This window comes from Brachyhypopomus gauderio, chromosome 15 (genome assembly GCF_052324685.1).
Source record: "Brachyhypopomus gauderio isolate BG-103 chromosome 15, BGAUD_0.2, whole genome shotgun sequence".
Classification (NCBI taxonomy): Eukaryota; Metazoa; Chordata; class Actinopteri; order Gymnotiformes; family Hypopomidae; genus Brachyhypopomus; species Brachyhypopomus gauderio.
The window spans coordinates 7131821-7203909 of NC_135225.1; the positions used below are offsets into that span (position 1 = coordinate 7131821).

General features: G+C 42.2%; 2 protein-coding genes across 3 annotated transcripts in view; one reads left to right on the forward strand and one right to left on the reverse strand.

The window, feature by feature from the left end:
- The window catches only part of slc24a3 (solute carrier family 24 member 3), a 60293-nt gene extending 60172 nt beyond the window's left edge, over positions 1-121 (reverse strand). The window contains exon 1 of one of the 2 annotated variants that reach the window (XR_013121310.1): positions 1-121. This exon is cut by the window's left edge and continues 483 nt beyond it. The gene's annotated coding sequence lies outside the window, so the exon portion shown is untranslated. The other variant, XM_076974723.1, reaches the window with a different exon arrangement.
- Positions 122-20071: 19950 nt separating this feature from the next.
- Positions 20072-48171, forward strand: ccdc85a (coiled-coil domain containing 85A). The gene is made up of 5 exons (XM_076975276.1): positions 20072-20837; positions 22029-23022; positions 43758-43815; positions 45534-47692; positions 47887-48171. The coding sequence occupies exons 1-4, from the start codon at positions 20598-20600 to the stop codon at positions 45547-45549; spliced, it is 1308 nt and encodes a 435-aa protein (XP_076831391.1). The 5' UTR covers positions 20072-20597; the 3' UTR covers positions 45550-47692; positions 47887-48171.
- Positions 48172-72089: the final 23918 nt, after the last annotated feature.

The following is a 72089-nucleotide window of genomic DNA, read 5'->3' on the forward strand; positions in this document are numbered from 1 at the left end:
GAATGAAGGAGGGAGGAGTAAAAGGAAGTGAGTGTGTGAAGAAAGGAGCGGGAGAAAGAGAGTAGTATTCATACATCTGGAAGAATCGCCGCTGGTGAAATACCTAGTCCCAGAACTCCACACGGAGAGGCGGAGGCGGCGAGGAGGGGCTACTGTGCTGATCCTTTATTGCAAACTACATCCTTCGCTCACCGCAGCCCCCTATTGGTTGTCGTCTCTCTGGTTTATTGACGGACACGGAGTTTGTTAGGCTTGTGATAGGGTTGTTTATTACTGCTAATTTACAGCACACGATTTACGTGTTCATTTTCTCACACAAGACCTATTTTATTAGGATATCACTATTAAACACAACAATCAGAGAGAGAGAGAGAGAGAGAGAGAGAGAGAGAGAGAGAGAGATAGGGAGAGCATAAGTGTTTTGTTCATTATGGTCCAGAGCTGATAAAGTCCTGACACTGGGCCTTGGTAGCATGATGAAACTGCACTCTTGCTAAGGCACGACCTTTAACAAGCGTGTGATAGGGAAACACATCGCTCTTAATTCTTTGTATGGCAGCACTATAGACTGAAGCAGCCAGGCTTGTTCTGTTCATTTTCTTCCTCACTCCTCTTGTTTCTTCCTGACATCTCCTGACTCCTCCTGACTTCTTCTGACTCCTGCTGAGTCCTCCTGACTTGTCCTGAAGTCTGACACATCTTGACTCCTTCTGACTCTTCTTGAGTCCTCCAGACTCCTCCTGACTCTTCCAGATTCCGCCTGACTCCTCCTAATTCTTCCTGACTGTTCCTGACTCCTCCTGACTCTTCCTGACTCCCCCTGACTCCTCCTGACTCTTTCTGACTCTTCCTGACTCCCCCTGACTCTTCCTGACTCTTTCTGACTGTTCCTGACTCTTTCTGACTCCTCCTGACTCCTCCTGACTGTTCCTGACTGTTTCTGACTCTTCCTGACTTCTCCTGACTCTTCCTGACTGTTCCTGACTCTTTCTGACTCCTCCTGACTCCTCCTGACTCCTCCTGACTCCTCCTCTTCTTCCCTACAGAACATGCACTTTGCAGTTCTAGTTCTCTCCTCTCCAGCAGCATGGGCCACACAGTACTGCACTTTTGCTGCAGGGAAAGGAAGGAGTAAGTGAATGAACTCATCAGGATTAAACTGAGCTACAGTGATGTGCATAGATTGAGTATAATCCCAGTTTAGAGCCTTTCAGACAATGCTAGATTACTATGAAAAACTACAATCAGCTGGATTATGAGAACACACTTTAAGGGCTTTGGTGGTACTTTTGCTGAATGTTCTTCATGTACAGTGCATCAGCATATTCGTGGAGGGCAGCGTCAGAAACAGTGCTGCTTTGTAGTTAGGAGGAGGAGGAGGAAAGTGCAGAGATGAAGATCACGCAGGAGACAGGAGGAGTGAGGAGGAAAGTGCAGTGTGATCACGCACAGCTTTGGAGAACGTCGTAACTCTTACTAGTCCTTGCTATGTAATCATAGTATCCAGTCACTGAGACTGTTGTTCTATGCTACATCTATCATTCTCACTCTCACCTCTTTCATCTGAAGCTTGTGATCTGTGCACCACCTCTCTCTCTCTCTCTCTCTCTCTCTCTCTCTCTCTCTCTCTCTCTCTCTCTCTCTCTCTCTCTCTCTCTCTCTCTCTCACTTTGAGTGTGTGTGTGTGTGTGTGTATGTGTGTGTAATTTAGTCTGTCTTTTGATGTGCTATTAGAGCTGCATTGTCCAAATCTTACAAGTCCATCTATGTTACAATTGTGTGTCAGTGAGCTAGTTTTTTTTCTGCAAGCCTTTTATCACGCCGGACACAGCATTGGATTGAGAGGGTTTTTATTCTCGCTGGCTATGTAAATATTATGTGTGGGTAATGTGTTTTATTGTTGAATAGTGTGCCTGAGGTGTATTTCCATATGATGACTGTCATTTGCATTTGAGGTGTCATTGTGTATGTTATGGATTCATACTTCATCTGTGCTGTAGAAGTGGATTGAAGAATCAGCTTATTTAAAAATGATGAACATAGCATACCATAGCTTAATATAGAACACACAAAAATGCGTGATAGAAAGTGAGTGTAGGTTCCCTTTGAATAAATGAGGTTTAGCAGATGGCTGCAATATTAACTTGACTTTATATTTATATATATTTTTTCTTAGGTCAGTTCAAAACTGTTTGCATTGTACAATTTTTTAATTGTTTGTATTGTACAACTTAAAAATACTGGGGGAAATATGAACTAATATGAACAGAATGTAGACTCTCTGCAACTAATGTTCTCTTAAACCTCATTAGGCTTAGACTCCTCACAACAACGGAACCAGAAGAGAGACTGGAGAGAGAAATGCATGTGAATTTGACATTAACATTATAACATTATAGAACTAGTTGCTTGGTTGAAGAATTAAAACTGTGAACTGTAGATCATAATTATAAGTATCATCATAATTATAGAGCTATTCATAGTCATAGATGTCATAGATGAGTTATTCTGAATATGTGTACAGATGTTGAGTCACTGGTGTCATAGTGCCTTTGGGTGGACATTTACTGTATGTCTGTAGTGTATGGGTCATGCTTTCTTTAGCTGGCTATGAGCAGATCAAGGCCCTTATATAACCCTTCATTAAGGCTAGTGTCACTACTATTCTTCTTACAAAACACACACACACACACTAACACACACACGCACACACACACACACTCACACGCATACACACGCACACACACTCGCACACACACACACACACACACACACACACACACACACACACACACACACACACACACACACACACACAAACCATTCCTCTCCACCTTAATCATTCACTCAGTGTGCTATATATAGTTCATTGGAAGATTGGAAGAATCATGAAAACAGAACAAGCAAGTATTCCTGTATGATTGGCCTTGTTTACTGCCTCCAAAGAATGTTTTAGTGTGCAGTCACAATAAATATGACAATGCTATTCACAGGCACATGTTCTAAACTATATGCCTCACCTGAAAATGTCACCTTCCAGTTCAGGTACACTATATTTATTTAGCATGTATTCACAGCAAATGTGGAATAGCTTTCTGGATGCAAAATAGCCAGCCATTAATGTAACAATAGCAGGTCCGGAGAATAAAGTGCTGCAGGATGGAAGGGGTCTGACTGACTGAAGTCGTCCTCCACTGTCCCAGAGATCTGCTGTTGTCTACTGAAGGGCATTAGATTGGATTAAAGACCAGAAACACTGAATGATACATACGCAAAATCACAAACTAGGGTTGTGACTCCTTCTGATACACCCTACAGTGGGGGGAGGGGGGGTGCTCCTATAAAATCTCTTTAAAACTCACTTATAATAAAATTTTTAAAATCATGAATGCAGAATGAGAAATCATGAATCATGAAAATCATGAATTGTCCCTTTCTAGCACCAGTGATTTTGTGCTTTAGATCTCATGAGCAAAGCTTTCAGACTGTATCAGAAAAACGACAAATGGAGCAATTTCCCGGTTTATTAACTCTTACACTCCAGCTTTTAATCTTAAGCTATATTACTACTGTAAATTATTGAGTAAATACTCTGATGAGTAATTACATAAGAGTGAGAAAAGCATATCTGCACCCACTGGTATGTCGTTGGAGTGTAAGTGTTACCATCTGTCTTCTAATACAATAAGCTAAGTTCTTGTTTAACCTTACAGGCTAAACTAATCTACCAACCCCTGGCTTTGGCTGGCGAGCTCATGCTGCTCAGCGTGGTCTTTTTGTCCTTTTGGGTAAAGCGTATTAATGGGAAGAGAGGAATGTCATCATTGCCACCATCAGATGAGAACATGGCCAGTTATACTCATAGAGTCATAGTAGCTTTGACAGCTCTGACACACTCAAGAAACTGCCACTTAACTGGCTGAGCTGCTCACACCTCTGTGAACATTTTGAGCAATCTTTGAAGCGCTCTTAAAAGTCTCTTAAAAGTACCAAACCCTGGTGAGAAACGTTCATTAACCTTTGTTTTTCCACTGAGGGTCAATAGCCCAAGGCGGTGAGCTACCTCCCCCCCATCCTGGTGTGGAGCTCGGTTGGCTGTTGGGATGGGTGTAAGGAGAAAGGTAGATGGTAGAACAGACTGGAGAATATCTAGGACACATGGAAGGCTCGACCTGAACGGCCTACTTACACACACCTGCACTACTCTTGTCTCTACATCTCTCTCTCTCTTCTGTCATTGGCCTCTGTGCCCCACACTCCCAGCACACTGGACATATTCACTCCTGAGGTTTACAATATGGTCACTACTGTCCCAACCATGAGACTGGCCCAGTTTCATGAATTAGATTATGTAAGTTCACAAACATTGATTGATTTTATGGAATTTATTTATTTGGGTTCATAGAATGGTGCTATATATTCATTCATTCATTCATTCATACACTAATCCATTCGTTAATTAATTAAGAGAGAGAGAGAGAGAGAGAGGGAGAGAAAGAGAGAGACAGAAAGAGAGAAAGAGATTGTGTGTGTGTGTGTATGTATGTGTCTGTGCTCTATTTTAACTATATTTATGGAGAACCAAATGTTCACAGAATTTTTGTTTTACATAATGCATCTTTTTATGTATCCCATATTTTATTACTTTAACACTTTAGTTTAAATTATGGTGTCCTGGCGTCAATGAAAAAAAATTAACAAACGCAAGCGCGCGCGCACACACACACACACAAACACACACACACACACACACACACACACACACACACACACACACACACACACACACACACACACACACACAAATATACAGAGAGTCAAGGGATTTCATTTTTGATTAATTTTAAGGTTATCATTAAGCCTAAGATTAAGAATAAGGTTAAGGTTAGCTTGTTAAGTTATAGGTGTGTCTGTAATAAGACAAATACGTAGGGGGAGGATTTACCTGTCAGACTGACATGTGACAGCTAAGACTACACTAGCCATTGCCTGTGGATACATTTATAGGGAAAATTATCCTCAAAATAATTGAGACATTATTCACAAAACAAAAAATAGTAGTAGAAGTAAGACTATAGTGAACAGAAGGGGTTGTATTTTCTGGAATATTCTTCATCCCTCTCTGCTCATCAAAGCTCAACTACTCTCTCAGGGTTGAGGACACAAAGTGGAGTGGTAGAAGCCACTATGGTGTAATCATCAGCTGAATATTGGCACCACAGCCCACAGGCAGAGCCTTGTGAGGATCTACTCTGATATGTTCATATATGAGCAGAGGCTGAAGGAACCAAAGCTAACTGGATCAAAGACGTCTGCAGTAGCTGCTTGAATGTTAGGGTTTACTTATAGATGAACCAGGGCCGGCCTGTTTTACAGTACTTCACATATTCAGGTTATGTGGCTTGGGTGTTCTCTCTGCCCTTTAAAACACATTCTCTCTCTCTAGTAAGTCACATTAACAATCATATGTACAATATAATCACTTCACAATTTTGGTCACTCACACAGTGTCAGTGAAAGATGCCGAGTTGGAGCTGGTGGTTGAAATTTCTTCCTGCACTATGGAATGATGCTGTCTGGGTGTTTAATCCTACTCTCCTTTGAGGGATTAGAGATTTTCCTCCATCACACCATTGCCTACAACATTCTGTTTCTTCCTCTTGCCTCAGGAGTGTTGCACTGTGCAAAGAGCACAAGTCTCACTTTCTTGTTATTTCATGGTTTCTTGATACCATGGCAACTTCCTGATACCACAGTACCTTCCATATACCACGACACCTTCCTGATACCACAACTCCTTACTCATACCATGGCAACTTCCTGATACCACAACACCTTCATCTTCATAAGGGAAAATCTCCATGAAGTAAACTTCAATGTCTGTGTCTATATTGGTTTTACTAGATTAAACTTGTAAACAGAAGGTTCCAGCATAATCAGACAGTACAATCAGAGAGTGTAATTTGTTCAAATACTTTGCAAAAATTGGCTTTGTATCTTTTTCATATATTTGTGCTAATTCATTGGTACTTTCAAACATCTTGTGGACCAATGTTTCAATTGTTCTGCATCAGACTTTATTAAATCTGACCCACTAAGGCACCCATATGTATGTTCTCTTGTCTCCTTAGAGAGCCGATAAATGATGAACACTAATGTGAAATTCCGTTTTGGTGTTTCACAGCATCGTTGTCTAAAACAGATATTCTGGGCTCACAAAAGAATTCTCCTACTTTCATACTACTTCCTTCATCTCATGAGAAACGCTCTCTATGCTTCATTATTTTAAAAGTGCTGTGGTTATTAACTCTGCCTGCCTCCCACACAGGGGATGAGAAACACCTACACCTCTCCACCAACTCTGAACATGCAGCACTCCTACTGACAATATTGATGGTGAGCACCGCCTTGTTATTATCAAGCCTCTATGGAGAGGAGTACAAGAAAGATGAGAGAGTGGCAGAGAGACAGATAAAGATAGATAGATATATAGACAGAGAAAGAGAGAGGATGAGCAGAATTTCCCCTTAGTTTGTCTGCCAGACGATCTCACCCTGAGGAGCAAATTGACAATCAGCACAGTAAGACAAGGCAGTGCATTGCAAGATTCCAAGGCAACCTATGAAGGCAACATGACTAGAGCAGAAAGCATGAACCAACATGAACTGTTGCTTGCTCATAATCTGTTCTTTCTGTTCCTGATATAATCATTTCCAGTGAGTTTTTTCAGAGACACAATTCATAACCATCAACAACAACAACAAAAAAACTCTTTAGTTATACACTAATGCAGTGCTTTAGCAAAGCCAAACTGAATCGCATTTTGTTTTTCTCAGAATAGTGCACACTTCAGTTCTAGTGAAGAAGGCAGAAGCAGAGAAGATATTGATTTAGTGGAAGGCAATACTTACGATGTCATCGAAGCACTTCACTGCTGCTTCTCCAGACCAGGAGTGCCTGGCCTTTTCCTTCGAGACTCCAGAAGACAGACGCTATAATAAGAGTCCCTTATTGTCTTTGGTTTCTCTATATTAGGCAAGGATACATTAGCCAATGACCAAAGTCAGGCCAAGGGCAGACGGGAGGGACAGGACTAGCTGGGACACGACTCATGGGTAACTGGGGAAGAGGTGGGGGGGACACAGAGTCCACAGCCCCATGATAGAGCTCATTTAGGAACGTTACCTGGAGGAAGGGCATACAGGAGGGGCGGATGCAAATAGAGGAATGACGAGGGATTTGTCATCAGTGATGTCATCTCCCAGAGATGAAAGAGATGACCCACTTTTAGTGGTTTGCCCGAGCCGTGACCTAGTATGTGTGACAATGGCACGAGGCTAACCAGTACGGTCCACGGAATAAGCTAGAAGTGAGAACCTAATTGGCTACATCAGTTACCATTGTTATAAAGAGTTGATTCATACTGAGTGAGATGAATCACAGTGCCAGTGTATGGGAGTAAATGCGTAAGCTCTCGGGGACGAGCGTAGTGAATCTGAAGTAGATAAACAGACTGTGGGAGCTAAGAAAGGGCTTGAATTAAATGGGTCTACATCACTTAATGCGACTGGGTTAGCCAGGAAGACCCCAGATAGATCCTCCTCCCATGTTGTTTGCAGTATGTCACGGTTATTGTGATCCTGAGAGTTTGTTTAGGGGGAGTCCTCTACAGCTTTCTGACATCTTCCTAAATCAAACTAATCCTCAATCTGGCCATACTGTCCAGGATGTGTTAAATATTTTATAATATTCTACCACTGCCATGCTCACCTAGGGCCGAATATGCACAGAGGTGTGAATGAGGGTTTAGTGTATGTAAGCCATTGTACGTAAACATTTCCGACCAAATTGCTAATGATGTGTGCCAGAGCAGGTTCTGCTGCAGTGCCCTACATAGGGAACGAGAAGACGTGTAGCCACCTTCATCTGGTTGTGTTTTACAAGCTTTGTCAGAGGTCTGGTGTCCTGTTAGCTTAGCTTAGAGCTTCTGAAGTGAATGCTTACTTTAAAACGAACTGGTGTCAGTAAATGTATGTATTATTAATTTAGCATTAGTTTAGCGTTAATTTAGCATTAGTTTACCACTTTACCTTATATAATTTCTAGAAGGTTCTAGAAAACTACCGGTACTTCAAATTGGTTAAGATAATGCAACATTTATTGGCAGGGTACAAGCCAATTTCTTATACATTTCGTTTGGATAGATATTGCAATGAAGAGTTAAAAAATATAATATAAATAATAGAATGGCAGTATGGAAATGCACTACATGAATGTTGCCTGTGAAAGATGCAAAGATTTTGGTGTTGGACAAACCAAATTCGGTCCACCCTAACTATGTGGCTTGTGCTTCTCTTTAAAACCCTTAGAGCAGTTTTAAACATATATGTTACAGACCTAATATGTCCCAGACCAAGAGGTGTTAGTTTAGCTCCAACTGTGACTACGGTGAATATATAAGAGATTATATATCTAAGAATGACCATGGGAAAAACCCCACAATGATCAACACAGGGTCGGGGATACTTCTACAAAATCTGAAGTAAGAAATAAGACAAGTTCATTCACCCCATAATGACTATACTCTCCTCACCAGGCCGTCAGTGCTGAAACACTGCTATGGTAACGGAGCTGCTGCTAGGATTAACATCGAGATAGTGTGAAAGTCAGCAAACATGAATGTAGCATCCAGTAGGGTGTTTTGGATGACACAGACTAACAGTTGCTTCTTACATTCTCTCTCATTTCTCATTTCTCTCATTTACTGTACACCTGTTGCATTTTAGCTCTAAATGCATTCATTGTTTTAGTGAAAGCTGATTACATTTTGGCACATGTGCTTACCTGCTGGATCTCAAAAATTAAACACATGCACACGTTGGCCAATGTTAAAAAGAAAGTGAAATACAAAGGTGGCCAAAGCACATGACAAAATAATACACTTTCCCCATTTAAATCATTCCAGAGGCCAAGGCAATTTCAAAGCAGTCCACAGAACCCCTGTGCTTAGAGATTCACCTGTATATCAGCCTAACACCTCAGCGGACTAGATGGAGAGCTGCTCCATAGGCTGACAATGACTTTTTATGGGTTTGGACAGCGATCTGTCCTCTGAGAAATCTCTGGAGACTGCCATCACAGTGAGGAGAGGCAGAAACAGAGGTGAGTGGTGCAATCTTGCTGTCCCAGGTAATGTACAATATGTACAGTGCTATCAACAGAGGAAACGTCATTAGGAGAATGAATAAGAGTGTCCCGTCAGAAGTTTTGGACAATGTATTAAAAAGTTCAGTGTATTGCATGTCATTTAACAGAATTTCCATTTCACCCCTGAATTCCACAAGATTATTAATGTCCTCATTTAGGGTCCCAAGTTATGAGGTCATTTCTAGTAACTCACGCCCTACGAAACGTCCATGACATCTTGTCTCCTAAGCTGTGAAGAACAGTACTGAGGTTGAGTAATGAATATTGGATTTTGTGCCAGAGTATATTCAGAAATATCTGTGGAAAGAACCCTAAGTCGAACAAGCCATTCTGAGCCAAACAAAGATTCTTGGCCAAGCAGTTTTAGACAGGAGTTCATCACTCCACATGACGACACAGACACCACAGGCAGTGATTCTTAAACAGGGAGACAGCAGGAAGGGAGGTCCTTGAAAGGTAAGGAAGTCAATGAATACATACATAAAAACTAACATAATTATGGCAAATATGGCATTAATGCTTGCTTTAGCAGAAGTAACGCAGCACGCACATTGTTCTTGACAGACTTAAGGAAACACCATTTAATTAACATGAAAAATCGTCTCACTGTGGATAAGAATCCTAACATTATTCTTCTTCCATAGAAAGCCATTCTAAATATTTAGATTCCCCGGAGTGCAAAAACAAATCTGGAGAAAGTGGGATTAACTGTAAATTGTGAATTATTACAAAGAGGCCATTGTTAATGAAGCCGCTAACCAATCAGTCATCCAGTGAGTCTTCAGAGGCTCTACAGCTGCGATGTACACAGGAGCGAGACGCAAGCATGGACAAATGGCACAGGCTTTTGTTTAGAAAATTAGGAAATGCACGTAGTAGCACAGAAGAGAAAAGTCTGAGATGAAGCAGCAGCTTTTTTCAAGGCAAGACCCAGACGTAGCATTTTTAAAATGTAGCTAAAAGTGCTGGGAGCGTAAATAAGAGGCAGACATAATAATGACTGAAGGGGATGAGGGACAGGTGAAATGAATGAAGAAGTGAGTGATGGGTAACGGGGGTGTGGTCTAGCAGGGGGCGTGGTGCATGTGGGTGTGGGTGTGTCTTGATGAATGGGTGGCACTCGGAATCTGATGTAGGTCAGGGTGAGAACCTGGAGATCTTAAGTGTACTGCACTGAGGCATATAATACAACATGCTCCAAATTACACTTCTTAATGGACATATCACTTATGTTTTATCCCAAGCTTGATAAGATGCAGCTTTGTATAAGCTTCAACAAAACATCAGAGTAATGTAATAAGTAATCACTTACTTTTTTCATTTTACCTTTTTTCAGTCTTAAAACTTTGAAACTATTCAAAGTTGCTACATAAATATCTACTGTTTCACATAATGTTTATGTGAACTCTATTGGCCTACTCATTAGGTAATAAAAACTAATGTTTGTTTACCTGTAGTAAATTCTTTGCTGTGAGAAGAAAGAGGTTCTCTCTGATTCTGGAGGACTGGAAAACTAAAAAATGCTTTAAATTTCATGAACCCAAATTATGTCTAAGCTAGACACAAAAAAACCTTTTCAGTGAAGATTGGCTTTAGCATTGCAGTGTACGTTAGACTACGCTTAATTCATGTCTGGGGAACCAAATTTTAATGGTTGAGAATAAAATAAAAGTTCCTTGTAATCCATGTAATTTGACGTAACTGACTCTTGGATTCACCTGACTGTGCTGCTTGTGAATTGTCGAAAGCCTTAAAGCCTCATTAGGCTTTGAATGAGTGCTGAGAAATTATTGACATATAATGTCATGAACAAAATCTATATTGTCCTTTATGAAACAAACAAGGAAAAATCTCTTCTATTCATAATTCACCACCCTAAATTCAGAAGAAAACACTCTCCGACCTTTGTTATAAGCCGTAAGATCAAAGTAAGTGGAAGAGACAGGCAGCACACAGATATGTGAACACTTAGGCTGAAAGGAACCGTGAAGCTCTCCTGAACTGCAAGCCGTCTTCCATTAAACATTCAGAGTAGTGGTTTCAGACTAACCAAAACAGTCCAGGTCTCTAAAGTAGTAAAGTAGTGAATCTAGGGCTCACGCCCCAAAAACGATTTGTTTGACTGAGATGCTATACATCATGTTACTGTGAATGTTAAATGGATACCCTCACACTGCAGTTATTTCTTGTTAGGCCTATATGTTGAAATTCTCATGGAGGTCTGAGCTGTGAGATCTATTGTTAGGGTTAGGGTTAGTTAGGGTAAGGGTTTTCACTGTACTACGCCTGAAACTGTGATACTCAGCTTTTCACTGTGCTCCCCCTGAAACCATGTGTTCAAATCTCATCAAATCAACTTTGTCAGATACACAGGCATAGCTTTTCTTTCTTTTTTCTTTTTTTTTTTGGGGGGGGGGGGGGACAGGGAGGGGAAGTACAGGGAGGAAATTATATTATATTATGTGTCAGGTCAGGTGATGTGAGTGTCAGTCACAGTGTCCACCCAGAGTTGAAATGAAACTGCTCAGATATAAATAAATAGCAACCTGATCAATAATAACAGAGGAAAGCATTCATTGGAGACTTTATTTTTACCAGTTATATGCTCAAATGTTTGAAACTTTGTACTTGGCAAAGAGTTGACCCACTTTTAGAATGTGGTTTCTGTAAGGCATCCTCACAGAAGTACAGCAATGCCATCAACTTCTGAACACAACAAATCGCAAAGAGCAGGACTTTGCTTTCAGACCTGGGTGGGGAGTTGATACGAAGTCTAAATCTCTAGGGAACATCTAGAGATCTAGAGAGAGAGAAAGAGAGAGAGAGAGAGAGAGAGAGAGAGAGAGAGAGAGAGAGAGAGAGAGAGAGAGAGAGAGAGAGAGAGAGAGAGAGAGAGAGAAACATACAGACATCTGTATGACAGGCACTAACATGGATTTAGAGGTTTGAGTGCCAAGAGACTAAATGTGCAGTTGATTACATAGAACAGCATGGTTAAGACAAATTATTACATAGGACAGCGTGGTTAAGACAAACTTATTACATAGGACAGCATGGTTAAGTTGTAGTTATTACGTAGGACAGCATGGTTAAGAAGCACTTATTACATAGGACAGCATGATTAAGATACACTTGCCATCCACATCCTTGCTGTTGAGATGTCACTTGACCTTATCGGTCAGAATGGAATTCCAGTACATTTCCAAGGAAACCTGCCTGTGTGTGATAAGAAGAACATTCTCATGAGCTTGACCAAACAACTCTTGGCTAAGGTTTCACAACAAGCACCATAAAAAAACCACATAAAAAATGTCAAGATTGCAAACATAGACAAGCCACATGCTACACAGAGCAGACTTTGTGACATTTCAACAAAAAAGCCTCAAAAGGTATTTATGAATATATATATATATATATATATATATATATATACACAGCTATATCATGAATGCACTACACCTTGTCAATCTTCCGTGTCTTAGCTAAAAAAAAGTTCAAACAGTAAAAAAGAAAAATGGATTTAAGATTACTGTATTCAGGAGGTCGGAAGCCAAGTCACAGAAAGCCCTTTTCTTTTAAAACAATCCAGGAATATAGCTCCTAACCGTGAACTCAGATGAAACTCTGAATGACACACTGCAAGTTCTGTATGAGTCATAAAAACACATCTTGGGGTTATTACAGATACGTGTTCATAAAAGTATAATTATGTTTCTGACGAACATGGCTGGCTTCTTGCTATAGAAATGTAACCATGGAAACTGAATCCGTATGTGAGGAAGCCACTGAGTGGCCAGCTTCCCATTGTGAGTGGAGGACCGAGGCTCGTTGGGTAGAGGTTCTGTTCTGGTATCAGAACTTAAGTAGGCAACTGCCCACACACTTGTGTCAGCCTACATTGTTAAGCCTTGTCAGATTTTAAATGACAGCTTTGAAACAATTGACCAATAATGTAAAGTTTTTTTTAATGTTGAATTAATGCTGATTTGAAACTAGAACATAAAACAAGCTGCTATAAACCTTTGGTAGCTGTATGAAAATAAACTGTGCATTTCTAAACAACATTTTTATGCAGCACAGCGGTCTTAGAACACTGCGAGTGCCTATATTGCCACCTAGTGTCAGAAATGTTTACTGCATCTTGCAGCAGACTCGAGAGCGTGTTGATACTGTGCGTTTTTCAGAGGTTTTTCAGAGATTTTAGAATTCGTACAGTTCTGTTGCTTCAAAACCTCAGAGAATTTTCCAAAGCATCCTGATATTGCTTAAAGGAGAGTAACACACTCACTGTACATCTTAGAAACATGTTCTGCAAAAAACATAATATGAAAGCTAAAACATCTTCCCTGTCCAATCCGCTGGCATAATATATGTAATAAGAACCATGAGCTTTTAAAAGCTTTACTGATTTTAGAATTGCTCACTTGCTAGCAAACATAATTGAAAAATAAATAAATCAAGTGGACAGGCCAACTTTCTCACCAGGTGAACCTGTGTTCCAGTTTGCAGCTCTAAGACCAGAGAGACGGATCACAGTGTGGAGCTGCAGTGCCGTTGAAGTGCAGGATCATCATATTTCTGCTGTGCTGCAGGGAGAGGAGCAGGGACTAATTAGGCTGACTGCAGATCAGTCACACACACACACAAGTCTCTGGTGGCCTGACCTACTTTATTCTCCCACCAAAGGGTACACGTGTGAGCAGGGGAAGCCCTCCTGTCCACATACTGTATACATAATGTATGCATAAGTGTGCATTATACTCTCACGTGCACACACACACACACACACACACACACACACACACACACACACACACACACGCACACACACACACACACACACACACACACAATATATATAGACAACTATGATTTGCTCTTGTCCACCTACCCTTGTGGGTGCAACACGGCACACACAAACACACACACAAACAGAAATGTCATGTTCTAGTGCTCTGTTTTCAGTAAATATAAAAGGTCTGGATAGTAAAGGTTATAGTAAAGGTAAAGGTCATATGAATATGCCATGGAATATTCAACAACAAGTAATAGAAACATATGAATACTTTTCTTCTGTGTTGACCCAGCTGGAAACCAAACAATTATGATGTTTCAACAGATTCCACTGTACCACACAACAAACAATTATTTGTGTCTCAATATATACATATATACTGTACATAACTTTATTCTAAACTTATAGTAGAAAGAGAGCTGTTTGATTCCCAACTCCCGATCCAATATCTATACCTGAGATTTGGTTTGGGTGGTTCATTTATGCTGTAGAACGTGGATATTTTACAACTCACATGCCTGGATTTTTGTTCACCTTCCTTTTCAAGGTCTGTGTCTAATCTTGCATACTAATCTTCCACACCATACTTCACCATTGTTTATTATGACCAAGTGATTAATATGTACTATGTAAAATTACCATAATCTAGCATAGGAAAGGAGCCAGACACTGTACTGAATTCACTGAAACATACATGTGCTAAACAGGACAGAAAATAAATAAATAAATAAATAAATAAATAAATAAATAAACAGGACAGTGGTCATGGTGTTGATGTCATGGTATGACAGCCCCCTACCGGTTGCCTCCGTCCACAGCGGCAGTTGTCGTTGTTGTTGTTGTGGTCTTCGTCCCTCAGGTGGGTGGAGCCCGCGATCCGTCTCACCTGAGGGTTGATTTTTTGTCTATATATGTCTTGTCTTTGTACCAGTTGACCGCTGGTTTTATATCCTTCATTTGGATCCGTTCACGGGTTTTGGTTTGCGCACTTTTTCTCTTAAACCATCCTTTTTCCCTGAGACTTGGCATGACCGCTTGCTTTTTGTTTCGCTCACCCTGCCCATGGGAAAGGGGGGACAAAGGAAACCAGAAGGAAACACACATCAGATCTGGCTTTGTCCACAAATACAAATATTACAGACATAAGATGTAATAAGATGTTATTAGCAGAAACTGTACTGAGGTCACACAGGTAGATCTGGATCAATTCTAAATAACTTCACCTGAAAGAAAAAGGGATTCCAAGGATCATCTCACCAACAGGAGTATTTCAGTGGTAGCAAAACAGTCAAGCAAACCGAGTATCTAGGAACAATGGCTATTAATGTGTTTACTGACGCAATAATACACGAGAGGGAGTGCTATAACGGGTAATATCGGCACTGCTGTGCTGCGGTCGTAGGCACGAGGCCGCAGGCCGAGTGCCGTAGATCAGCACAGCAGTGCCGATATTACCCGTTATAGCACGAACCTCGAGTGTATTATTGCGATTATACCACAGTTCCATTATCGCTGTTTATTGAAAGATTTTGAGTAAAAGAGGATGAGAAAATACGACCTGTTTGGTAAAATACTCCGCCAGTTAAAATAGTTCCATTCAATGGCTCGCTGCTAAACTTACACAACACTGGAATAGCCTTACCCAATAAATATTATAGAGGTAAATATACACAAAAACAACTATTGATAAAGTTGAATTTATTAAAAATAAAGTACAACAATTATTGTCCATCCACGGCTGATCGGATGTTCGTTCAGGTATCTGTTCAGTCCAGCTCTTAAACCAACGAAGCTGCTGATGCTATATAACTCTCCCTTCACGTTTCTGACGGATCCATAAAAACGGCGTAAAAGCTGATTCATTTCATTTTTGTTGATAATACTAAAATCGACTGCAATGTCATTGCTTTTTAACCAGGATGTAAATATATTAAGAGCCCAGGACGTTTGTTTTACGGTATTAACTTCGTTTCTCTGAATTTCCAGCTCATCCAAATCATTGTTTGTAAGCGTGACAAACCTTGGCTCATTGGAGGAATCAGGCTGGTCATTTATAGCTTCATCCTCCAGTTTCAGATCGAAACAAATGCTTTCGAAGCCAATAGATTTAACGAACTCCCTGTAATTCATTTTGATAATGTTGCTGCTTGTTTATAGTTGCGCTGTTTGGCTTGTAAACGCTGCTTCGTTGCTAGGTTACCTGTTTGTGGCGGAGTAATACATGGAGAGCTTCGGTTACAGTGCTATAACATGTAATATCGGCACTCCTAGATCGCCTCTCAGCCAATCACATTGTAGGGTCGGAACTAACTGTGGTATAATATGCCTTTACACTAACTGAGAAATTTGTGCTGCATATAAGTGTATATAAGACATGCTGTGTTAACCTACAAGACCCGTGGAACTGTGGGAGTCCTTCCTTGGGAGTTTTTGAATATCCTAGAATTCAGTTGTGCAGTATATGGCTCCGCCTGTTTTCCTACACAGTATTAGTCATTGTACATTCCTTGATTAAAAATCATTTAAAATTTGTCCTGCTTATTCATTGTTCTACATCAAATCATTCATTCATCCAGCCATTTTTTAAATGTATTTACTTGTTAGTATGTTTACTTTCACATTCATATTTCGTAATTAAAAAATAACGGTCCTTAATGAAAAAAATGTAATGTATCTGCCAATCTTATTCAATATCAATGTTATGACAAGGTGCTGATTCACATCTCATTCTAAACTCAAATCAGCTTTACTAATACGGCTCTTTGAAAAGCTTCACATTCTTCAAACGTCCTCCCAACTAGCCCCACAGGATTCTGCACAGTCCACCATTACAGGCCGGGCCGTGTGATGTTCACTTTTCATTAGTATTTGAGGTTTCATCTGTTGTCGAACCGGCACCTCCACAGCTCTGTATATGTGTGCAGTGTGCATGAGCTGAACACGAGAACATGTCCTCTTATTGTCATCACTGATGTGAAGCACTTGGAACATTTGATGTTGAACACCTCACTGTGAAGTCACTGTATGTATATAATGTATGTATATAAATGACTATATGGGATATATATATATATCGGGCTCTGAGGACTTGGTTGAGAAACACTAATCTATTATCTCAGATATTCTAATATCCCATGTGAGTATATATATATATATATATATATATATATATATATATATATATATATATATATATATATATATATACTCACATGGGATATTAGAATATCTGAGATAATAGATTAGTGTTTCTCAACCAAGTCCTCAGAGCCCGCATCATATCCAGCTGATGCAAAACTTGTCGTCAAACTACTTTCCTGCATCCACGAGGACCTCCATCAAAGCTCATGTTCTCCAAAGTATGTCCCACAAACACTCCGACAAGTGTCATGGGGAGAAAGGAAGATTGAGCATCTGAATCAGTGAATGAAGCTGCTACAGTTTGAATATAGATGATGCATAAATGATCTTGGAAAACAGATTCATATTGTATTATTGATTGCAATGGTCTACTCTAAAATCTACTCTAAAAGTATCTATTATTAATATGTGATGCACATTTTTTTTCTACATTTTAAGGTATTAGAAATGGGTTTATTATTGAAAGAATAACTACTTGAAAGTGACTTGGAAAAATGTGAAAATGCATGTTGAGCTTTAAAATATACTGGTTTACAAGCATTAAGCACCTCTCATAGCTACACTCACAAAATGTGTGTTGTAATCCACTGAGTGACATAATAGAGCCTGTCATAGGAATTAACAATTTAAAAAGCTGCCACAGAATTTGAACTTATATCTAGAAATAGGTGGATTAGCCTAAACTCATAAGGAAGTAAAATTGTCATTTCACTGAAAAAAAAAACCCATAAAACTTATCTTATTAATACAAATAGTAACTTTAGCATTAAAATTAAAGAGAAATGTAGCACCACTCTCTTTATAGCCTGACCATCAAAAGCAAAAACCTTATTAATCTAGCTACCTTTATGAACCATGTGAAACAGATCAGGGCCACAAGCACTTTTATAATCGTGCACTTAACAATGCATAGTCAGCTGGTGCAACCATGGGAGGAGCAGAGAAAGGGACAGAGACCAGGTGAGACACCTGGACAAGGGAAAGGAGAGGAACAGGACCGGGACAGGGGACAGGAATGAAGTGGGGACCAGCACAATAACCTGGAGTGGCGGAGAGGGCAGAGACGTTGAACTGAACAGCAGCCCTAGTGCAGTACTGGAACAATGCACACTGCTGGACATGAGGTCAAGACCCTCCGCCATATATCGGCACCTTATTGGCTGGGCACACCACATGACAAGGTTTGGCGCCCTCTACAGCACGGGGCAGGATTACTGCCCTACGAAACAGGGCCGAGGCAGCTGGGACTGCAGAAAGAGGGACTAGACTGGCAGAGCTTGAACTGGATATGATATCACATCAACTCAGCAGTGCCAATGATGTGAGTAAAGCCTTCAGCATCAGTCCAGATGTGCCTGTCTGATAGCAGCACACTCACAACAGTGCGACCCCTACGGCCATGTGACTGGCATGTCAGTGTCACTGACAGGGTGAAAATGTTCGCTTACCAAACTAATATACAGTTAAATGTGGGCCGATGGTGGATGGGTTAGAGGGTGGATGCTGAATTGTGCGTTTTATTAGTATATGAGATCCTAATATGTGTATATTTTTCATTACAGTATTGTACAATCAGTGACAGAAATAAAAGTATTGTGTTAGATATTCTTAAACCCTTAAATGGTGAGCACAATAAAAGTCAGAACCAGTTGGGTTAGATAACAATGATTAATTTTAACAAAGCATGGATTAATCCAGAGATCTCAGTTACACACACACACACAAGGTGTCTGCAAAAGAGAGCTAATTCCCCACTCCGAACCCTCATTTTTTATACTTTTAATCATCAATACACACGATGTCCACGAGGTGAACATGAGGTGATCAACTAAATGTGATTGGACAATACATGAAATAATGAACACTGATTTGACAGATACATATTAGCCTCTCCCCCCGCATGCCCCCTCCACGCTCAGCATCCTCGTGATGGTGTGACAGACTGGGTGTCGCCAAAGTCCCTTCCAAGTGGAGATTAGGCGCCTCCAGCAAGGTCAGTTTAGGAACACCAGAGGAACATCAGATTAGGACTGAGCCGAGGCCGTCCAGAGAGGACACACACACATCTGAGGCCTACTGCAGCCACGAGGATGGCTTCAGTTCCATGATTAACACACTTACATGTAAAAGATCTCTAACACCTATATCTAATGTGTTTAATGTATACTAAGAAAGCCTGACATAAATGGAAATTATTAAATTTCCATCACAGTATCCACTGTTGGTGCTTAGGGAAAGCTTTTAACTACTTTGTTTTGTCATAGTAAATATTAACCACGAGGATCCCAGATCAGTGTACATTGATGTACAAGAGAGTGTCAGGTCTGCAGCTGGCCACACACCTCCAACACTCCTCCGAGAAGTGACACCTACCACTCGTGTCCTCAGTCATTACCCACCCTTTGAACACACCTCACAATCTCGCTGGCTTCACATTTTATGTTTGTTGTTTTCTTTGCCGTTAGCCCAAATCTAGTGGGTTTAGTGTGACAGAGGCGTCAGGTCTGCTGGATTACAGACATGTGAGCTGTCTGACCCACTTCAACCGTTTTATGTGTTGCAGCATCTTTGAGTGTAGCAACCGATCTGATCTGAGATCTGTGTGACCTGACTGGGCTCCTGCTGGTCATATACTGAAAAAAAATACAACATTCTGGGACTTTCCAAAATCCCCCCAAAATTTATCTGTAGGCCTATTATATATAATATATATATTATATATTATATTAAAATCTAATTTTCATGAAACTTTGTGTGTCAGTCACCACAATCACTAAAATTATGAACATTGTCCCCGTTTTCCAGCTATGTATAAAAGCAAGCACCAGGTGGCGCTCGATAACATAAAGAAAAAACCCCGGAAACAGCCACTAGGATGTAGGGGGCGTGTTAGGCATATGTGTGTGTGTGTGTGTGTGTGTGTGTGCGCGCGCGTGAGAGAGCGAGAGAGAGAGAGAGAGAGAGAGAGAGAGAGAGAGAGAGAGAGAGAGAGAGAGAGAGAGAGAGAGAGAGAGAGAGAGAGAGAGAGAGAGAGAGAGAGAGAGAGAGAGAGAGATTGTCTGCCAGGTTGCCACGCTGCAGTCACGCACCCTGCGCTACGGGGAGATGCTGCTGTAGCCGCCAGTCTTGCACGCTCCTCCATGCCGGTGCGCTCTGAGCTCTGAGATGGGAGAGATGATCGGGGACAGAAGGAGAGGGTCTCTTCCATAGGGACCGGGATTTACCCCTCTAAGAAGGACGAGAAGTAGCAGACCTATAGCCCGGCACTCCCGAGTGGCACAACTGCAGTTAAAGGGGACAGTATGGACAGCGTTGAGAGGCTTAACATGAGAGTCTCGTAATTCGGTTCGATATTTGAAGAGGGAAATTTGGGGAAAGTGTCGGCGCTGGGCGGTGTGTGTCTTCGGTACCAGTTCTGTAGCAACACCGCACGTCTGGTGTGTCGGCGAAGGTGATGGAGAAGCCAAGCCAAGCGCAGCTGCAGTCCACCATCGCCAAGAGCGCCGAAAGTCCTGTTGAGGACCTGTCCAAACTCACGGATGAAGACCTTCTCCAGTGGAGCAGGGAGGAGTTGGTGCGGCGCCTGCGGAAATCCGAGGCGGAGAAGATGAGTGTGATGATGGACCACAGCAACCTCATCCGAGAGGTCAATCGCAGGCTCCAGCAGCACCTGAACGAAATACGAGGATTAAAGGTAAAACCGTTAACCGTCCAACCGTATGATAAACGTAAAATAAAGAAAATATCACCAAACGCTTCTACACATCTTCATTGCTATATTGGGTTACATTTCCAATGGGTCCACGGCAAAACAAGAGTATTGCACCAGAATGAATCACATGCAATATCTAATACTTGGATTACTCTCCAAATAAAATATGCCGGGTAATTCTACACTTATTGGATTCATGGAGACGAGGGGCTGCGGGAAGTTTGGATGAGCTGACTGATGCAGAGCTGAGTCAAGCTTACGTCTCTGCTTATTTAGCATGCTGGGGGTGCTACGCCGGTCCGTTTGCAGCCGTAGACGGTTGAGAGCTAGAGGAGGTTTGGGGCGTCAAAGTCTCGCATAACATTTCAGACCATCGTGTAGCTCGTGTCTTCTCGGGTGCTGTCTTTACACTGGAGGTCACGGTTTCATTTCTGTGCCATTGTGTCCTATAGCAAGCTGCTGCTTTAGGGAGGCTGCAGTAAGACCTCTTTAAATCCACCCCTGGGCAGAGCAGGAGTACTCCAGGGGATAAAGAAAGATGAAATGTATTTGGAATTAACGGCCAGTTATATGGGGCAGACGGTTACCAAGGAGTATCAAAATCAAGTTTTGAGTTAAACGGTTTTAGGTAATGAATTTTCTCAGTAATAAGAAAGACATTGTGCATATTGGTATAAGCACTATGTAATTCTGGATAGTCACATCTAGCTTCCTGTCTGTGAGTAGGTTGTGCAGTGGTTGTGTGTGTGTGTGTGTGTGTATGTGTGTGTGTGTGTTTAAAATTTAGAACACAGCTTGGTGTAGTCCATGTGAATCCTCTTTTTATCCTTGCAGTGCTAATCCAGAATTCTGTTTTAAAGCTCCAATTAGGAATCATTGCCAAACCAGTTTAGAATAACAAATCATCCACTCATATGAATACGAGTCTGGTTTTGTTGGAAGACCATGAAGCTAGGCCTGGGGCACCCATGGAGCAGTTTTGCACATTCTTAAGTAATGTGTCTTGAAGAACAGCAGAACATTTGTGTCTGTTCTGTATTCTGTGTATACGACCTCCTCCTCTTCAGTCCACCTTTGTAAAACACTTCTTAATGGCTTTAGAACGGCATATTAATTGCTCCTCTCAGTCGCCCTTTTGTTGCTGTTGAGTCATTCCTCGTTTTGCCGTTGCAGGAGGTAAATCAGAAGCTCCAGGAAGATAACCAGGAGTTGCGGGACCTTTGCTGCTTCTTGGACGACGACCGCCAGAAGGGGAAGAAGGTGTCGAGGGAGTGGCAGCGTCTGGGCCGCTACAGCGCGGGCATCATGCGAAAAGATGTGACCATCTACCTGCAGAAGCTCAAGGAGCTGGAGCAGAAGCAGGAGGAGGTGCTGAAGGAGAACCAGGAACTAAGGGAGTTGTGCCTCCTTCTGGACGAGGAGAAGGTCTCTGGAGGACCAGGAGGCTCGGTGGGCACTGGGGGACCAGTGGGCTGCAGGAACTCCATTGACAGCCAGAGCAGCCTATCGCACGCCAGCGTGCCCGGGCCGGGTCTGCTGAGGGACGTGGGCGATGGGAGCAGCACATCGAGTGCGGGCAGCACTGACAGCCCCGATCACCTCACGCACAAGCAGCAGTTGCTGGCTGGTCCAGCGGGGGGCAGTCCCGAGCACCTCCACAAGCCCCGAGCAGGGGGCGAGGAGGAGACGCCGGGCCCCGAGCACGTGGGCCGACGACGGAGCACCAGCCCAGAGTACACCGCCCACACCTTCCCTCAAGTGTGCAGGCCCCGCTGCGGTTCCTTCTCCAGCCCTGACCATAAGGGCCTGCGGGGCCTCAGCCCCGAGAAGCTCAGCAAAAGCCTAACCAGGGGCGGCCCAGAGCAGTTCACCAAGCACCTGCTGGTGTCTTCTCAGCCTCCCGGGAGCCCAGACCTCTTCCAGAAGCACAGGGCGAGCATTGGAAGTGTGTGTGGGAGCCCAGAGCACAAACAGATACTGACAGGGATGGCTGAGCACCTGCAGAAGAGCCGCGTGGTGGCCGGGAGCCCAGAGCTGCAGCGGCACCAGTACAGTGGCAGCCTGGAGCACGGCAAGTTCAGCAGCCCCGCTCGGGATGTGCCCCAGAAGAGGGCGGGAGGAGAGGAGCTCTCCCCACATCACCGGAGCATCTACAGTGGTATGAATGGTGGGTCCAGCTGGAGCCTGCTGTAGCACACACACTGTGATACGCGGAGGTCCATTTGGGTATTTCACATACAGAGAGATGGTCAACTATCACCAAGGAGGGAATGAGTGTCGGAAATACAAAGATATATATATATTTGTGTGTGTGTGTAGTGCCGTCATATAACCAGGCACTAAACCATCCCATTGAGTAAGCCACCTGGGTTTTACTAAGTTTTCCTTTGCTGGGCTCAGACGGTGTTTTGAGGAGGTAGAGTAGGGCCGTGAGTGTCTCGCGGGTCCGGGGTGAAAGTCGTTGGTGTCCAGTCTTGGTTCTCCAGGGTCATGATCTCAGCAGGCTTTAGCTCCTACTTGTCAATCAGCTTGTTCTTTCATGCCTCGGAAGCCATTTCCACACTGGATTCCAACGAAGGGAACTGTAACCACTCACACAACATTAACGCCCCCGAGGCCCACAGCCAAAGCCTGAAGATGCAACCCAGCAGGACCAGGAGTGGACACCAGTGTTGTTGCCCTGTGTTAGCAGGTGAGTGGAGTGGCCAGCTGAGGACTGCAGGGGCAGTAGCACTGCTGCGGGCGCAGTGGGGAGAAGAAGGCTCGTCCTTCTGCTCTCCTCTTCCTCCTCTTCCTCCTTCCCTCTGACACCTTCTCCTGTGAGCACCTGGGGGACTTTGAACTCCTAGAGTGTGTAGATCATAACGAGTATCACAAGCTGAGGCACAGTGCACTCAGTATACTTATGCATTCATGCACGCACACACACACACACACACACACACACACACACACACACACACACACACACACACACACACACACACACACACACAAATACAAACAGCATTCTGCTTTAATATGCTCTAGTTTGGACCGGAGGTTTTTCACCTATCTGTACAAAGCTGTATGTAGTAATAATATAGTGTAACTCTTATAAACATGGATAAACACACAAGAATAGAGCAGGGTCATCTGACCTCACTGTTAGAAGCAGCAGTCTGGCATTTTTGAGGGCTACATTTAGGATTTCAGAGAATTTGTCTCATGTTGCAGACTCCTGAATATTTGTTGATACGTTTTGGTTTTAGACCTTAATTTAGTTTTTTCATTGCTGTAAGTGAATAGTTAATAAATGTCATAAGTGAATAGTTAATAAATATGGAAAATATGGGCAAAACTTCAAATCAGTGGAAAGCAGTGAAATATTAGTCTAAAAATCATTTAAACATTCTTTGGGCAACTCATGCATACATGTAGAAACATTTTGATTGAAATGTTTTTCTTCATGTAATGGCACATAAGAGGCTGTGTTCACGTTGCAGACGCAACCACATTAAAATATAAAGCATCTTCCCTCTTGGAGACATTTCAGTGTCTGGTTCTCGATTTGCTTTTGTTAAAGTGATAATAAGTGAGTATGCGACAAAGAAGAAAGGTACCAGCCATTTCTCTTGGTGTGTGGCGGGCATTCTCGCTAGCTGGACGCTACTAATGGTTTCCTGAAGGGAGGAAATGCTGAGTTGTAGCTCAGCAAGGCCACGGGACACCTCTGGATCAGCGCCGTTCGCCTTACGCTGCGTTTCAACAGCAAATAACGGCGGTTCATTAACACCCGAGTTCACGGTCTCGGCCAGATGCGCTGCAGTGATGTGGTGAATGTGGTGGTGAAGCTGGTGGTGAGAGTGGTGGAGTCTGGGTTTCCAGGCAGAGTTTGTTTCGGTGTGCGGAGGGCTGAGCAGCAGATGGGCTCTTCTGAGTTGAGTCTTCTTCTCTGCTGCAGATTCACCTCCATGACACCAGCTAAGGGAGAGAGTGAAGCTGCAGGAAAGCTGTTGATACGGAGCTATCTTCTTCCCTCCGTCTCTTCCATTCTCTCCATTTTTTCCTTTCCTCTCTCTTTCTCATCCAATTTCGTGCCCTTTTTCCTAAAGCTTGTGTGCTTCATAATTTGCCTATCCTTTCAAACTAAGCCAGAGAGAAGAGGAACGAGTCCCAGCTGCCCTCTCAGATTGGGGCAGCCCCGGCTCTGTAGTCCTAAGCTTCCTCGGACGCTCCTGTCCACAGACCCACGTTCCCCCCCGCGTGTCCAGTCCGTCAGGCGTAAACAGTCTCTGAACTGGCGCCGCTTCTCTGCAATATCCGCTTCTTTGTATGCATGCTGTGCAAATTTAGTCTGATGGAGTTCCATCAAACTAGATTATCCCCAGCCCCCTTTTACCTTTGTGGGCATCACTGCTGCGCCAATAATCCGAGCAGGGAATTACAGTGTGTCCATGTTGTGCATGCACAGCCAATCTGGATTATCCCGTAAGAGGGTTTGGGTGTTTTTTTGTTTGGTTTTTGTTTTCCCTCTGACACTGTAGGGTGTGTCTGCTTGTCCTCTTGGTTTGCTGCATCAAGCTCAGTTTTGCAGTAATAAATGCAGTTCTGTCATGATGCATCACAATTAAATGAGCCCAATGGGCAAAAATGTAGTGGTAGCAACATTTTGTTTTGCTGCATATTTCTCTGTGTCTTCTGAACTGACGCTGCTAACCACTGGCAGCCTTGAGAATCCTCTTTCTTCCATTGCTAGTGTAGACAGTGCACATGCATAGCTGGAGAGTGAATAAAATGCCAGTCGGTCTTACTTAATTGTTGCTTCAGAATTGAGAATGATCATTGATGCCTAGATAGGAAACTTGCTCAATAGAGATCATGGAAACGAATGATGGTGATTAATGAAACCACTGATAAATGAATGATTTTTGCAGTTTATGAGTTTATGAAACAGTCGTGCTGTTTGAAATTTGCCGCTCCTGCAAGGATCTGTGATATAATGGCTACCACTGGGTCTGCCAGCCAGGCAGTGTAACGTCACCATGGCCTCTCTGAGTGGTCCTGGTCTCCAGCAGGAAGGAGAACGTTGCTCTGTCCCCTCCCTACTGGCCTGGGAGCCAGAGGATGAGCCAGCAGCCAGGCGACATCTCTCCCTCTCTCACCAAGGACGCTGCCGCTGACCTTGAGCTGCCTTACCCTAAATATAGCTCTGTAACCCAGGGCTGTCCCGTGGGGCCTGCATCACTAGAGCCCCTGTACGTGTTCCCCTGGGCCTTCTACTGGGGAAGCTCCAACTGTCTGTCAATCATTTGGTCCATCAATGCTTTGCACATATAATGAATAATGCCACGGATAGGTTGCATTTGCATTGGTAATGTGACACAGGACAAGCTCTGCGCGCTGTTTACGCTTCATGCTTCGTGAGCTTTTGGCACAACCCACGTCTGATGTGATGGTGCACTCTTGGGGTGACTTGCAGTAATTTCATTCGGAGGCTGGGCCTCTCTGTGCACTGGAGGGGCGAGGATTGGACTCTGTGTGCTATTGCCTTAACATTTAACCAGGGTCTCATTTAATTTCCCCATTTCATTTCTTCTGGCAGTTCTGGCAGCGTCTTGCTGTTTTGACTTTAATCGTGTTAATTTCCAGTTCTGAGAAGAAGTTCATGCTGAGTTTCAGGCCTATGTAACTATTCTGGAGTGGTTCTCACAAGCTTCAGTTATCACAAGCTTCAGTTCTCACAAGCTTCGGTCTACTCTGCCTTTGTGGCACAGACCACTGACTGATCTTGAATTGGCATATTTAACACCCGTTGGCCTCTTTTGCAGTTTAATGAAAATTCTAATCTGGCTAAAATGCTACTTCCGAATAAAGAGCCTCACCCTCTCACCCTCCAGTGGTCCATGTTTGTTGACGTTAATGCCATAAGCTATAAATATTCGTGCTGACTGTTAGAATGTCTGCGTCAATGCCTGCATGCAGTGAGAAAAATGAGTCTTATGAAATGAAGTGTAAGGACGGCAGGATGAATGTACTGTGTCAGGTTGAAGGCTGTGGTGTTTATCATTTTCTAGCTCAGGAGTTAGCAAGTGATTCAGGGCCTCATTGCCTCATAACAAGAGCAAAAGTGTATTGAATACTACTGTACGTTAAATGGTTGTGACAAGTTTTTAGGATGTAATCCATTTCTTTGATTCATTCTTTGCAAAAATGTGGAGGCAGTGTGTATTTTCAGGTGAAGCTAACTTTACCACTCATTTTTTTCGTGGCCCTGTTGTATGTACTTACCCCAACAAGTGGAGATATATATCCATCAGGTCACAAAGTATCCTCAAAGTTACAGGCATAAATGCAAACAATTTATAGTTTTTAGGTAATGTTCATAATACACAAAGTCCACTGTGTGGACTACATAAGATTATCATCACTTTACTAGGTTGTGTAGCTAATTACCTTGTGTAGAGTCATCTACTGTGTAGTCCTGTATTAGGGGTTTTATTAGTTACTTTCTTGTATAATGGTCTGTATTGCCAATTCTTACTCGCCATCTTCAGATAATCTTTGAAATGTCTAATTAAACACGGTGAAAATGAGCCACTTTATCCATTTCAATTCCTTCCCCTAAGACACATCTCTTGCTTTTTCTGGAAGATATCCCAGTGTGTCAGTGGATGGCTTGGGTTTCAGATAGAGAGAGATCACTGTAGACTGGCCTCTTTAGTGCTGACCTCACTGAGACACTGAGTGCTTATTTTGAGAGGGCCACTGGCAGAGACCACGGACGACCACGGACGAGAAAGGGCCAATCGGCTCTTTACCCAGGATCCTCGACTGCTAGCCGTGGGTGTAAGGGGGTGACCATTGATCGCTCACCTGGAGAGAGGCAGTGTGGGGGTGGGCAGCTGCAGGGCTCTTATCTAACCTGTTCCTCCATCCTCTCGGTTTAGCCCGGGCCACAGGGGCGAGGTCATTCAGCGTCTTAGGCCTACAGCTCGAAAGACTGAAGGCTGGCAAAATCAGAGCCTAAACACTTCCAGTGTTCCAGAAAGGCTGAAAAATGATCCACTAATGTATTAATGATGGCCTGCGGAAAATGGCACACGCAGGGAAAAATAATAATCCATGACGCATTCATATATTCAGACCTATTAGTGAGGGCATATTCTACGTGACTATGCCTTTCTTTGCATTCAGTCTCATTATATCCCCCTCATATGTCTCTGTCAGGTCTACACTGCTGACCTTTTCCACATACTGAGGCTTTTATGAGGCTGGTGAGGTCCAGCTGTGTAGGAAGGGAGTGGGTATTGCGTCTGACATCCCGCGAGCCAAAACCCTGTCTCTGCTGCAGGACGGGACTCGCCTCACCCCTCGCACAGAGTACCGCACCTGCTGAACTCAAGAGAACAGCACTGGGTTCTAGACGTTTGGGAAACAACTTAAGACAGGGCAGCACACAGACTGCAGCACAGCTGGGCAGAGGCAGAGCATGTGTGAGACATGTGTGAGACATGTGTGAGACATTTGTGAGACATGTGTGATTCAGCCCAGGGAAGGCCACCACTTGTGCCATGAATATCAACAGCACTGAGTAGGAGTGGATTTATTTTTGTCAAATTGACGTTGTCTACCGTGTTGACCATGGATAGTATCTAATATCTAATATTATCAATTCTCATGCTATGAAGTAGAAGTACTATTTTAAAAAGTAGATTTTTGCCCCCCATAATGGTTAACAAGCGTTTATAAGTGTGTGGAAGGGTGGAGTCTGACGGAGAGAAGGGCACAGGAAGACACGAGAGATCCGTTTCCAAGGTGGAATGTGCTGCCCGTTTGCTCTCTGTTCAGACGGTAAGGCTCACATTTCCGAGCATCGGCAGAAAAGGCAGGGCTGCTCACGTGTCAGCCGGCGAGCTGCGTGTGCAGCGTTTGGTGCTCAGTGTGTATGCAGCGAGCTAACGTGCTACTGCTAACGCCCTGCGCGCTGATGGAGGAAGTGGTGGTATAATGATCAGAGTAGCGCTGCATCTACACACGCTGAATACTGTGGTGGCATAAGGACAAGACACGCATGACTAATTGATGGGGAATGGTTGGCTTTTGTCATTTTAATGAAATTCTTTAATATAGATCCTGGCCTAGGTTAATGTTCCACAGACATATTTAAATATCACATATTGGACTACTGAAATACCTTAGTCATCTTTAGTTAATGGAGCAGTATGCCCAGAAAACCTTTATGCTATGTTAGTGAATGACATGATCTCATTTAGTTAATATACCAAAATGACTTCACTACCGTAGGCTAATTTTAGATATTTAGCACTATTAGATATGAGGTTATGATTGAATGCAGAAGTATGTCTGTATGCCAAAATGAACCGACTCCTATGTAAGAGGGCATGGGAAATGTGTGCCTTTGTGATTTGAAAACATATGGTTAATTACATAAACAATTACCAGCAGTGATAAAAAAATTCAACACTACATTTTGAACTTGAGCTCGAGAGGTAATTACATCAGCTGCCGTTCATGTGCATCTGACTGCAAGGCCAGAGATGTCTCCATGTTTCCAGAGATGTCTCCATGTTTCCAGAGATGTCTCCATGTTTCCAGAGCTGTCTCCATGTTTCTGGGCTGCTGTCCACTCTCAGGGGAGAGTGGTGTACCGTGACAGCAGTGATGCTGACACGCATAAGAAGGCCCAGCAGCACATTTGTGCCTGAGAAACATCTACTAGCTCAGCTCCCACAGCTGTGCCCACTACCATGTCTGCATGCAGTGCTGAGAATGTTCTGCAGTCCAAATAGTATCTGCTCAACAGTGATCCAGCATTCCCAGATTGACCAGTGATGAATGTGATGCAATTGCACAATTATAAACTGCACATCTGAGATAAAGTGTGAATGCAAGCACAGGGTCGGTGTGTCTATTAATTTGGCTGGTGAGTGTGTATTCTGCCTCGTTCAGAGGAGTTGTGCAGGGCCTTTTAGCACATAAAAAGCGTGATGCAAGCACAGTGCCTCTGCAGGGAAAGGGAAGGTTTTTTCATTTGCTCAGTTACTGCTCCCGCTCAACCCACACACAGGCATCTACAAGGCCACAGTATGGGACTCACACCTGAGTGTGTGCAGCAGGCTCGGTCTCCTGCCTCCACAGTGAAGCGTGTCTCTTTATTTCCCCCGGAATTTCAGAGAACAAAGACTGGTGTAGAATTCATCAGCAGAGCACAGACACGGATGCACACGGAACCACAAACATTGGTATTGAGTTCAGCGGTGGTGTGTCACTGAGCTTCAGCAAAAGGGTGTTCAGAGGTCCTGAGCTGTCTGGCCACGGTGCACACAGCTCAGCTGGGCGGAGGAGTCCACACCCCTCCCTCCCTCTCTCCTGCCTGCCACACTGTAAGCTGAAGGACGAGACAGTTGGCTGAGCGGTATCTGGGCAGCAGGGCCAGGTAATTGGTAAGACCGTTAAAATGTATGATATTTGTATGCAGATGAGAACGGCGAGCTCAGAATGGATTGGCTGTCACTGTGGAGACGAATGCAGGGAGCTGTCCTCATTCGCTCAGGAATCTCCTCAGCATAAACTGTTAAGGCCGTTAGGCCACATCCTGTTTCATCATCGAAGCTTGCGACCTGTACGGTGGATATTAGTGCTTTTTATCCTTGGCCAAGCCAGTAACACAATCAATAGGTAAGAATAACAACTTCTAAAAATGTAGTTTAGCCATCCACTGTTGGCTTAGGTACAATAAGTCTCAACCAATCAGTGATGTTATCACTGTCATTATGAATGTGAAAACAACACCTGGTATTTAATACTTTACAGACACCTACTGCCTACCTTGGCTGTCAAGATATCTAAAACTAAGCAGTTCTGTAATACTGAACCACTGATTCCATCCAAGTCCTTCTGAATCGAGGGGATTTTTAAGACTGTTGTAGTCGCTGAATCCTGTAAGGCATAAGCAAGAAACATAATCTTCTGAAGAGCTGCTGCAACATAGCCAAAAGCAATTATGCCCTATCCTGCTGTTGTCCATGACAACCATGGGTCAGCTAAAATCAGAGACAGACAGCAATCAAATGTTTCGACCCTCAAACTTTCATCGTCATGGCATTGGGATTCAAACCAACAACACATTTATTTACTATGAAACAAGGTAATCAGGAAGTTGCAGGTCTTTGAGAGCATCAATCACATTACAATCTGGTGTCTATGATGCAGTCAAGAGATAATTAACAATGAAAATATATATTGCAGATATACAATAATTATACTGCCATTCTTACATAGAATGACAGAGATATAAGAAAAAAAACATATACTATACATCCAAATGCACAGATATAATAATAACAATATGACTTGTGCATTATACGAATGACTAAAACATAATAATTCTATGTGTGTGTACTTCCTGGTATAAGTCCTAAATTTCCTTCTCTACTGAATGTATTCCTCGAATACTGGATATCAACTCCTGATATAACTATTGCAGGATAGCAACATCCCTGCCAAGTCAAACTGTCTGGAAAATTCATGAGGCTTCAGGGATAGAGTCCCACTCATTAGTCTATATGCACAGTTAGGGAGCCAACCACATTCAGAAGTGCACACTGGATTATATCTGAACATCGATGTTTTGAGAACACAAGGATCATCCTAGAATATGACCAGATGTGTGCTGAGAGCAGACACAGGCGTCTTTCACCCTAAGTACATTTGAATGCATTTTTTTGCACTATCAAGCATTTTCTCTGCCACTGAGGCAAAGGAATATGTTCAGGTGTAGAATCAAACCCAGATCTTCTCCACCTGCTCATTATCACGACGACACTATACACTATCTGTGGAATACTACATATGGATGTGTTCACCGCACGCTGCTGCGTGTAGTACATTGTAGGAACATGGTTTGCTACCATGGTGATAGTGTGGCATATGCAACATCCATTGGAATTATGGGTGATATTTACACGTATATGGCTGTGCATAGAACTGAGGTCATGGTCTGCAAGATAAAATACTCCTCTCTCATGCCACTGAAATGGTCAGAACCAGAATAAATGCAAGCCAGATTAGCACTTACTCCTTAGTAAGTTAAGTTAGTACTTCTAAAGTGCTTGGTTGCTTTTTCTATTCTTCTACTGTTCCTCAGAAAGCCTAATAGGTCTTTTCCTTGTGAAGCCAAACATCAGTTTATGGAGCAACATTAGCACTGGGAGATGTTGGAGATGGGTCTCCTTGCTGATTGGATACCAGTTGAACATGAATGATACACAATTCAGAAGTTAAGAACCCATGTGCTATATACTACTAATAGTGTGTGGTACCAATAACAATACCAATAATTGCTGTGTTTGTATGGAGTGAGAGATTGGCCCTCAGCCAAAATGCAAGCTCTGGTCAAAGCTCTGGTTCAGCAGAGAACTAGGTGAAGGGAATGATTCCACTTGACCATTAGCAGAATCAGTTGCATATGATGTAGAAGGAGTACTTTCTGAAAGCCTCAGAGATTAACAATCAACAAATAAACTACAGGATTTGGGTAAGACATTTCCACCAGGTCAGGACTGGGTTTGAATTGTATCCAACACCACAAGATACAGAATTTAAACTATTACAGCGGTGCAATGTAACATGATCCAGTGAGTGTAATATACTTCAGACATGTGAACAAGTCACTAAGTTGCAAGTAACAAGTAAGTCTCAAGTCTTCACAATCAAGTCTCGTGTCAAGTCCCAAGTCAATACAATCAAGTCTCGAGTCAAGTCCCAAGTCAATACTAGCGAGTCTCAAGTCAAGTCCCAAGTTTTAAACTTCAAGTCCTAGTCAAGTCACCAGATGTAATTTCAATATTTAACACAATTGATGCATTTGATTAGTTGTATATTAAGTTAGTCAGACTAACTAACGTTAGGCGTTTGAGTGTTTTGGTTCGTTTGAGTGAGATGTCGCAATTGTCGCCCCCCGCTTTCGAATTATCGTTGGTGCGGACCGCTGACACAAGTCAACTTGCTCATGTGGACCCTTGTAAAAGTTCATTTCTGACCCCTGAGTTATCACATCCCAGCTAGCTAGCTAACCGATATAGCATTATGTTAAATATACATAGCAGAGACTTACTTTTGTTTGTGCAGCCTCAAATGTCGAACAAAGTTTGAAGTGGTTGCATCTGCATATCTTATCCTGACTCCACATGTCTTGCATGTCGCAGTTCTTCTTTTATCAACAACAGCATAATCTTTATAATTGAACAGGATAATTTTTGGGAGCATGTTGCTTGTCCTCTCCGCACAAATTCAACGCTGCTGCCCCCCCTCCCCCTCTCCCCCGATCGGCTGCAGAACTTCACCTGTTACAGATAAATTGAGCTGAGCAGTTCACATTTTACAGCACCATTTAATACAAAATGATCCAGTTATGTGATTCTATATTACTTATTTATTATGTTAAAATAAGGATTTCAAGTCTTTTCAAGTCTTAAAGCTCAAGTCCAATTCCAAGTCTAAGTCAGTAAAGGTAAAATCTAATACGCAAGTCTTCAGTGATGTTGTCGAGTCAAGTCACAAGTCATCAGTTTAGTGACTCGAGTCGGACTCGAGTCCAAGTCATGTGACTCGAGTCCACACGTCTGATATACTTTGCAATGACAGTAATCTTGCGCAGAGGTCAGGATAGAGTACACCACATGTGGCACATAGTCGTTTCATGGGAACTACATCCGAACAGCTGAAGGAGCTTGTGCAGCCGTGCCGAAAGAGCAAACATAGCTGACCATACATGTAGTTGATAGGTTCTGTAGCATGAAAACTAAATTGTTTTATGTAATCAAGATTACCCAAAAGATTGGCAGACAGCAAGACGGTTTGTAGACGCATCTTCCTCTGAATCATCCTCAAGGATCCATGTCTTGTGGACTTTCATTGATAATTGGTGTTTGTGTGCAAATGTCAAGAATGGGCTGTATGATCGCAACATAGTCTATCTTCCATGCATGACAGTAGATTAATATAACTGGTAAAACAACTGTGAAAACAGTGGAAATCCATGACTGATCAGTTTGTATACACTTGTGGCATGACAGTCCATGTGTATGGTTTACCTCTGAAGGTAAATGCAAACCAGTATAGTGAATCAAGGTGGTCTGGTATGCTATACAGTGTGCCTGCCAAATCATCTAGAGAAAATCAAACATTTGTTGGGATGCCAGATAAAACAGTTGATAGATTTGGAACTATGGTTGCTGTTTGGTGTTCTTCTGAGATAACAGCACGTAGAGCTTGCACCATATACGAGGAACTATTATCTTTTTTAAATTATCAACACCTTTTTTTTCTCTTCACACCTCAGGAGAGTCAGGATACTGAGCTCAGACAGGGTGGCAAATGGACTTGGGAGAAACTTCAACAGGTTTTGCAATCATAATATGCCCAAAATCAAACTTGACCAACACCCACAAACAGTCAGGGACAGAGGTTTTCACATCTATATCAGAGGCTCTAGACTGAACTGGTGCAGTTTCATTTACAGCATGACAACTGTGGCTCACACCGGTTACTCTTGACTCCCTGTAGCATCACTAAAGTGTTTCCTTTCAAGCTGCACCCAGCCAGTCGCCCAAGACGCTCTGTCTAAACGAGGAGACCACCGTGGCCCAGTCACCACCTGTGAAACCTCCTAACAAAATATGTGGACAGAAACCTGCAACACCAAATACGTCTAGCTACTCTACACCAAGTGAAACTTCAACAGCACAATAAGAAGAATCATAATAGTTGTTAGAAAGAACAATAAATATGGTGTTTGGAGAAATTTTGAGAGTGATATCAAAACAACCTAGTAAATCTCGACTCAACAAAGTAATCAGGGAAACGTATATTTTATAACATAATACACAATTGGTTGCTAGTGGAACACAGTACTTTTCAATGACTGGCAAACCTGAAATTCCATCTGTGAGACTGGACTCTACAGCTACTGACCATTAATTCATGGCTGCATAAGAGTGGACAGCATCTAGCCGAGTGATCTAACTGGCCACAGTTGAACCATTCCTCCTCATTCACGGAGTGACCTCTGCTTCTCCCAACACCTTGGCCTCATCCTCCACATTAGCCGTGACCTCCTTGGCCCTTTTTCGATTTTCTCCCCGGCCTCCTTGATAGAAAGAAAGCTGTGCACAGTGGAGCTTTCACGGAGTCTTATCCTCCCTCTCAGCTGTTTTTCTGCATGCTTAGCATGTGCAGTGCGTTTGCGAGACTGTTTGTCATCACACCCCAGTGCGCAGAGCTTTGGCTTGTTTTGTGATTGGAGATGAAAATCCTTCAGTGAGCTGAAATTTGATGTAGTTGATCCTGTGCGGGTCTTCCACACTTGTTGTGTCTTTGCCGCATTGCACTGGCCTTTCACCTGTTTGTTCTGACTGGGATGACTGCTTTGAAATGCCCCTTCAGGCCCATTGCACAGGTTGCCAGGTATTCTTTGAGCTGTGGTTCCATTTGCCGTTTAATCTCAGTCAGTCCACACATTTTAGACATAATCAGGCTCCATTCTTGATATGTGTATCCAGTTCATGTTAGCCAGCTCAGTGATGGTCTTAATATTGGCCTGGGGATTAGTCACACCTTTGACCAGGCTATTCATCTCTGAAGATTCGAATGGGCAATAGAGATTTGTGACTCTTGGGTTGGGGAAATGCAGGAGAGGTGCTTGAAACAGACTGAAGTGGTGTTTTGGGTCTGATACCTTGAACGCAGACTGAAGTGGTGTTTTGGGTCTGATACCTTGAAACAGACTGAAGTGGTGTTTTGGGTCTGATACCTTGAACGCAGACTGAAGTGGTGTTTTGGGTCTGATACCTTGAACGCAGACTGAAGTGGTGTTTTGGGTCTGATAATTTGAACGCAGACTGAAGGGGTGTTTTGGGTCTGATACCTTGAACGCAGACTGAAGTGGTGTTTTGGGTCTGATACCTTGAAACAGACTGAAGGGGTGTTTTGGGTCTGATACCTTGAACGCAGACTGAAGGGGTGTTTTGGGTCTGATACCTTGAATGCAGACTGAAGGGGTGTTTTGGGTCTGATACCTTGAAAGCAGACTGAAGGGGTGTTTTGGGTCTTATACCTTGAAAGCAGCCTGAAGTGGAGTTTTGGGTCTGATACCTGGTAACCATCCCTCTCTTTTCCACTCCTGGGTGCTCAGCTTCTCTGATGTCATCATCTGGTAGTGCTGGTTTGACTTCTGCCGTTGGTGTTTTGTTGTCTGGAGCAGAGGCACAGACAGAGCAGAGGGTGGAGGAGTGAGGACAGGTGGTGCAGATGGAGGAGGTTCAGAGGGAGTATGTACCATCAACATAGCAGTGGTCTCATCTTCAGTTTTAGACTTAACCATCTGCTGAGCTTTAATGAGACTTTTACTAGGACTTAGGACTTTCAATGCCTCCATTTCCTATTTTGTAAACTCTGACCAATCTATTTCATCACCTAGAACCTTTCTCATAGCAACCTGGCACTTCAAGTACCATTATAAGAAACTTTTCACAAATTGACTCCATAATTTAATGTTTATCATCAAAATTATTTCATACTGACTAGGCCCCAAAGATCTCTTACCATGTGAATTACCCATACTCACAAACAAATAAATAAAACCAATTTATCAAAATGCTGCCTTTTTGTAATATAATTCTGAAATTTTATTGTTTTTTTTTCTTTTATTAATGGAAATCCTTTTCATTTTTTTGTGTCAGGACCCTTACATTAATTTTCTAAATGTTCATGTAAGGGGAGTATAACCCAACTTGATTACTTCACATGATGGGACTCTAACCGCCATTCTCTAAGTGGGACTCAAATTCTTTCTGATTAATTAATCAAGGAAATATTCTTCATACATCCTTTATTTTTAAAATACTCAAAAATAAATTTGTCATTCAGGCCAGAAGTCTCTCCTGGGGCCACAGACTAGTGGCTCGCTAAGATAATCATGTTCAAGGTAGTCTGGGAGGCCTTTTGATGTTGAATTTGCTCTGGATCTTGGAAGTCCTCATCGGTCCCTAGGATGTTGGAGTCCTGCCGAGTATGCCAAAGAAGTGTGGTGGATATTAGAGTTCTTTAGCCTTGAACAAGAAAGGCACAATGTCATAGTGAAGTTTTAGCACTCATGACAGGGGAGCATGACAGGGGAGTTTTATTCATCATTACCCATCTCCAAACAAGGCATTCGTTCATAAATTTTAAAGGTCTTATCATGAGTGTTGTCACCCTTTGTTGGTTATCAGAGACATAAAGAAATTTTGACCATTGGCCACAAAAATAGACATTCGCATTTCTGCCCAGTTACAAACAGGTGATCAGGGCCCCTCAACCATTATCCCTGTTCCAGTGTGGTGAAGGTCACCTACCCTGCCATGGTGTACCTTGTAGAGGCTGGAACCAAAGCCTTCTTAAACAAACAGAGCGTGAACTTTTCATAATATGTAACAGATTAATAATGAACATAACGTGTAACACATGAGTAAAATAATATATGAATTAAACTATATGTAAATACTATAAATAACACATTTTTAGTGCAGTCTAAGTGATGTATGGTCAGACCAGCCAATGTGGGCTACATGTAGCTCTTTCACACTATTATCTTTTATTCCCTCCACAAAGTAGAACACACACACACACACACACACACACACACACATTCATCTTTAGACTCTAGTTCCATTCCATATTGATGAACACATTTGTCACTAAGCTTTTCTCAGCGACTCAGATAAGCAGAGTCCTCAAGAGTCAATTTTCTGCTCACAAGAGCCCTCAGCCACGGTTGTTAAGTGACCTTCGCTTCTGTTAGAGTAGCCATGTCATTCGAACCGTTACGAAAGCGACTACACTACAAGGGCCGGCGTTTGAGTGGGTTCAGACGTGTTCTGTTCTTCCATTTTCAGCATGCTGGTCCTCTTTGAGGTGGGACCGATACTCATTTACTTTGTTAAGAGCTTTTCTACCATGGACTCCCTTCCCAATATCCGGCAGTCCAGTTTGGGTAATTGGGGTTTAGCCCAGACGCACGTGTGTTTGGGAGAGACTGTGGTTGCCAGGTTCTGGAGGCAGGGTCAGTGGGACAGCATTCTGCTAGCTTGGCCTGCTTGTGTTTGTTCATTCTCTTTTTAGGACTTCCTGTGACCAATGATACCCTTGTCACATCATTAAACATCCTTTCTTCTTAGTATTTTGCTTCTGGGTTAGTTCCTCCTTTGTGAGAATAAAGACTGTGCCATGGACTACTGCCTTAAACATGAACATTATCGTTGTAATTATATATAATTATGATAAGAGCATAATTTTCCTTTACAGAAATTCTTAATTCGGTTGATTCTGTTAGCTGCACTTACTTTCTCGATGTGACTTGACATCGTTAGTCGTATTGCACTGCAGAAAACTGTTGGAATATAAATGAGAAAATAAGGCAGCTCTTAAGCTTCTATTTCTTGCATTGTGGGATATCAGGAGGGGCCCGGGAGGACTCTGGCAGAGACAGACTTAGGGGAGGGCCAAGGGTAGAGGCCTGCTGTCTTCCAGTTGTCTCTTGAAAAGGTTGCAACATGCTCAGCAGATAGCGATCAGAGTCTGCTTCCAGGGCCAGGCTGTAAAGTAGGGCAACAGCTGCCTCCCCTCCCCTCATTAGCATTTCACTTTGAAGCCAAGCTTTCCTTTTTATTTCTGGTGGAGATATTTAACACGTTAATATGTATGCGCAGTTCTGACCTGCTGCTGCACCTCGGACTGTCTCCATCACCACTGGCGTTGAAGCGCACTGTTCTTGTGAATGAAAGGCAGAGAAGCAATGAACACACACAATGCTTTGTTTAATGACTGAGTCAGAGGAACACCCTAGGCTGCTTTATGTAATGGTCTGTGTCGTTTCTCTTAAATGATTTTCATTTGAATAGGAGGGATGCATGAGCGTGTGTGTGTGTGTGTGTGTGTGTGTGTGTGTTTGTGTGAGAGAAAACACAGATGTGATCATCTTTTCTTTGTTCTCTCCCTCAAACTGCCCTGTGATCTCTACAGAACAGGCCATTCCATGCTGCATAATGAAACCTGTGGTGCACTCCTGTGGTGTCCCTCCGCTGGGCATCCATGCCACAGCCCACTGGAGCACGTTCAGACGACCACGCAAACACCACACAAACACCACACAAATACCACGCAAACACAACACAACCCCCTACACAAACACCACACAAACCACACATAAACACCACACAAACACCCCACAAACCCCACATAAACTCCACATAAACCCCACACAAACCCCACACAAACTCCACACAAACACCACACAAACCCCACATAAACTCCACACAAACCCCACATAAACTCCACACAAACACCACACAAACATTACACAAACAGCACTGCTTCACACTCAAATCTCACCTTGAGAAACGCAGCATCGCATTCTAGAGGGGAGGAGACTCTGACCCTTTGTTAGGGGTCGAGTGTGCTGCCTCTCGCCCTACAAGGGAATGAGAAATATCGATTTGTGTTTGCGTTTCCGCTGCTTTGCTCTCCTTGAGTGTGTTCGTTATTTTGCGCTTCCCATCTCTTCGTGCAAAGGCCCCCAGCAGTTGGGCACAGCGGAGAGGAGCTTATGGGTTTGTTTAACCCTGATGAGATCCAGGCGTGGTCTACATTCTTGGGGTCCAGCTGGGTGTGGGGGACCCATTGCAATTTTTGTTAAAATAATCAGCAGATTCAGCCCAATTGCAAGTAAAATAAACAATACATATGTTAAATTAGTTTGCTCTCTTATTTATTTATTAGTTACTTTTTTATTAAAATGTAACACAATAAGGAAATCAATCATAAATCATGCTGGCTGACAGGCTGGTCCTATGGCTAGCTGCTCACGGGCTGGTGCTAACGGAGCTGGCTGCTGCTCATCCTCCTTTTCATTATCAGTATCAGACTCTGATATTTCAGAAATGTGATCCTGAAATTTCCTCTTCTGAATCATCATCAAAATCCTCTGTCTCTTCCAATATCAGCTGTAAGGCAGTCTGAACTGAGAATTGCTTTGCCATCTTTTATAGCATTTTTAGCATTTTTAGCATCATGTCCCCATGATTGGGTGAAACACACACAAACACACACATACACACACACACACACACATACACACACATACATACACAAACATACAGGTCCAGAGAGGAGGGAGGGATAATGAGGGCTGAGAGAAAAGATGCTTCTTTCAGATCTCACCCCTTTGTCTCTTATAGAGATTCTTCGTCCACTGTCTGACAATATGCAATCAACCCCTGATGTGACAACCATCAAAAGTGTTGATGGTTGCCCACCCTTGCATGCCAAACACCTCTGTCCTTTGTTTGTATATCCTTTAAAGTCATACAGACGACTATCAACTACCCAACCCAATGTTGATTGCCCACTTTGACTAGCCCAGGGCCCAGTGGACCCTGGACCCTGTATGTAATACAAATGTGAAGGGGGGGGTACGGGGGGGTGGTCATTGAAAATATTTTCTGACTTATGTTGCTCACGGAAAATGAGCCAAGGACCAATGAATCTCAGTTTGAAAAAAAAAAAATTGTAGAATTTTTTTAAGCTGATTTTTTCAAAATGGGTCCCACAGACCCTTGGACCATATAAGGGTTAATGAGTGGCCCAGCAGATGCCCTTGTGAAGGTCAGCGGGGAAGCCCTGTACTATCCCTGATATGATCAGAAGCAGCCTGGGGAGTCTGGAGAGAGCGGGGAGAGAAGAACAGGGAGAGGGCTGAGAACGTGAGTGTGAAGAAATAAGGGTGGGGCAAATTGATCAGGCCCCTGGCAGTCTGATGAACTCACACAGACACATGCGTGCACACATGGAGAGAACTGATGAAGAACACTGCTGTCTATTTCATTTTCCATTTGCCGATCCACACGTTCTCTCACAGTCTCACATGCTAACTGCCCAGAGATAAATGGAAACCACCCGGTGCACAATACCACCATCGAATTCATGTACTGGATCATATGTAGATGTGTGTGTGTGTGTGTGTGTGTGTGTGTGTGTGTGTGTGTGAGCGTTGCTGGGGGTGAAGTAAGGCAGCTAAGGTAGGCTGAGTGTGTATGGAAGGGTGAGTGTGAGATCTGGTCTGTTTCATTAGAGCTAATGGCGAATGTAGCAGTTGTGGCAGTGGTGCCTGACACTGTAGCGCCCTCATTAATCTCTGGCTGCTTACCTCACCCTCCATTACCTCATGCAGGCTGCTGTTGGATTATCACTTTAAAGTGATGTGCTGTCAAGAAACTAATTGGCGTTTGCTAGTGTTAGGCAAATCGAAGTCCTAATTAAACACTTAAAACTGAAACTAGTGCTTGTAACTGGGAACAGGACAGGCTGGAGTCATCTGCGTTGCCTTTTGAAAACACTTCAGAATAAAAGCTTTGAGAAGTCCACTTAAAACAGAACTATAAAACATTTTTTCATATTTTATAGGATTTTTTAAATAGGATTTTTTCTTTAAGGTATTGATTTTCACCATACAGACTGTTAAACAGATTACTATCAATGAAAATGCCTACTCTTCAGAACAATATTAGAGTAGCAAAGGACTTTATAAATGATTCAATGAAACTGTCCATTTAATACTTACAGAAACAAAGAACTTTTTTGACTACTTGTGGTTAGAAATAGTATGTTTGAGACATTGTTTTATATTATTGAACAAATCAAACAAATTCGACTTTCCTTTTCAGGAATCCTATATGAAAGCCCATTTCCATTAAACACTTTAAACCATTTTCTTTAGTTTTTTTTTCTTTAGTTTTTTGAAGTAAACATCCAGAGTCTCTATACTTGCCTGGCTCGCCCACCTCCTTATATTTATGTGAAATGATTCAGTACTCCCTCAAAATGGGTGTAAATCTTAGTTGCTAGCAGTGCACTACAAGTCAGGAGGCAAGAGTCATGTGGAATTTAAAAAGAAAAAATGTGGTTGTCCTTAAAGGGCACAAAGACAGGAGAGAGAAAGAAAAAGACCATCAGTATGTTCATCAGTTTTGCAGACAGAAAGGTGGGTGTGGTCTGGGGGTGGTGCAAATTGCTCAGCTTACTGCTTAGCTTACTGTTTCCATAGTGAAACTATAGTGAAAACCATCCATCCATCCATCCATCCATCCATCCATCCATCCATCCATCCATCCATCCATCCACCCACCCAGTGAGATTCCAGATGGGCACAACTAGGTTTATTTTGAAAAAACAAAAAAACAAAAAAATAAATACAGTATGACACATTTGTGACAGTGACTAAAATATAATAAAACTATGTGTTAATTCTCTTTAAAACCTCTCAGCCGATATAACTGCTGCACATTCTGTCATCACAAGAACAGGGTTCTTTTATCCAGCTATGCTCAAGTGTTTTTAAGATTTGATTTCAACCTTAGTTTTGGAAAAGTCCATGCATCCATGCATCCATCCATCTATCCATCCATCCATCCATATTAGATGATCTAGTAGTGTGAGATGCATGGGTGGCTGCTCTTGCTCAAACAGAGGTGGTGTCTTTGTGAATGTCAGTTCTTGGAATCACTGAGACATGCATGAATCATTAATAACTCTTTTATGCAAAGTAACCTAATCTGCAAAAGAACAAACAACTTGGTTTGGCTCAGTCCCTTCAGGAGAGTGATGGCTGGCTATGTTTTGTTGTATTTTGTATGTGTATTATGAGTTGTAATCAATCAATCAATCAATCAATCAATCAATCAATCAATCAATCAACCACCAAACCACTCAACAAATCTATCTATCTATCTATCTATCTATCTATCTATCTATCTATCTATCTATCTATCTATCTATCTATCTATCTATCTATCTATCTGTCTGTCTGTCTGTCTGTCTGTCTGTCTGTCTGTCTGTCTGTCTGTCTGTCTGTCTGTCTGTCTGTTTTTTATTATTACATTATCTAGCATGTGGCTGTGGTGTGTGATGAGTAGTGTGTAATGTGTGGCTACCCTTGCTCAAACAGAAGTGGCATCTTTGTGAAAGTCAGTTCTTGGAATCATTTGGTACTGAGACATGCATGAATCATAATACTGTAATAACTTTTATGCAATGTAACTGAATCTGTAAAAGAATCAGCTTCTTGTCTCAGTAGACCCTTTAAGAGAAATGAGAGTGATGTCTGGATCGTGATGTGTTGTATTGTGTGTGTGACTTGTGAGTTATAGTTTAAATGCTTAACGTGTGTGAGAGAGTGACGGAGGGGTGAAAGATATGGAGAGTGAGACAGACTCCTCATGTAGTGTGTGCAGAAGTGACACTTGATTCAAGCAGATGGCACTTTTCTTCGCCACTCACCCAAGGTCACACCTCCAGCTAGTGGGGCCACACTGTATACGGGGAACAGAGATTAAAGCCATGCTGCAGGTTTATATGTATGTGCATATGTAGTGTGTGAGCAATGTGAGAAAGTGGAACAGGTAGTTATCTCGTTATGCTTCTATCTCTATATGGGGGAGGTGTGTGTGTGTGTGTGAGAGAGAGAGAGAGAGAGAGAGAGAGAGAGAGAGAGAGAGAGAGAGAGAGAGAGAGAGAGAGAGAGAGAGATCTCCTGGGGTCAGGCATGTCGTGCTGGAGTGAGAATAGAGCAGAGTGGGACTCCTGCTCCTTTTGTGCGTGGGTTGCCAGGTTGGGCCATATGCCACTGCCTGTATTCTGGTCAAATACTGCACCTCTCCATCCACAAACTCAATGCAAATGAACCTGTGCATAATGCAGAAGTGAAAGTCAGATTTACAGTGTAAAGCCCTGCGATAAAATGGGATAAGTAACTGTTGCTGCTTGTCAATGCTGTTATGGTGCACTGACTCCTGTTGTCATCCACAGCTCTGATATCTGCTGGCTGCTGCACCAACTCCTGTAGAAGTGTGAAGCTATGGGACAGGTAAGACCAATCTATCCAAGAAAACTGACCATTAAGTAATCAATGATTTAGCCAGTCCGTTTGTAGCCACACATGGAGTCTAGCTGTTCAGTCTCAAATGTCTGCATTTGCGTGTCCTGCTGTAAATGAGACACTGGCTGGGGTCAAAGGGAAATAGAAGATGCACTGAAATTCAAAGTTGCATTCAAAAGATTGGGAATAATTAAAAATGCTAACAATCGAAATAATTATGATTACAATGAATTTTTCTAAAAGGTATAGCAGTTACAGTTTTTCTCAGTCAATTTGGTGCATTTTGCATATTAGATTTGTCTAACCTCTACCTCTTGAAAGCAATTTCGGCAAAATAAAGCAAATAATTTTGTACAACTGTCTGTTATTTCCTATGTTATCATTTACTGTTGTCATGTTGATCAAAATATATTGTACTTGTTGTCTGTCGAATAGTCCAGCCTTCAAAAATGTTGGCATTAGTTCATTGGATAGGTCATTACATTCTAAAGTGATGAACCAGTTGTCATAACCTGACATTTTATACATCTCTATTAGACTTTTTTGGTAAATTTTTCGTGAACTGTTGATTGTGTAAATGATGAGTCTCATTGATTAAAGGGAGCATGTGAAGCTTTAGATTGACCAATGATCAATCAGTTCTTAAAAATATCTTTGAGGTGCATCTAACAGTATGAACCTTCAACTGACAAGCACATATAGACAGATGACACTGCTGAGTGTTGTGGATGTGTGTGAGGACATCACGGCAGAAGACTGAAGAGGCTGGATATGACATTCCACAAGTTTCTTTCCATGCGCCATTGCATGCAAAGACATCTGTTGTGATATGGATGAACGTTGTATGGAGTAGAAAGATTGCAGAGTAATTTTACATACAGTGTTACTGCTACAGTTCTGCCTGTTTCCTATGATTACATCTCTAATTTAGTATTTTTGTGTTATGGCGGTCTTGTATTTCCTTTCTGTATTGCAATGACATGGTCTGTCAATACAGTAAATTACTGTACAATCAGTAAAAAGGCATGAATGTGAATACAGCCCAATCTCTTGCAACCAGTCTCCCACATACAGTAATGTGTAACTTTATACTATTGAAAGTGAAATGTGTAGCCTTGTGCATTTTCAGTCATTGTCCTCAAAACCTTAGCCAATCAGAAAATGAGGACACTGATATGTCAACATGGCGTAAGTATTGAGCAAGGGATGTGTGTTTGATGGTAATCCATCATGTGGTGCTGTTTGTACAAATTGTTTTGAGAAATGCACTAACTATTGTGCAAATTTTTACAATGGTTCAAGAAATGCACCAAAGTGACTGACAAAAACTGTAATGAGTTAAAGGTGTTATGCGTGAGTCTGATGTATTTGACAGTATTTATATGTGCATCGGGAAGGGAAATGGACAGAGATACAGTGATCAAATGCAAAATGAGAGAACCTTAATAGTTCTCTTCCTCCTTCTAGCTACATGAATATTTATCGTTGAGAGCAAATTTGACGACATAAGTATTTAGCCCACAAGGAAACGTTAGAGAGGTTTTCCCTCTTGATTTTTGCTGAGCTCACACTCTTTATGCAGAAACACACACACACACACACACACACACAGCATGTGAGGGGGACCTAAGGCTTTGAATCTTAAGAACATGTGTTACCACTGAAACTGTTGCCATGAGAAACAGTCCACTCATTTAATTCTGCAGCTTCGATGCCTCCTGACCATTGCCTTGACCGGAGCCAATGAAGGCTTCCTGTCCTTGGGAGGAGCCCGCCCACTTCTTTGTCTTTTGCACTGGGAGAGAGGGAGAAGGTGAACGCGGATCTGAAGGACATTGTGCGGCAGCCAGCGTCTTGTGTCTTCTCCGCCCCATGCTGGGTTCAGGTCTCCTATTTCCCCCCTTAAAGCCCTGCACATCAGAGACCTGGCAGTGCGATTCCATAGGAGGGAGAAGGTCGGAAACCCCAATATGGAATTCTATAATTGGAGACATAGATGCTCTCTGTGTTGCCAACAAAATAGACCTACCTCCTTTAAACAAAAGCAGATGAAGCTTAATTATAAAAGTATGAAATAGGATACAGAGGCTGTCAACACTTTTGTTTACAGGTGCCACATACAACCACACATGAGCAAGCACAGACAAGAATTAACTCTTTCCAGTTGGATCCATAAATAATGTTTAATTGGAGATACTGTGCATCACAGGAAATTAAAAACGAACAAGTATTGTCATAGCAATCACTGCCTAGCTTCCATTACAAGCTTTGTGATGACCATTAAATGTCCTAATCATGTTAATTATGATCATAATATAGGTTACAAATACAGTATTTATACGTTGAGCAGGCTATGCTCACCAGTTCTCATGAGGACGGGGGACAGTACCCCAGTACACTGCATCAAGCAGGGACTACTGATGAACCATGTGGGAAATGAAGTGCTGTCTGATCTGATGCTTTTTGGAAGCACAAAGCCAGCCTTAAATGTACCCTCGCCAGTCAGCCTGTGCTAATGGACCGTTTAGGAGGGGCACATTAAAGACTTAACTAACATTCTCTAAACACCACAGTCTACCAATCTTCCCACACTACAAATACCATCATGCCTTGCTTCTGCCCAGGTGTTTGTGTGAACCTGTGCCCTGATAGACAATAAAACATAACACATACACACACACACACACATACACACACTGTATTTCAGCATCATTTGAGAGAAGTGGTGAGCACATGTTTGTGTACTTGCGTAAGACACCCATTTTTGGTAGCCCTTTATTTATTAAGCCTAGATCACAAACCCTGTGCTCCAACCACTGATCCTCCTGTATAATTCAGTATTACATACAGTAAAAACTACTTTGTAACCTCTTTAACCTGTGATCTTTTTTATTTTTGTTGACAGATTATATGAGACAGAAACAATACTAATATATAAAACTTTTATGTTTTTAAAAAGTAAAGAGTAGTTTATCTGCTTAGTTTTTTAAATATGATAACTATATTATTTTTGACGTAATGGTATATATTACATATGATTATTATACTGAGATATCTGTATGTATAATAAAAGTGTTCTTTATGTAAACCACTTTATCTGTAATGGCTCTTATTATATAAACTTCTTATGTAAGTAGTAGTTACACTTTGCTGAGAGGAAGAATGGTTGATGTATTTTTATTCTTTTGTTAGTGTTGAAAACCATTATTTTTCTTTATTTACCTCTTTCCAAAGCACACCACATAAGACACTCAGAATGTTCATCATAACAGATTTGCTGTGAGACTGTGTGTTTATTACCATACCCTAAACTGATCAACAGCACCATAATGTAGTGGGATGTATGTAGCGTCTCATGCCTACACGAACTCACGTGTATATCCAGAACAGTAAATATCCCAGTGACTGCTTCTCACCTATTAACTCAAGGACAATGCAGTTTCTTAATACATCTTGCTCCTAATACGAGGTAGCAATCAATTCCCCACAGGAGCAGCCAGTCTGTTATGTATGATACTAAGAGAGGAAACATATTGATTACAGTTTGGCCAATGGCCGCCGTGTAGCGCCCATATCGTGTATTAATTCTGTGTACTGTGGTTCAAATAGGCACAGATGAGAGGAAGGTTGAAGCCTGTGTATACAGCAGCCATCTCCCATTACTGGAATGCAATGCTGGGAGTGACAGGGGCTGGCATGTCAGGGTATGGAGCAGGTGTTCATCCAGAGGGAGTGAGGAGGGTCTGCATGTGTGTGTGTGTGTGTGTGTGCGGGGGAGAGAGGGAGAGTGTGTGTATGTGACTGTTCGCATGCACGCATGGAGGAAAGTGTGTGTGTCTGTGTTCTGTTCTGCTACATTAAGTAGGTAAGTATATCAGCCAGAAGGAAAGGGGCAAAGAGCAGACGCATGTGTGCTCTGATTAAGATGTGCGATTTTTTTCTCACACACACACACACACACACACACACACACACACATAAACACTCCATATTATTCGTGGACAGACGGACATGCACTGTGTCCTAATGTCTGTGTTTTTCTTTTCCACTGCATTGCAGCACCGACTCTGGTCCTGCTGTGAGCTGGGCCCGTGTGCCAGCCTCACCAAAATCATCCAATCCATCAACACTACCATCAGACCAAGGGGAACCTAGAGGCCTATAAATATCTCTCTATTTCTCTCTCTCTCCACCCATCTTCTCTCTCTCTCTCTATATCTTTCTTTCCCTCTCTTCCTCTATCTCTCTCCCTGTCTCTCCCACACAAACACACTACTGTCGGCACCTCCAAAATCTATCTACAGCAATCAATGGAGTAATGTTTCCCACTAGATGTGGATTGGCCTAGTGTTTGAGCCCCGAGGAGGAGGTTGGGGGGGGGGGGGGGGCGTTGCTCAAAGACAAATAAACAGGGATTTGTTTTGGGAGCTGGAGGAATGCACTACATTGTGTTTGTCTTCCGCTGGCCTGTGATCCGAAGCTGCGAGAAACATTTGCCATGGAATAAGGTAAAATCATCTTCGTTATTTAAATGAGAATACTTTATAATTGTTTTATGGTGACTTTGATTAATGCTGATGCCTACATTAATGCATAATTAATATTGTGGAATTGCAATGCAAGACTTGGTTCAGGTGCAGGAATCAGATTGTATAAGAACCTTATTCGGGCCTGGAAACACTGAATTTTAGGCATCCTGCCTTATTGAGTGAAGGGTAAAGACCAGGTGAAGGTTTAGTTCCAGCACATTGTCTCACCAGCTGGTGCCATTTAATGAGCAAACATTTGTGTTGGATCTCATCACTTCCCATATTAGCTTTAAACAAGCTTTTCCTTTGTCTTTTAGGCATGTTCCTTCATAACAAATATGAAGGCGTTAGCACAAGAGGACACATGCCAGCATTCAAGTGCTAAAATGTCTTACAAGCAGGTGCACTGTGTGTTAAGGTGATTGAAAAGCATTGCAGGAGATGCGAGTGTTTGGCTGAATGGTGGATGGCACTACGTCAGGCTCTGAGTGGAGCAGGTGTAACCATGAGCAGCCCCCACCTTGGCCTGGCTCCTCTGTGAGCCCCTTCTGCTCCTCCATTTACCTTTAACGCTCAACACTTTGGGAGTTAATGAGAGCCAGCGGATGTGCGGCCTCTGCGCCCCCCCGACAAGGAGCACTGCACCGCATTAACTGGCCATGCGGGGGGACTTTCAGTCCTTTACACTGCTACATAAATAATGTATCTGCTTCATTTCTTCTTCTCTTCCCCTCTCTGAAAATAAGTGTTGGCTGATTGGCTGATCGTATGTAACTGGGAGCCCCCCAGGCATGGTGTTAAAGCTACGGCAGACCCGGTTCACCTCAGGTAGTTGAAAGAGGGGATCAAGTAAGACGGCACTGTCATTGCTCCGTGGAGACGAGTCTCCATGGAGACACATGTAGGCTTTCACTTCTGCTCTGAACTCACACCCATCACCCCACACACACTGTAGAATTCACAAGCCATCCAACTTCCCAAACAGCAAACAGCAAATTTCTTCTCATTCGTCTTGCAGGCTAGTCTGCTACATTGGGGCTGCATAGTTCTTCTAGCCACTGGTTCTATTTCATAGCTTTATTTGATGAAACTGACATTTATTTAGGCTATAAACCATGACGTATTACACTTTAGAGAAGCTTAAATGAAAGCACACAAGAGTATGTGGTGCAAACCCATTTGCTCAGCAGAGTGCTGAAGGTTAATTGTGTAATGAGGTAATACGTAATTGTGTAATGGTGCCCCCTAACCTGGGTGGCCCTCAGAGTGGCTTTCCTCTCCCTGGCCCGGCCCACTAATCATGTTCAGTCTGTGTCCTAGTTGTCTCACTGTCCCTCACTTGCTTCTCCTGTGTCTTTGCGTTCCTTGTTTGTGTTCTTGTATACACGCCCTGGATCCTTCTGATGAGTTTTTGTATGTGTGTGTGTGGATTGACTTCTATACCTGTATGTTGAAAGCTTAAATTTCAGTTTCTGTTTTGCTTTTTTTCAATAAAGACAATAAAGTCATCTTGTCTTTTCCTTTTGACTTATTGTACCGTCCCAGACGAACTGATGGACGCAGCTAGCCCAACTCAGGGTATCTTTCTGAACTCCTCTCTGTGGACTGATGTACCAGACAAGACAACCGATGGACTCCAGTTGAAGAGGTTGGTGGAGGCATGTTTCACCTCGGCGCTCACCCAGGAGGTCTGGATCAGCCTGACGCTCACCAGAGAGGCCTGCCCAGCCAAACATTCATTGCTGCTTCTCCCAGTCAGCAGCATGGTAAACGCCACTAACAGGAGCTTCAGCCTGATCCAGTGTCAGGACCTGGGCCTCCTACAGCCCCTGCCTGAATGGCTTGTTGGCCAAGGCAACCTTGGGTTCCTTAGGGTTCCCCTGGAATTTGTGGGAGGGTTCTAGGTGCTTCTGGGCCTGGCAGTGCTCTGGTCGACTGGTCCTGGCCTACCTCCAACCTAGGTGGGGCTGCCTGGTCTGAGGGTGTTTCCCAGGAACATGACTGTCTAATTTTGCATTCTCTGTTACCAGGACGCAGCATTGCAGATGCCACCAGTGTGCTAATCCTGCAACGCCCTGCCAACCTGAGGAAATCAGTCTGACTGGATGCAGCCAGTCTTGCCAGCTTACCCTCCAGATGGTACCACCTCCATGGGGCTCCATGGGGACGGGGATTTTGCTGCTGGACTGTCCACATGCTTTTAGCTCTGCAAGTTGACGCAGTGCGCTGGACCTGCTGGCTGCTCCTGTCCCATCCCAGTGTCCATCCCCATCACTCTCTTTGTCCTGATCTCTCTGCCTTGGTCCCTGTCCCTGTTCTGGTTCCAGTCCCTTTCCGGTCCCTTTCCTGCTGTACTGTTCCTTTCTTCCTGAAGGGGGAGCTCTTAACGGTGTCCTCCCATACGTGGTACGGTCTGGATGTCCATATGGATGAACTTGTGATGCATTTATATTCAGTGCTTAAGTTTCTATTTTGTCTTTTTTCCAATAAAGACTGGCTCACACATGCATCCTGCCTTTCCTGACTCATCACAGGGTCATGGTTTGATTCCAAGATATCATTTCATGAGAGTTTTAAAGACTCTTTGCCTTAGCACGCACAGCTAAGGCACTTGTCCTGCACCACAACCTCAGAATCAAACTAATTACGCTATCATACGCAGTTCTAATTGCAGGTGTGTGGCCAGAGCAGGTCGACTGTTATAGGGATGTTCCCAGGAGGCAGCTGAACCTCCTATTGATTTCCCTTTATTATCACCTATTCCCGTCAATTAGTCTCCCAGTCCCCACAACCCTGTCATTTACATCCTCCGTCCATTTATTACATTAGATTTGGCTCTTGTATTAAGAGAAATGCTGACACTAGTGGGTCTAGAGTCTCACCTCTGCACACGTCCCTTTATCTGATTTTGGCTTCTCTTCATGACTTTCCTGACAAAAATTGGCTCTGTTAATCTAAATATTTCTTCATTTTTCATCCTAAGCATTATTGTATGCTTATTTTGTGAGTTTCAAATTAAGCAACAGATATCGGGCATTTCGGTCCTGCTTCACATTATCTCCTCATTTGTATGTCACCTCTGCTCTGCAGGAGGGCCGCTAGTTTGATCTACACCGGGATAGGATGTAGAGAGCACTGGGTCACGTGTCATGACTCTGCTCTGCTCAGACATAAATGTCAGTCATCACTGACACATATATTCTTTAGCACCCTGAGTATGAAGTATTTTCTATTGTCAGTGCACCAGTCTCTAAGAAATAAGAAAGAAAATTATTTTAGATTACAGACTCTATAGCAAGAAACATGCTAATATTACATAAATACGTGAATGCATTAGAATGGGTTCATACACTAAGAGGGTTTGCTTGGGTTTGAACCATAAGAAATGACCAAAGATATTGTAAATCGCATTAAAAAGGCTTAATATGACATCTGAACAAAATGTAATCCGAATTACCAAAGGGCCTATGAGAGTATCAGGAAGTGTCACATGTGAATCAGCACACACACACAAACATACAAACACACCAGCACGCACACACAAACATACAAACACACCAGCACACACACACAAACATACAAACACACCAGCACGCACATACAACCACCAGTCAGCTGGGCCCATTCTGCAGGGATACATATGCAGTCATGCTCCCTTTGGGCTTTTGTGTGCGGAGGACTCTCTCTGGGACAGAAGAAGTGCTGTGTTAGGCACCTGCAACCTCGCCTCTCCCATCCGGTCCCCAGAGCAGAGTGCACCCAGCTGGGCCAGTATGAGTCCATAAGCAGCGCTGGGCTGCAGGCCAAGAGGATGCGGAGAATGTGAACCCCAGCGGGGGGGGGGGGGGGGGGGGGGGGGGGGGTCTACCTAGCACCACTCCGTCTTGCCGTCAGTCAAATTATGACGCCGCCTCCCACATTCTGAGTCCTGACTCCATCGGAGAGGCAGGGGGTCGGCCTTGGCCGGGCCGGGCATGCGGAAGGTGAATGCATGCGTCACCACCAGCTCACGCTGGAGCCACTGCCAAAAGCACAGGGAGGATAGTTGCTCAGTCCACAAGAACGAGCACGGCGCCCAGAGTTGCAAGCGTTCTGGCGAAGGGGAGCGAGGGGCAGAGCGGAGGCCGTGGAGGACTGGGCTGGTCGTGCAATATGTCAAATACAGAAAAAAAATGTATTTAAGAATTTCTGTGAGGATCAGCTTTCGGCTGTGATCTTATCACCCTGTTCCCATGCTGCCCCACTGGATACAGACTTACACAGTGGTCAGCAATACGACAGCAGAAACACTCCAGCATACGAAAAGACTTTTCGTATAGTGGAATAATCTGTTCCCTTTCACTATTGGCCAAACAGTCCTGCATCTGGATTAAACAACTGAGCTTACCCCACAAACTGCAACCCAGGCACCCCTGAGCAACATGGGTGCCTCCATCATCTCCCTGGAGGTGAGCATCCAACACACTGAGCGGCATATAGAGATCGTGACCTCCACGACCCCCGCTCTGTCTCGGTCTCTCTCTGATGGAATGTTTGATAGGTAACCATGGGAAACAGCAGTGGAATTACGTCACTCTGTTCAGCTGGGAATGTTGCTCCATGTGATGACGTCGGTGCAAACACGGTCCTGCCTGTTCGGGCTTGGCTCGGTACACCTCCCCGCAGACAAGGACCAGCACGAGGGATTTATTGTTTTCGCATCTCTCAGTGCTAGCAGTGCTCCCGCCCGGCACCTCTAATCTCATTTGTCTCCCACGTAGACGGACAGAATGAAATAGAGGGAAGTGGAGCCTGGGAAAAGCTCGCAATAAAGGACAGCACAGTCTCCTGCAGAGCTGAGAGAGCAGTGCAGATAAAATAATAACATCAATATTATGCATCTTTGACAGATGGTTCTACTTTAGAAATCCTGGTTAAGTAGCAATTTACCAAGGGCCTGCAGTGTGGGGAAGTGTTTGGTGAATTCAGCTCAGAAACATGCATATTTATTGTACATTCAGCTATGAGGTTAAATAAAGCTTGATCATGTTAATAAAAGTAGACTGGTGTCACATGAGGGATCACGCTAGTATTACTGATACATTAAAAGAAAAAAACTCCTACACATGGACACTGAGGCAATTTATATTTGTATTGTATTTTGATCAGTTTATAGATACAGTTTATTTAAAAAGAGTGCATGATGCCATATTGAGATGACCATTCTACAACAGAGCCCTTGAGTTTCTAGAAAGGCAAATGAAATATAATATACTATTATTATATTGCAAGAATCTGAATATTTCACATTTCTAGATCTCAATCCTTAAACTCTCTTGTCTGCAGCTGTGGTACATGATGTGGTGCCTATTTAACTGGGCTGAAACATTTGAAAGTCTGTCAGTCCCCTTCACGTTTCAGGGTGAAATGATCTCAATAGACATGCAGCTGACTTGACTTACTGAAGGCTGCACACTAGAGCAGAGGCAGGAATAGAAACTCACTAAAGATCTCAAGGGCTTCCTCTTCTTTCAGTAGTGCAGAAGACCCGTCTGACCGGGCTGTTCCGTTCTCTCCTCCCTGCGTGTATAAAGGCATGGGAGGCATTTTAGGAGGACACAGTCTCCACTTTCAGGCTTCAGGTTACAAAATGAAGAGCACCAGACTATAAGGTGATAATTATGTGTAGCAATTTACTTGACATGGTCAGCCAAGGAGCTTTATAGTAAATGAACCAACAGCATTGACAGAGCAGCTTGGGTTAAGTATTTTGCTCAATGGCAGAGTAGCAACCATCACCTGAGATCAAACCCATGGCCTGCTGATTCATAACTGTATTTTCTAAGGGTAGAAAACATGTCTGACAATAACACTGGCCTTCCTACACTGTGTGAACATGGTGCAGGGATCAAGTCTTTTAAATGTTTCTTCTTGAGCTCCATGTAATAAAGCGATATTCTGATTCAGGATAACATATACCAAAGGTATTTATATGCACAGGTTAGGTTGGTCTTAATGTTTGTTCCATCACATCTTTGACAATGAGGTTTTCCATTCGGGCATTTGGACTAAGCAATGAATGGAAGATAAATGTTTGGGGTAGGATTTCAATTTGGGCCAGTGTTGGGCCCCTGAGAGCTAGGCTGACTGACAGTCCACAGTAAACAAGTGAGCATTCATTTGCATTGAGAGACAAACAGGAAATGAGATTTTAGCAGTGAAAAATGATTTGAGTCACAGTTCCATTGAGAATAAGTGAATAGAAAGAAAATTAGTTTCAGAGAAAGACAGAGTGAGTTGTGAGAGAAAGAGAGAAAAGACAGAAGGCATTAAAGAGGTATTCAGCTCAAACACTCACATGTGGGGAAAAATAGTTTGTCTACAACTTTTGTTCTATGAGTATAAAGTTAAATGATTGAAACTTTTAATGTAAAAAAAAAAATACTAAATGACAAAAAAAAAAAAAACCTAAGTGAATAAACTGCAGTTTTCAGTGCAGTACCTCTTAGACACATCAAATTTAAATCACTTTTACCAAGACAACCAACACGAAAATGTTTTTAAAACGTACAGTCTGCACTTTATGACAGTCCAACACTTCACAAGTTAGCGGGAAACACGCACATATTTATGAGAAGCCTCATAGTTCCTTAAGTTGGCAACACGTCCCTCTGGAGCCACCATATCTTCCTGAAAAGTCACTTCCTCCTTATTACATCTATAATTTGTCACAGTGGGAAGAGTGCTCTCCTTCTTCACTTCCAGGATGACTAAGCATCTGAAGCCTCGTTCTGACGTGGGTGGACAGGTGGAACTTGCTGTTTGCACAGTCAGAGAAGCTGAAAGACAAATGAGAATGCGGCTCTTGGGGTCTATAGATCCCCTCCGAGCTGAATTCTTCACCAATACACTTCACTTTTCATGAGAGGAAGGAGAGGCTCCCAGCCCCAAGCCACTGAGCTAAAGACACACAGTGCAGCGTGGTAGGGAATCAGATAAAGACCTTAGCTTCCTCCAATAGGAAGTATGATCATGTATATTGCACACAGACCAGTAGTATAGTAATGCCCTTAAAGTTAGAAATAAATATCCTTTATGACACGAAGCAGTTATAGATGCTGTAGCAGTGGAGCGGGCATGCTAATGAAATCTGTGCTGTGTATCTCTAACTTCTTGCACTGGGACTGAGATTTATATATATATAAATGGTTTCGATTTTTCTGTTTTACCATGAGGTAGTCCTGTATATGTACTTCCTGTAGGTGTGGATGTTTGTGTATGCTACAGGGAAGCGCTACAGGTGCATCAGAACAAGGACAAACTGATTCAAGAACAGTTTCTTCCCCAAAGCAATCACCACACTGAACTCACACATGCACTGATCCCATAACTGAACCTCCAATCCCATAGACTCTGACCATTTAATAAGTGCAATAATAATTGGAATAATATGTGCAATATTACTATTTAACTATTTAACATGCAAATCTTTGTGTTTAAACAGTTTATCCTATAACTGTACATAGAACTGGAAATCCTCTGCACCTTTATTGTATTAAATTTTTTATTATTCTACAGTGTAAAAATATTTTTTTTCTTTTTTCTTATACTTATATTCTGTATGTTTGCACTGAAAAGGGAACACTTTCAAACTCATTGTACATGTGTATAATGACAATAAAGGCATTCTATCTATGTGTTCACCCATCTTGTCAGTCTAATGTGTTACACACGGTGCTTGTTGTGTGTTAAGTAAATATTGTGTGAGTTGTTTCTGTCCCGTGCTCGTCTTTGTGAGTCCATGTGTGTAAGTCATTACGTGTTACGTGTCTGCTACAGTGCTACTAGTGTCTGTTGCTATTCAATACAGTATGTGTGAACTAGATTACCGGTATCCACATCCTGCCTCACCTTGCCAGTTACAACTTGTTTTGAGGGAAATGTATGAGTTGTAACATGGAATCAGAACTTAGCTGCACTGGTAATGTCAATTAGTCAATAAGTCAATTAAAAGAAACAGATGACGTGCATGTGAGTGCTCAAGTAATCAATTAAGCAGACCAATCAAATGAGACATCGTTGAGAAAAGATTTGAGCCACTCTGATTACAAGGGAGAGGAAACCAATCAAACCACTGTCACGCCAAGGCACAAAGCACAGAGATCAACAATGCCAAGAGGAAAGGAGACATCCGAGGACATCAGGAAGAAAGTGGTGACAGTCCATCAGTCAGGGTAAAGCTACAAGACCATCTCCAAAAGATCCCAGCTCCTTCCATCCACTGTAAGACAAATCTTTTACAAATGGAGGGCATTCAACATCACCACAACTCTGCTCAGAAGTGGAGAGCCATCAAAACTTACACCAAGATGCACCAGAAAAATAAGATTTCAGGTAAAAGCCAACCCACACATCACCTCCAGAGAGTTTCAGATCTCTCTGGCAGCATCTAGGATAAATGAGCATGTGTCAAAAATCAGTAGAAATCAATAGACATGGAATTCATAGGAGGGTTGTTAGAAGGAAGCTTCTGTTCTCAAGAAAGAACAAAGTTGCCCATTTAAACTTTGCCAGAGAGCATTTGGACAAATCAGAGTCTTTCTGGGAGTACATTATGGAATTTGTGGTCATAATCACAGGTGCCATGTTTGGAGAAAACACTGCATATAAAGAGAAGAACTTCCAACAGCATTGTGGTGGAAATATGAAGGCCTGGTTTACTGTCTCCGGTCCTGGACAACTCCATATTATCTAGGAAACCATCAATTCCCAGGCCTATCAACAAACTATTGACCAGAATCTCCTGCCATCCGTTAGGGAGCTGAAGCTGAGATGGAAATGGATTATGCAACAAGGCAACGACCCAAAGTATTCCAGCAAAACTACCAAGGAATCGCTTAAGAAAAATAACATTTGCACTCTGGATTGGCCCAGTCAAAATTCAGACCTCAGTCCCATAGATATGCTGTGGCAAGATCTGAAGTGGGCCGTACATGCCATATGTGCCTCTAACCTCTCTACTAGCAGAGTTCTGCAAGGAGTGGGGGAAAAAAAACAAAAAGCAGATGTGAGTCACTCGTCTGTTGTTACAGAAAATGTTTGTCTGAAGTATTGACTGGAAAACCCATAACTCTAGTAATTCACTTCAGGTGGTGGGAGCTAAGTTATTGAAATGAATGAGTATGATAATTCGATGCCATCCTTTACATTTTATTCCTAATGGACAAGCTTGTTATGTCTCTTTATTAGTTGGAGACGGAGAACTATATGATACGGCAAAATGGATGAACTAGCCCTCTTTTTCTGTTTATACTTATGAGGATTTGCTGATCCTCTCAAAAGACTCCTCTAGGCCTGTTGTGAACAATTTAAAATCCAGAGGGCAATGACAAAAGAGAATCCAAAGGAGGGATCTGTAATCAGCAAAAATGGAAGGATGTCAATCTCCTCTTCCAAACAATAACTTTCTCAAATGTCCTCTCATAAGAGAACAAAATTCATAAACTAACTGTACTATTCAATTTTAGATGTGCTCATTTGATCTGCTTTATGGAGATCTGGTTATTGGAAGAGGTAAATTAATTATTTATTTGAAATGAGCAGGATGCTGTACAAACAGATAAAAGCAGCGAAGAAGGATCATGCATGTTCATATCAAATGGGCAAAAAAACCAAAAAAACTTACAGTGCTTGAAGGTACCTGCTCAAATCACTGAATGTGTCATTGAGACCAACACTTCGGCCATGTGAGATTCGGCTATGACAGATAAAAATTATTTTAATGTATGTGAATGGACTAGACTGTACACTTACATCAGAGTATATAGCTGCTTCCTCTAACACTTTACACAGCTCTGCTGATGACCCACTTTCCCTGTTGTTTCTTCACTTTTGGAAAAAGAATGCAGTGGAATATTTGAGGGCCTACCTTGAGATATCTGTGTGAGATGTAGTTTCAAATGACCACAATGCAGTAACAACAAAAATGTTTAATTTAAATTTAGATGAGATTAGAGGAGTTCTTAGAGGAGTCTGCACTAAAGGGTTTGATGTTTTGTGATTTTACAGAAGGTTTCTGTCTGTGCTTTATAAGCTTGTTAGTTTGCTTATTGAGCACATTGTGATGTTAATAATGCAACACTAGTTCCTTTGGACAAAGTTCAACAATATCTAGATACCACGATTTATTTTTCTGGAATTTCTGCAGCTTTTAATACAGATGAAAATCACCTTCTCCTAAAACAAATGTGCAATTTATATATGACTGGCACATTTTTCTCTTGGATCAGGGAATTTCTGAATAAAGCACTTCAGTTAGTTCCTTCACTGTCTGACAATAATAATAATGTTGTCACGGTGAGGCGGCCCCCTACCGGCCGCCTCCGTCCACAGCGGCTGTTGTTGTTGTTGTTTGGTGACGTCATGTGCGTCCCTCAGGTGGGCGGAGCCCGTGATCCGTCTCACCTGAGGGTCGTTGCTTGCCTATATATGTCTTGTCTTTGTACCAGTTGACCGCTGGTCATTATATCCTTAATTTGGAGATATTGCACGGGTTTTTGGTTTGCGCACTTTCTATTAAACCATCCTTTTTCCCTGAGACTTGGCGTGATCGCTTCCTTTTAGTTGCTCACCCCTGCCCGTCACAAATGTCTGATAATAATGTCCTGTCTAACAGCAATGTCCTGTATACTGGTTTACCCAAGGCTATATTCTCTTTTTTGCTGTTTGCCATATATACAAAGGTACAATCTAACAGCAGTAAACTCTCACCAATTAAATATTCAGATAACACAGTCCTTATTTCTTGTCAGCAGGGTATTCTTACAGACAATATATCAACCTTCTGGTTACATTCACGGTACAGCTTTCTAGACCTCAAGGAAAAGCTCACCTATCAGGACAAAATGGATTATATCTGCAGGAAAGCAAGACAGCCCCTTGTCTTCTCATAAAGCGAAGGTGGTGAAAGATCAGTAAACATGTGACCATGTTCTATAGACTGAGAGCATCCTCAGTGTGGGACTGAACATTGTCATGGCATTGAAAGTCAACCAGAAAGATAAAGCAGGAAAGCAAGATGATGAGGGATAAACAACTTTGTCTTATGGACACATGTTTTCAGAGTACGGAGCAAAAGGAAAAAACAAATATATATATATATTGACCTCATTTGACCTTCACTCAGCATTTGAGATTCTGCCATCAGGCCGGAGATAAAAAAAAAAATGACTGGAAGAAATCTATTCCAGGTGCTGTGACAATTCTTCCTAAGGTATTGATGTACATCCTCTTGGGACTCCATTCCCACTATTGTACATGCTATAGGCATTTTTATTTTGTGTAGTGTACTGTATATTGTTGCATTATTTTGGTTTTATGTTGTACATTTAGTATGTGCAATGTGATGTTTTACAAACAAGTTTCCCTTTTTTATTGGAATGTACAATATTTTCTGACTTTGACTCAGATTTGAGGGAGTTATCAGGGATGTATTCCTTTTTCCACCATGGACCTACTGGCTACACCCTGCTGTTTGTTCATATAATTACAAATCTACAGGAAGCAAAATAAAAGCTGGAGATACACAGAGACTGAAACAAGGAAACCACAATAATTGCTGCGGGATATTTAGTCCAAGTGTGAGTGAGAGTGTTTCATGAGTAGAGTAATGGAGTGTGTGTGTGTGTGTGTGTGTGTGTGCGCGTGTGTGTGTGTATTGTACAGGAGAGGAAGGATATCTGGAACCATCATGCAGCTCTCTATTGAGACTAATCCTTTCCCATGGATCACTACATGAATTGCTATAGAAGTCCTGCTGATAAAATCAGACTTGGAATGAAAGCTGTTATCAACTTCGACAACCACAAGTGAAAAATTCTCACTGTCTTTTGTAGGTCCATTTATAGCAGCCAGGTTGACAGGAAGGATGAGACAAAATTCACAAAATGACAAGGAATCAACATATATCAAATTAGGATTTAAAATTAGGATGAAAAAACTTGACAGTAACAGGTTATGAGACCTGGTTTTCTAAGAGCTATTGAACATTAGATTTTTGAGAACCTACCAAAATCCAGGGCCATTTTAGGTCCTCAGAACCTAGGAGGGTGAACTACGGGCAGGTGCTCAAAACAACCGCTTTGCTCATGTATTATCAGATCAGATCATATGAAGGACGATCTGCTGCTTTGCATATTCCTAAAACAGTGATGTTGGGAGGAGATACCACAAATGAGTCATGACAAACATGGCTGACATACACAGAAACGTCGTTCAAAGAAGTTGACAATACAGAGACAGCAATAGTCTTTCTTTTTGTCTTTTTCAAATGCTACAGTTCCAATATCAAATAAGTGGGCCGTTGCTTGGAAGCTTCACATTGCAGCTTGTGAAAGGAGCACTGAATGGACCAGGATGTGGTAGTTAAAACAGGGACACGAGAGAATGTAGAGGACAAAGCATCTTCCTTTGAAGCCCCTGCATTAGCTGCTAATTCATGTGCAAAGCAGAGGCCATGTGTCCTCACTTTATATTCTCGTTTAACAAGCTGGTCCTCACTAACATAATCACACACCACCATGCAGATGTATGCTGACACACACACACATACACTGCACATATAGAGATTTTGTCACTATGATGAGCACCTAGTTTCTAGCCAATTGTCAGTGAGTTGGCCTTTTGGAATTGTGTATGTGTTGTCCTGGGCATTGCTGGCACGTTTCAGATCCAAATTCAACACATTTCCTCGTGTTGCATGAGTCCCAGCTGACACTGCATCTGTAATGATGGTAATAGCAGTGAGCACAACATGGTGTAAGAGGGCGTTGATTTCACTGGCTGGGCCGGACATGACTGTGTTTGCAGATTCTTTCTATTGCAACACATTTAAATAATTGTTACTACAGTATAATTACACACCTTGTAATTTATTTTCATTTTATTTCTGTGCAATTGTTACAGGCTTGAATAGGATCAGATCCATCCAGCAGAATCATACTGACACTGCAAAAGGCTTGTCAGAGACTCAAAAGTTTTTCAATGGACATGATGCAGAAATCAGAGGCTTTGAGGATTTAATTTCCCTATCTCTTTTAACATATTCATTGAATTTGTTCACAGAACTACTGAACCACGATCAGATATTTTACCAAGCACTCCTAATACAGCAATAAAGAGAAAATCCCAAAAGCAATCGAAGACTCAGAAATTGTATACTGTTACAATGAAAATAAATCACAGGAGTACGTCTGAAACATACTGAATTGCATTTTTTAAAATCAGTCTGACAAGAGAATGTCATTGGGTGTGTGTATGTGTCTCCTGTCCTGTCACACAGGTGTGGTGATGGAACACTGTAATAATACCTGAACAACAGTCTGCATAGGGCTGCATCATGTCTCTGTGCTGCAGTAAACATCAGACTCTCCATGTGCTGTTTTCTCTCGTCTGTCTTCTCTCGAGACAGATATCCCACTCAGAGCTGTCTCTCTATCCCGAACCCCAGTACACCCACAGCATCTGTAAATTATATGACAGCAAACAGTTATATGTTAGAAATCCAACCTTCCAGACTAATAACCAGCAAATGATGATGTGTGCAGAATTGACATCTTTAGATCTCCAAAAATCAAATATAATCCATCTAAATACTTCTAAAATGGTATGTACCCAGATCATTATTTGGAGAATGATTCAAAAACAGTGAACATCCAGAACACATAAACAAGTAAAGGGTCTTATCAGCAACAACAGCCTTAATGCTTTTGTAAGTCTTCCACACTGAATTCATGTTTCTCAGCAAAAATTGACGTAGAAATAGAACATACTATCATTGTGACAATGTACTAACACTACTGTGTAGACATGCAAATACATTCACAGCTGTATTATGTGTATTATGTAGGTCTATAAATACCTACAATGAAATTGTGGAATGAAAAACGGATTAGACTTAATTGTGTTTATTTTAGATGGCATCATGAAGGCCTTGGCAGAGATTAGTAAGGGATGATAATTTGATTGGCTGTTATACTCTACGTACATGCAGTAAACCTTGTGTTCAGAGTGGGAAGAAGGGAAATACAGTAGATCAGCAAAGGCACTGACCTGTAAAGTGTGCCTGCGCTTAATTAGGTCTGTATTGTCACATTAACTATACATTAGTGGTTTGTATAGTATGTCTCATTGATATGATGACAAGGGTTATTAATCAAACTCCATCTTAATGGGAGCAAAATCTGGGAAGCGTAATCTCAGAACACATGCTGTGCTCATTACACGAAGGGAAGGGTGAACCGAGATGTAGTGTGGACTACGAGGTAAAACATGACGAATATAAGTTTCCATTCACTAGGGGAGGTTTGTGGCATTAGGAATAATCATACAGCTTCAGTCTTCATGACCTCTTCAGTTCTTATTTTAAATAATACAACCTGGTAAGAATAAAAAAATTTTCAAAATTAAACATTTTAAATTTTTGTTAAAAATAATTGTCATGTAGTGCATAAAACAAGACATGACTTGCAAAGGCAAGACACGTTTTAGGTATTAAAAGTCATAGTCCAGAAATTCTCTAACTCAGGATCCTAGCATCCAAACAAAGCTATTCACTTACTGACAAAAGAAAAGCAATGGATCCAGACCTGTGCATATGACATCCCAGTACAGTAACCAGAGGTCCTTGTTCAAATGGGCACAAGGTGAATACACTGCATGTGACAACTGCCTCATTTTTAATGTATTTATTCACGGTGGGCTCATGCCTAGGTTGCAGGGGACAGAGGCAAACGCATGCCTGGACTAATCCATCTAAATTACTGTTTGTCATGTCATGAGGTGCAAATGGCTGCAGGCACTCATATCATCTGAATAATGCATGTGGCTCACGGAGGCGTAATCTAGTTTGGTGGAATGACACAGAGGGCATCAGTGGCTGCAGGGCAAGGCCGAGATTTCTGGGCCCGTTGGGTTGGGTTGGAGCCGCTGAGATGCGGGAGATGCCCAGACAAGGACCACCAGGACCACCAGGCCAGCCGAGCTCTACTGCCGCAGTCTCTGGCAGCATCCTTCCACCACACCACACACGACTCCCCATGTGCTGAAGAACACGGTCACACTCCGTCTGACTTCGGTCTGAGCACCCTCACACACAGGCAGATGAGGGAAATTAATCATTCCCGACACACTAATATCTCAGAAACAGCCCAGTGTATGATTGATTTGTCATTTACATCACCATTCCTATTATTTATTTATTCATTTATTTATTTATTTTTGATATTGCCACATTAATGTAAGAGAACAGCTCCAGACCAAATAAACGCAGAAATCAATGGAGCTCTGAAATTATATTCAGCATGAATCCTTTGACAAAAGTATTCTGAAATGGAGGATGTCTAGTGTAAATCAATTGAAGTAGTAAAGAATCTATAGAACACAGGCACTAAGATATCAATGAAACAGGGGCGTCTGGGGATCAACCAGCAAAAATGTGCGTTATAAAGTTGAGTGTACACTGGTGTCCAGGGGGAAAGGTAGGATGATATTAAACTGATCTCCTGTGTGGATTCAAACATATGGTAGTGGTGTGTAGCACTGATCCAGTGTGATGTGGAAACCTAATCACAAACTACTTTTAACTTGAAGGGTCTTGCCTGTGGAGAAACGGCCACTGAGATGAGTGATAGCTTTACTGCATATCACGCTGGGATCAGAGGGTCTCAGTGCCAGAAGTGAAAGGCTAGGCATATCTTTATGATGGCTTTTACAGATCCCTTTATTGAGAATGAAGTTATGACATTCATCATTCAGTCCCATATTTATATAAATACGTATGATTGTTTTTGCCTCTTGGTATTTGCATACTATCTACGCAGATATTGGCATTTACAGTTCGAATGTCAATAAAGCCAAACTAGTTTTGTCACCTAAATCCATTTTGTGTGTTTACCACCTTAAGAGTCTCCTTTATAGGATCATTGCAGAGATACTACATTAGTCTAAAGGGCCATATGAATGACTCTGTCACAGGTACATCCCATGACAGCCAGCTTTAGATGATCGTCAGTTGCGTGTGAGGTGCAGGAGGCCAGACAGGGCGTGGATGGGCTTTCATAACTCAGCCACTTCCAGAAACAACAGCCTCACAAAGAACACGTCTTACATCACGCTCCTTAGTAACCCAATACAATTATTTATGAGACCATTGAAATCTGGGAACTAGCAGGGCAGAGTGCTCAGGCATCAGAAGTTGAAGAAAAAAAAAAACATCAAAAGAATAGATATTTTAGGAAACACAGTTAATTTGGCAAAAAAAAAGAGACTCTAAGTGTCCAATGAATAGCATGGAGGTTTAAAAGAAACTGGACCAATAAGTGTGCTGACACTGCCTAGTAAACCCCCCCCATGGAGCTGATGTTAACATCACAGCACCAGCAATGGCATCAAATGGAGTGGCACAGGTAGCCCTCGAGGAGCCAAGACAAGACAGAAGCGCAGGGGGGATTTGGTCCTGATGAGAGACAGCAGGGAGCGCACCGACACACGCAGGCCATGAACACTGCTGTGTGCTCTTCTGTCTGTGTTTACTGGGTCTTAGTCATGGCCAGAGCATGTAGAGATATAAACTGTACATTCTGAATTTCAACATTCCACACATTATTCTTGATGTATACTATAAATATGTATATTGCATTTTGAGCAAAGGTTTATGGAAATAGTGTTTAAAAATGCAAATATGTACTTTATTTTCTTTACTGTCCATTTAACATGGAAAAATTTATGCATCTCCTAAATTGTCCTCATATCAAATAATTCTCTAAATAAATAAAATAATCATAAGGTTCCTGGCTGTTCCTGTAAACATGAAGTAGCAAATTATTGCACTACAGTACATTAGTATTAGAGTACATTAGAGGGAAGGCAGTGTCATGGATTAATTTGGATAGATATTTTCCTTTTGATCCAAGTTTTTAAACATAATAAGAGTGCCTTAATGTTATTTGATAAGACATAAAGATGGTGTGGACTTTACAGGCTTTACATGTCAATAAAACAATTAATAAGCATGTTGAGCATTAAATTTCCCACTTGGCATTTGATCAAAAGATTGCCTTATATTCAAAGCTAGAGTTCATCTGCCAGTAACATCATTCATTCATTCATCCCCTTCAGCTGAAATACTTCAACCTTTTCATGTTGATAAATGAAAAAAATACATAGTATGAGTAATAAATGTTAAAACGTAACTCTCACAATGAAGAAAGCGTCTGCTTTGAGAAGGCACATGTTTGAGTGGGTGGACTCAGGTGTTTGCATGCATACTCTGATTCTGTTCTGACACATCTGTAACTAGATGACCCCTCACTGTGGAGCAGCAGGATACGAGCTGTCCATTCTTCTGCTCCAGGCTGTGTATGGGGAAGAGAGAGAGAGAGAGAGAGAGAGAGAGAGAGAGAGAGAGAGAGATGAACAGGGATGGAATTTAAATAATAGAGAAATTAATGAGACAGAGAGAAATAGCTTGGAGAACACCATACCGGTTGTTTGCCACCCGTCTTGGGCTCAGACAGAATTTACTCATTTTATTTGTGAGGCTTCATGTCTTCTATCAGGGAGATACTGTTCAGGAACACTAAGCAGACACTGCAGGGACATAAGCAGGAGAAACTGTCCCGCCATTTCAACATTCTCCATGATTTTAATCAAAGCCTGCAGAGTCCTGAAAATGAGGCTCTAATGAGTGCATGAGGAAACAGCTTATTTTAACTGAAACCTTCCGCCATTCTACAACACACACACACACACACACACACACACACACACACACACACACACACACACACAAAAAAAGAAAAGGCAGTTGTTTCCATCCTTCTATCCTGAGATAAATACTCTACACACTTTTAGACATTCCTTTGACAAAAGGTTGATTTAGTTTAACTATTATAAAAGTCCAATCATCTGTCACAGTATTGCTTTTAATCAGTGACAATTATACTTACATTTGATCGCAGTTATTTTGGTGCAGACCACACTGATAAGATTACAGTGCATAATTCAAGGTAATAAGACCATTTAATACTTGCTGTGAATTAAGTTGTCAGGGAAATATGGTCCATATCATTGATTACATTTGTTTTAATATGGGTAATGTTTGAGCCTTGATATTCTACCGACAGCTCACAAGATATAAACTGAAGACGATACATGTATATGAAATTTAGATTAAATGCACACTGGGAGCTGAGAATATTTATCTGCCAGAAAAGTGTAACAGTTGGGAATAAATAATAACATAAAATGGAAAGGATGAGGAGCAGGAAGAAATAGAAAAAGCTGTAAAGAAAGTTCTAGAGGACAGCACTGGGAAAAAATGAACAAACTCAAGGCTCACCATTACAGCTAAACATATAATCGATGGGGTTTTATTGTTGACACGCAGCCTTTACCGTAAGCCACTACATCACTAACCCTGGGCCCAGGCAGTGAGGCCGTGTGCAGGTGAGACATGTCACGATCACTTGAGTTTAATATCACTTGTGTTCACCCGATGTTCAATATGTCACTTTCCTGCTCTAATCTGGATCAATCCAGATCATTGTAACACTGCACAATGTGACACTCTACAAACCATGACCACCAGAAACAGAACCATTAGTCAATCACATCCATCCTTAGTTTTAGATGCTTTTGAATTTCCCAGCTAAGAGCTTCACAGTCAGGTGTTTGAAACTAGTTACATCAAATGCAGGTCACTGCCACAGAGAACGATTTTTTTGTGAGGAATCAATATTTTCCTGTCTTTTTCGTTTGCTCTGAAAGGAGTGAAATAAAGAAAAACACGACAGGACTTCATGTTGCTACTGTGGTGCATCACAAACAGACTTCACCTACATCAGGGGCTTTCATCTAAAGAGGCTGTGCCCCAGGTACTTTTAGATTGTGTGATGTTGGACACACTGTGTATAGCAAAGCAGAATTTAAAAAAACAAACGTTATTTTACCAGGCTGTTCCTTATGTGATAAAAACGTACCCTTATTTGGTACTGTCTTAATCAACTGGAGTCACCCACTGACTCAGAGACTGCAGGACAGATCCTGGCTGTGGTGATCTCACCTTTCCTGTTTTATTGAAGTGCATGAATAAGGGGTGCTCATTCACAATATTCAATACTCAGTAGGGACCACTTACTTCATGAATAATCAAATTCAACCTGCGGGTCACATCTGTATCTCAGAGCCAGTGTACAGCTGGGTGCCAGTGATATACTGTATGTATGTGCACAGTATGTGCATATGTACGTGTGTGTGTGAGTGTGTGTATGTGTGTGTGTGATAGATAGTTATTTTCTACTGAGAGTGAAGGTTTACAGGTTGTTTTAATAAGCACAAACACACTGGTCTCCCTGGGCATAATGCTGCAGAAGGCTATGATGTTCCACCTTAATACTCCTATATTCACAACTGCTATCTTGGCCTAGTTAGTGTAATTATCAGCAAGTGCACCACAGAGATAACAAAGGAAATAAAGCAGTGCTCACACAGGATCATGGAGCATAACACCACGCTGAACAAACGCACAAAGCCTGTGAGAAGAAACAAAATCAAGAAGAGAGCCACAATATTTACACATAGCTAATCGCAACCGTCCTAAAATCTGTGACAATGGCTTTTCTGCCCCTCAGTGGCCTTTTATGTTTCAATTGCAAAGTATGACTGAACTAAGATGGAAACTTAGACTAAGATGGAGACCCGATCAGAAGAGAGATAAACCACTGATGGGGAAAGCTAGTGAATGGAGCTCTGTTAGCGTGTGCTAGCTGTCAGTGTGTGTGCAGGGACGGCAGTGCAGTGTGTGGCAGAAACCCTTGTTCTTCTCCACAGTTCCTCTCACAGTGACAGAGCCACTGTCTGGCTGTGACTGAACTATGCCTAACCCATGGGAAACAAATCTGTCTTACTATGCCCAAGTCAGGCTGGGTCAGTGTGTGTGTGTGTGTGTGTGTGTGTGTGTGTGTGTGTGTGTGGTGGAGGCACAGTCTTCATACAGAACTCCAGTCAACTGGGGTCCAGTCAACTGGGGTTTTCTATGGGTAGATAATTAATAGTTGATTTGTCTTACAAGTGAGAAGCTGCACAGATATCTACCTGAGGATATGTGCTTCCCAAACACACTTCTGTTTAATTAGTACAGGAGGAAAGAAAGCCTGGTCTCTCTGCTGTTCCTGCAGGAACACACTCATTACAGATGAAGGTAAACTCATACAGCCTTCACGTCTTTGTTTCTTTCGTATGTGTAATGGGCACTGAAGCAAAATTTGGTAGAATTTTCATTATAACTGTCACGTTAAGGACAGTATTTCCAAACAGATATAAATTTAACTAAGGACTGACAGATAATCCTGTATGGCACAAGCTGTTCCTGCAGAAGTCAAATGGTGAGCATGCTGTATGTGCACTACAGCTCTGTCTGTCACTTCCTCACACGCTGCCTGTACAAAAGTTAACTAATATAATTGGTTTCTCAGAGCAGGCAGCAATAAAATAATTTCAATGACTCAATGATATCAAAATTCCCCTTTAAAAAACAAAACAACAAAAAAACTCACATTCTAGGTGTAAAAATGAAAGCTTAAGGACAGGAGACTGGGCAAAGTCAAGCTTAGCCCCCAACCCCATGGCAGACAGAGTGAATACAAATGAGACTTATACAAGCAGCTTGCATGGACCACAGCAGTAGGGTGATGTGGTGTAAACTGGGCCTAGTTAGTCTCTACCCCACCTCTAGCAGGCTGAGTATGCGTGTGTGAATGTTTGGAAAAGCTATGGGTGACTGGAGACAGTATTTAACAGACTGGAACCTGTGAGCAGCCTGTGGTCTGATTGTGGTATACTGTGAAAACATACATTTACAGATTCAATGCATTCTATCAGTAGGTTTATAACGTGTTACATTTTCACTGTCCAATTACTCATTACCTATGGTTAACCACTGTTGACAACTTCAATCAAGCATAGAAACAGCATTTCAGTAATCTTACCTGTTCACCTCCAGTTTGGCACAGTCTCCTGTCTAAATAAAGCTCACTTCATACATCCATCAACTGTTCTAAGATTTGGATCAGAACTATTATATATCAGAACTAGTGTGCAAGGTGCTTTTGCTTCAGCGAACAGAGTTAGGTCTGGACTAAGGATCTGTTACTACTCAGTCTACTGTTTCAAAACAGTTGTGTTACTGCTCCACAAAGGTTGTGAGGATAGGTCAGATATGTTCAAAAGTCGCAAAATAAAAGTCCAAGTCACGACTCTTTAGGCTGGAGTCTCAAGTCAATACCAGGATAAGCATATTTTCAGGAGACGGAAAAGAACTGTATTTTATATATTAGTTATATTGACAGCCAAGTTGCTAGCGAAAACTGAACAAACCTATTCGGTGTGTTTTCAGGTGCCTTGTAAAGTTTGATGTGGTCGTTCCAGTGTCTTAAATTTCTTTCCCATATTCTTTACACGTTGCTTTCGGTTCTGTCTGAGGATTTAAATTCCCTGTAGCCAACTCTCCAGCTGAAGCCATGTTTGTTTATATTTGACGCTTCTCTACGATTTCCCGCTCGCGATACGTTATGATACACCTCAAGAAAAGGGCCTGCGTCCCAAATCACCTAAACACAAGTAAGGAACAATCCCAACAAAAACAGACAAACAGTATTTTTCCATAACTTTTGCACACCGCGCATGGATAACGAACTGACTCTTATTGTTCACTAGTTATTTTGGACGAGTCTGAGTCAAGTCAAGAGTCATTAATGACGAGTTTCAAGTCAAGTCTGAAGTATTTTTCTAGGCAACTTAAGTGCGACTTCGACTGTAAGCAGAAGCAAGCTGTAAGGGCTAAAAAAGAAAAAACAATTTTTTAGAGAAAAAAACAAAGTTGCAGAAAGACAGTTAGAGAATGCTGGATCTTTGGCTTGGCATAGTCCCAAGGCTAATGAAGCGCTGGACCACTGCACCTGTGTGGCTTAAATAGGAAGATGATGAAGATAGAAATGCAATATTTAGTCATTCTGCTGATTTAGAGTTGGGAAATTATTAGGACGTGTGATTGTTGAGTGGTGGTGTTTTGACTGGGTCTCGGCTAAGGCGTGACTGCGTCTAACAGCCCTCAAATTTGCTTTAAGAAGAGATTCATAACGTTAATCATAATATTTACAGCACCTTCATGCAAATCACCTTGATAGAGTTGGGCCGAGTCCCTACAGGCATCATAAACTCTCAAAAGAAAAGGACATGGTGGCAAAAAATCTGGTCTGTGCTAGAAAGCCGAAGATGGGTTTCATTATGACACTGATGCAAACCCCTCGTCAAAATCACCAAAGATTTATAGACTGAAAAGAAAAACTGACATTTTTGGAAAACAGTCATCTTTCATTGGAAAGAACACATCTACAAAGCTCAAGGATCTGGAAAGGTGGTTCAAGGTCTATCTCATTGTGATCACCAACCAGATTATGCATGAACAGGAAATATATCCTGTCACTGCCCAGGGTTACATAGACATCCTGTCATTGATCAGGGTTACACCTTTCATTTCAATGTGAACTGGGGCATCTGATCGTGCTAGGACTCATTATTAACAATCAGCAGTAGAGTCGTTCAGGATATCTGGGCTGCAATGAGATTAAGTCCAAAATCCACATATCGGTCTGGCTGACACTGCAATCTCTTCTTAGTTATTGTGGACACGGACGTAGTTTTGGGGGGGGACGGGGGGGACATGTCCCCCCCACTTTTTCAAAAGCCGGTTTTGGTCCCCCCCAGTTTTTACAGTTAAAACCAAATATTTAAGTAGTGACAAAGTCATGTCCCCCCCACTTTTTAACGGTAAAAAAACCAATATCCAAATAGCGACAAATCTAGCACTAGGATCATGCAGCACCCCCCCCCCCCCCCCCGCTTAACAGTTCGCCACCCCAGGTTGTGTCCCCCCCACTTGTGAAATCAAAACTACGTCCATGATTGTGGACATAATTCAGGTTAGTGTGAAGACATCGAAAGGAATGTAATTAACTGAACATGCTGTCCATTGGCATGTTTTACATTAGTTTTCTCTCCACAAGAGCCTGTACCTGTTTAGAAGAGCAGGGAGACCACACGTTACCGGACGGGTTGACTGCAGTCTTGGCCTTTACTTTAGCTTTCCAATGGAATCATTAGACATTGTGTGGATACCACAGTGCTTTTCTGTGAACTTATTTAAAAAATATTAAATACTAAAAATACAGGTATTAAATAATGACTATAAATGTATTTGTTTTATTTTTATGAAAACAGTAAATGTTATAATCTATTTGCTTGTTTGCATGCTTTTCTGTGTTGTTTCTACTGAATACATTATTAGGTATATTTTGTACTGCGGCTTGTTTTTAGCAAGGAAGTCATGAACTTCAAGGTATCACATCACTTTGGCCAGGATTTGGTGTGTGTGTGTTTGTGTGTGTGTGTGTGTGAATAGCTACTAAGAGTTTGGACAGGGCACTGTCTGTATTTGTGTGATCCTTAGCACATACTTTCCACACATTCCAGTAAAAACATCAAACAAAAATCAAAAGAATATCAAATTATAAGAGGCAAACCATTTTTAAAAGTGAAAAATTTGCCCAGGTGCTATGGCGAAGCAGAATAGATTTTCTGTGTATAATGCCTGAGGCTGCATTCATGGGAACAGGCCTAAGAAACAGAGACTTTATGAAG

Excerpts from the sequence above, each read along its gene's own strand:
- ccdc85a (XM_076975276.1), top strand. The coding sequence starts at position 20,598 with ATGGAGAAGCCAAGCCAAGCGCAGCTGCAGTCCACCATCGCCAAGAGC. Across the intron at positions 20,838-22,028 it reads ACGAAATACGAGGATTAAAG|GAGGTAAATCAGAAGCTCCA; the intron begins GTAAAACCGTTA and ends TTGCCGTTGCAG. Across the intron at positions 23,023-43,757 it reads CATCTACAGTGGTATGAATG|CTCTGATATCTGCTGGCTGC; the intron begins GTGGGTCCAGCT and ends TGTCATCCACAG.